General features: G+C 47.8%; 1 protein-coding gene and 1 pseudogene across 4 annotated transcripts; both read left to right on the forward strand.

The window, feature by feature from the left end:
* The first annotated feature begins 32,086 nt into the window (after positions 1 to 32,086).
* WDR88 (WD repeat domain 88) lies at positions 32,087 to 51,139 on the forward strand. Of its 4 annotated transcripts, XM_083163682.1 has the most exons (12): positions 32,087 to 32,225; positions 35,736 to 36,221; positions 38,002 to 38,112; positions 38,906 to 38,994; positions 40,263 to 40,326; positions 41,899 to 42,037; positions 46,039 to 46,168; positions 47,307 to 47,491; positions 47,750 to 47,832; positions 48,372 to 48,440; positions 48,757 to 48,849; positions 50,067 to 51,139. In XM_083163682.1, exons 2-12 carry the CDS (start codon positions 36,147 to 36,149, stop codon positions 50,211 to 50,213), a joined length of 1,185 nt encoding a protein of 394 aa, XP_083019808.1. In that variant the 5' UTR covers positions 32,087 to 32,225; positions 35,736 to 36,146; the 3' UTR covers positions 50,214 to 51,139. The 4 variants fall into 4 exon arrangements, with proteins under 4 accessions (XP_083019808.1, XP_083019807.1, XP_083019810.1 ...); XM_083163681.1 differs by lacking the exon at positions 35,736 to 36,221; XM_083163684.1 differs by lacking the exons at positions 35,736 to 36,221; positions 50,067 to 51,139 and adding an exon at positions 48,880 to 48,971 and having other exon boundaries at positions 48,757 to 48,788.
* A 6,861-nt stretch (positions 51,140 to 58,000) lies between these two features.
* Positions 58,001 to 59,689, forward strand: LOC146045553 (kinesin-like protein KIF19 pseudogene; annotated as a pseudogene).
* The last annotated feature ends 12,400 nt before the right edge of the window (positions 59,690 to 72,089 follow it).

The raw sequence follows: 72,089 nt of genomic DNA on the forward strand, positions 1-72,089 counted from the left end.
TGGGTGGGTTGTGACTGAGAAGAAACAATATGACTGTTATGTCTTCTGCAGAGTAAAGGGTATAGGCCAAAACAAACAGTATGTAGTAAATAAGTTAGCATGTATGTATATATGTATGTGTCATATCTATTTATCTATGTGTGTCTCTATCTCTCTACATCATGGTTCCTCAAACTGCGGCCCTCCAGATGTTGTGAAACTACAAATCCCGGCATGCCTTGCCACAGTTTTAACACTCCCTTATAGCAAAACTGTGGCAAGGCCTGCTGGGATTTGTAGTTTCACAACATCTGGAGGGCCGCAGTTTGAGGAACCATGCTCTACATAGATATATATATATATATATACACACATGTCACCAAGCATTTGTGCAATTTATGTCGCAGTATGTGAAATGTATGCAAGAATAACATGACTAATTGTTGCCCCTTTGACATGCCCACAGATGACACCACACCGGCAGATGAGGGGGTGCGTGGGGCCCTCCTGCGACTGGAGCACCATCTGTGGCTGGCTCAAGCAGACCTGCAGGACCTGAAAGATCTGCTTCTTTAAATTATAATTTTATATTTTTTTTTACTTATGTTAATTGTGTATTTAAAATAAATTCTTTATGCAAGTTCACAGTTGTTGGTTTTATTTGCACTTTAAATAGTATATGTGTAGATTGTTTATAATCTTTTACACAGGGTGTAATACAAACCATTGCACTTACATTGCTGTAAGGGTTAATGTGTGCAATGCATGTGTTAGGCATGCTTGTAAGGATATATTGGAATCTAATTGATTCCAATTCCAAATAAGCAGTTTTTTATGAGGATAGGTAATTGAATAAGTGGGTCATGTGATGTATAGCAGAAGATACTTCATAGTGGGTTTTTTGGCGTAAATACTCCGCTTACGTGCGGTAGCACCGCTTGGCTCCCGTTCGGATGCGGTATTCCCGAGCATACTCTGTAATACTCTGTAATACCGTGCCGAATCGGAGTGTTTCTCCCGCACACGCATGCTTTGTATGTCGTCCGTAAACACGCCCTGTTCTTAAAGAGTGAGTCCGTCCGAATGCGGAGGACACGTGGGCGTTTCTACGGACGATGGCCGCACGCGGCAAAACACTGTGGCGTGCGGACCGCACCGTAAGAATGCGGGAATATCCGCACCAATCAGAATAAGGGCCTGGGTATCAAGTATATAATAACACTGTTGGTATATCAAACAAATAATCCTCTTTGCAGATTCACCAGTGTTATGAGTTTCACACTGTCTGTATGTGGATCAAATTTAAGACAAGATCCGGCAGATAATTGCCTAGTCTGTACCTCCTCTAAGCAGTAAAGGTGCGGAAATTTGGCAGAAAATTGCCTAGTCTGTATCGATATAGATATTTTTCCAAACAATTACCTCATACAACAAAACCTATTATAGGTCAGAGGTGTAGAAGTTCAGATACTGACTGCAACGTATGCAGGTGTACAGATAACAGACTGAGCAGCTGATAGACCGAGAAAAGAGTGTACATTTGTTTGACAGATAATTTCCTGGTCTGTACCAATGCAGTAACATTTAATGAGTTTCACATCATACAACACAAATACCTGTTATGTGTCAGGGGCGCAGCACCCGTGGCTGGATAGAAAGAGCCTTTTAAATACTGTCTGCGGTATATGCAGAGGTGGGGGTGACAGTCTGCTAAACTGCTAGATAGTGAGCATGCTGTGTTTAATCACAGCAGAGCGGCAGTTAGCGTAATGTAGCGGAGGTAGAGGTTCAAAGGATGAAAGTAAAGCTAGAGATAGGGATAAACGGCTGCTGGTTAGATAAATTAACTTAGCTTTGAGAAGCGGCGCCCGGCGCCATATGACGGGAGCCGCTACTCGAGATGATAGTTGTGACTGGCGTCTGTGACGGAGGCACGGGGGTGTGTCAGGGGCGTTCCTCACACGTGTTTCGCCGAGGCTTTCTCAAAGGACGCTGTCAGGAGGACAGCACAGCCAGTATACATGTACTGCTCTGGCCAATCAGAGCCAGGGGGCGGATATGTGCAGATTGGTATCCCGTTATAGTAGAAGGCGGGTCTGTGTCTAGAAAGGGCTAAATTATAGCGTGGATTAGTGAAACTGGCTGGGGATTGACAGTGATAAATTCCAATGACCCTATGTTTGTTACGCTATACGCATGATATTGACTACATAGGCACTGTGATAACGGCATGGAGATAACCATGTGCTGTTTAATTGGGTTAATGTCTGAAAATGACAGTGATAGTCTATGAAATGTATAGCTGTTTAGGGAGATTATTATAGTATTTTAACGTAATTAGCGGAGCTGCACGGGTTGTGTAGTGTCCATATATGGAAGGATCTACACATATTGGGCTACATCTCATTCTTTATGTATGAGAATAGCTGTGATGTTATAGGAAGGGCAGTCACGTAATTAAAGGGGCTGTAAAGGTTTTGTAGCGACAATGTATGAAAGGGTATGCACTATTAGGCTGCATCTCCTTCATTATATGAATATAGAGAGAGTAATTTAGGAATGTTTAGATGAAGTGAGTGAAGATACAGTACAATAAAATAAAATACAACCGAATAGATAGGGAAAAGAGACTATTACAAGGCTGGAGAATATTGGTACTAGCTACTAGGTATATATTGACCTTTATGTCAGCAACTGAAATGGCAATACACAAGAAATAATATATAGTGTATCATATGTATTTTTTGCTAAAAAGAATATATAATAATATATAATATATGTAAGGTCGAAGAACTGGACAATAATTAATTGGTCATAATAAACACTGAGAGAACTGGACACTCAGTGTATGTTGAGGTAAAAAAAGAGGGGGGGGGGGGGCCCAACAGTAAAGAGAAGGGGGAAACAATTTTTAGAAAAAATGTCATAAATAAGAAGATGAAGTCTATATGCAGTCAGAGAACTGGGTAATGGTAATATTGGTCCTTGTAGGCGTTTATTAGAGGTATCAAAAGTTCCCTATGAGAGACAAGGTATGGGACAATAGAGGTGGGAGATAAGCATTAGCTAAAGGAAGGCGCTGTAATTAATGCCTTCATTGAGGCCTCTAGGAGTCAGGGATCCGAGATGGAAAATCCACCAGCTTTCCTTACGGAGGAGTGACTGGGTGATATCACCTCCTCTTCGTCCTAAGTGGATATGTTCGAGCCCACAGAATTTGAGATCCTTGGTGTTTGCAGCATGTTTTTTGAGGAAATGTCGTGCTACCGAGGTAATGGTCTTCATCTTTGTTTGATCACTGGCAGCATTCCTGACATTCCCAAGATGTTCCAGGATTCTCTGTTTAAGAGGCCTGGAAGTCATGCCAATATATCTCAGTTGGCATGGGCACATTATGCAGTAGATGACATTGGGGGTCTTACAGTTGAAATGTTCCCTGATCTCGATGGATGTCCCAAATTTGTCTTCAATGGTCTTGATATTGGTGACGTGGCTGCACGCTTTGCAGTTACCGCAGGGATAGGTCCCCGTGGTTTGCAATTTCTTTGGTTGGGTCACATCAAAGTGGCTGTGCACCAGGTTATCCTTCAGATTTGGTGCCCGGCGCCAGCTCATATCTACCCGTGGGTTTAGATTGGCGGCAAGGTCATGATCTGATAGTAAGATAGACCAGTGTTTTTGAACAATATTTTTGATTTCTTTCCATTCTGGGCAGAAGTTTCCTACCAGTCTGATAGTGTTTGATGCTGTTTTTTCAGACGTTTGGAAGAGGATCTTGTCCCGGGAGGTGGTAAGTAGGGCCTTCTTGGATTTCTTAATAAGCCTCTTGGAATAGCCACGTTCCTGAAGTCTTTGAGATAGATCTTTACATTTTTCTTCAAATACTATGTCGTCCGAGCAGTTTCGTCGGAGTCGTAAAAATTCCCCCTTAGGTAAGTTGTCAATAGTTGGGGGGAAATGCGAACTCGTGCTATGTAGTAGGCTGTTGGTAGAGGTGGATTTGCGATATAATTCGGTAGAGAGCATGTTGTTTGTGTCTCTGTAGATTCTCAAATCTAAGAAGTTGATGCTGTTGTTGTCGCATTCAAAAGTGAATTTTAAGTTGAGATCATTAGTATTCAAACGCTCAATTAATCTGGTGAGGTGAAGTTTAGAGCCTTTCCAAATTACGAGGATATCGTCTATATACCTCATCCAGCTTTGAATGCATTCGGTATCCTGATCGTTCTGAAAAACCACCTCCCTCTCCCACCACCCAAGGAAGAGGTTTGCGTAGGTAGGAGCACATGCTGCTCCCATTGCAGTTCCTCTTCCCTGGATGTAATAGTGGTTTTCGAAGATGAAGTAGTTTTTACGGAGTACAAAGTCCAGAAGGTCCAGTAGGAATTCGTGAAAAGGAGTGATACCCTCCATTTGCATAAAGTATCGAACAGCTCGAATGCCGAGGTCATGCTTAATGCAGTTGTAGAGTGCCTCTACATCTAGTGATACTAGGAGATGATCTTCATCCAACTGCAAGGTTCTTTGGAAGTCTCTCTCCCATTGGGCCTGAGATTTAAGTTTAGGCGTGTTGTTCCGGTTGACGAGAAAGTTATACCACTTGGATATTCCTCCTTTGTGGTTGGGGTTGCAGAGTAGCTTCTGGGTCAGAGGGGCAATATAAGGAGACATATTCGGTGAGGTAAGTGATTTGGATAACCAGCTTCTCAACTGTAAATATTTATAGAAGTCACCTTTAGGAATATCGTAGGTTTCTTGTAAATAAGTAAAGGAGGCTAGGTGACCGTCAATATACAAATCGCCTACCTTACTCAGGCCCCTAGATATCCAATCTAGCAGATTTAAATTAGGTATCAAGGTCATTACCGACCTAAGGGTCAGAAGGGGGGCAGGGAGGGTAATGTCTCCTCCCCCAGACATACTCTCGTGCCAGACCTTCACTGTGGTCCCTATAGCCGAGTTATTTATATTCAGTGAGCTGAAAGAAGAGGATGGCATCCAAAGTAGATCATCTATACTGCAAGGCCCTACGTTTGCCCTCTCCGAACAAACCCATGGTTTTGGGGCTTCCTGAGTAAACCAATCTTTCACTTGACACAGGAGACATGCACGGTGATATTGTTCTAAGTCCGGGTATGCCACTCCCCCAGTTAGTTTAGAACGTATTAAAATGTTTTTGGCTATTTTTGGTTTTAGCCCTTTCCAGACATATTTAATAAGTGCCCTATTAAACTTATTATACATGGATTTTGGGAGTAGTCTAGGGATTGCCCTGAACAGATATAAAAGTTTTGGCAAGAGTACCATCTTTATTGCAGCTACACGGCCCAGCCAAGAAATTTCCTGTAGCATCCAGTCTCTGGTTAGGCCTTCAAAAGCCTTTAGTAGGGGGCCGTAGTTGCAGTCTAACAAGTCTGCCTCACTGGCCAGCTGGATTCCCAGGTATTTCAAAGATCTAGATTGCCAGGCGTACCTATATTCATCTTTAAGTCTAGACAACGTTTCGGGCGGGGTAAAAAATGGGAGGACTTCTGTCTTGCTTGTGTTCAGCTTATAATAGGAGACGGAGGAATATTCTGTCAAGACGGCATGTAGTACTGGAAGGGACGTTATTGGGTTCAAAATACATAATAAAACATCGTCTGCAAATAAGCAAATCTTATGAGAAAGGCCTCCTAGTTCTGGACCGGATATTAATGTTGTACTTCTAATTTTTGCCGCCAAGGGTTCGATTGCCAAGGCAAAGATCAGAGGGGATAAAGGGCACCCCTGTCTTGTGCCATTGGTAATGGAGAAACTTGAGGAGAGACACCCGTTTGCGATTACCTTTGCTGAAGGTGACGAGTATAAGGCCAGGATGGAGTCTAGTATTCTACCTGTGAAACCAAACTGGAGCAGGACGGCTCTGAGGTAGCCCCAATGCAGCCTGTCAAAGGCCTTTTCTACGTCCAACGATAGGAGGAGCATTGCTTCCTTTTTCTTAGCGCAGTGTTCTAATACATTAAACATTCTACGTGTGTTGTCGGGGGCTTGTCTACCAAGCACGAAGCCGACCTGATCAGGGTCAATAAGAGTTGGTAGTAGTGGACAGAGCCTGTTGGCCACCATTTTAGCGAATAACTTTATGTCAATGTTGAGTAAGGCGATAGGTCTGTAGTTCTGCACCAAGGAGGGGGATTTCCCTGGTTTGGGGATGGTTATAATCTGCGCTGCTAACATTTCTTTGGGGAAGTCATTTAGGTCAGAAGCTTCATTAAAGACCGCTGTTAAGACTGGGGCTAATTTCGTTTTAAAGGTTTTATAGAAGTTTGCTGGGAAACCGTCTGGTCCCGGAGCTTTATCTCGAGGCATGGAATCTATTGTCTTTGAGACCTCCTCAGGAGACCAGGGTTCATTAAGGGCCTTACAGGCCTCAGGGGACAGTCTAGGTAACTTCAGATCCCTAAGGAATTTTTCAATTAATTCTGTTTTGGTTGGGGCGTGGAGGGGTCATTTTTGAGATTATATAAACTGGAGTAGTATGTGGCAAATACATTAGCAATCTCGACTGGGTCTGTGACTTTCTTGCCCTTATCCGAGGTTATGTTGTGGATTTTTTCTTTGGCTTTCCTGCCCCTCAGTTTGCGTGCCAGCAACCTGCCTGCTCTGTTCCCCAAAATATAGTAATGCTGGTTAAGTTTTTTAATATTCTGCTGGACCTCTGCTAGGGAGAATTTGTTTAATTCCTCGCGTGCACTCATCAGGGATTTAAGTAGAGCCCTATCTGTGGGATTAGATTTATGGAGTGCCTCAAGTCTCTTTACTTCAGCTTCCGCTTCTACAAATCGTATCCTATACTCTCTTTTTAATTTTGCAGCCGTCTGTATTGCCGTGCCTCTGACTACCGATTTAAGAGCGCACCAGTGGTTAAATACAGAGGTCTCCACTGGGGAGTTTTCACTCAGATAATTCTGAAGTGAGTTGCTAATCTCTTGGTGCGCCTTTGGGTTTGTAAGGGATTGTCTACCTAAACGCCATGGCCCGGGCTGGGCGCTCCTCTTACTGATGTCCCAAGCTATAAAGAGAGGGGAGTGGTCTGACCATGTCATAGGGAGGATCTCAACTTTACTGAACGCTGGCAGTGACCATCTATCTGAAATAGCCATGTCTATGCGTGAGTAAGTATAGTGTACATGTGAATAGTAGGTGTAATCCCTTACTGACGGATGTTTAGTCCGCCAGACATCGTATAAATCAAATTCTGCTAGGAGCATTCTAAGGTTTTTATTGGATTCTGTCTGGGGTGGATTAGGCAATACAACTGGTTTTCTAGTGCTATCTATAGTGGGGTCTAAAACTGTATTGAAGTCGCCTAACAGTAGCAAGGCTCCTCTATTATGTTTTTGGGTAATTTCTAATATCTTACGACAAAATGCTAGTTGTTTAGAGTTTGGAGCATAACAATTGACTATAGTGACTTCCACATTGTCTAGTCGCCCTATTAATATTAGATAACGGCCTTCTGGGTCAGTAACTTGTTTGGATAGGGAGAATGTACAGTCTTGGGATATGAGAATAGTCCTCCGGATTTTTTGGCCGGGCCGCACGCCATGTAACAATGTGGGAATTTTGCGTTGGTAAAGAGTGGTGGTGCCGACTTTTTAAAATCGGTCTCCTGTACTGCCACAACTTGAGCTTTGAGCTTAGAAAAGTATCTCAAAGCCACTTTTCGTTTGTGAGGGGAGTTTAGCCCCTTCACGTTCATAGAGATGATGTTAACCATATTTAAAGTACAATGTGGGCTGGGTTATGTGCTGTGAATTTCCTACAACATGAGCCTTCACATAGATCTGGTTTCTAAAGTGAGAACAGTGGAGGTAGGGGAGGGTAATGAACAGGAGGTATATAAAAATGAAAGAAAGAGAAAAAGGGGAAACTGAAATGCTCCCTCTTGGGAGCACAATGAGGTGCCAAACCATGGCAACCTAGCGGGGAGATGGTCCGGAGGAGAGAACCACCCTCCCGCACCCCAAAAAGTTAACAAACTCAACAAATGTCTGCCGAAATGAGTCTTAACGCCTACTAGAGTTGTGATTTACAACCTTATTTCTGAGGTACATTAAATTGTAATCAGTAACCCACCATAGAAGAAGTGTAAAATTCACATAATAAACATTTGAATAAGGCCTGTAACGTATAAAACAGTCATATTTACGGCAGAGAAGTTGTGGTGCTTGTGAGTCGATAAGCAGGTACTGTACAACGCTGGAGCCAAGTAATTACTTCCTTGAGCTAATCACAGCCCAGTCCTGCTGAAGGCTGCGTTCAGGAGAGGTCGGAGGTGAAGACCCAGCGATGTTCCATTTAGAAATAAGTTGCAGTCCGTCCTCCAAAGAGGATACCGCTATCGTGGAGCCATCTCGCGAAATCAGCAATTTAGTAGGGAATCCCCATCTGTACTGGATATTTTCTTTTCGGATAATAGACGTGATTGGAGAGAAGGAGCGTCTCTTAGCTAGTGTGGCTTGGGACAGGTCTCCAAATACTTGTATGTGGCCCAAGGCGGCGTGGGAGTCTTCCGAGGGTCTAGCGGCTTTCAGGATAGCCTCCTTTATGTGATAGTAGTGCATACGTAGCAGTACGTCTCTAGAAGAGCCTTCCGGGGCATTTCTGGACCTAGGTAGCCTGTGTATTCGATCTATCAATAGGTCCGCTGCATTGGTGGATGGGAGGAGCTTTTTAAATAAATCAACTGCAAAGTCGTTGAGACTGGAGTTTGAAATATTGTCAGGGATTCCTCGGAGTTTTATATTTTGTCGTCTCGACCTATCTTCCAGATCAGCAACTTTGTCTTTCAGGATCTCCATTTCAGCCTGTAGCGAGTCATGGTTGGAGATCAGATCATTGTGGGAGTTAACTACCTCACTCATTTTGTTCTCGAGGTGATCTGTACGACCCCCGATATCGTCTATTGTCTGTTGAAAGGCTTGGATAGTAGATCGAAACTCTGCTGCTACTTCTGATTTAAACTGCTGTAGTAGGAGCTTCATTGATCCCACTGTGAGCGCCTCTGAGTCACTCAGGGTGTCCTGGCCGCGGGCCCCCTGTGCGCCGACTTGTGTATCCAAATTGGACGTGTGTTGTGCAATAGGGGGTCCTACCTCCACGGCACTGTCCGATTTTGGTTTAGAGCCTTTTGGTGAGGGCTTAAAGAAAGCTACAGGAGGGGCAGACTTGTCTGTCTTAGGCCTTTTAGGTGCCATATTGATAATGATAAAGGAAGAGAAATCCTGTAATAAGGGCTGTAGATTTGTATAGAGTGGCTCCACTAATAGCGAAAATGCTGAATCAACACATTAATTGCAATGGGTGCGGGAGGGGGCAGCTGGGTGGTTAAGCGTACATGGTGAGTCCGCTTGGGTTAGATCCGGGGACCTGCAGCAGAGTGAATGTGGGTAGGACTACCAAGTCGCTCACCGTTGTGATGATATAGTGTGGCAGGGAGCTGTAGTCGGGTTATATTTAGATGGTGCCCCTGTGACCCTTTTTTTGTATGTGTACACAGTCTCTTGTGCCCTCTGAGTTCACTGTGCAGTACAGTGCAGAGACGCTTGCTTCCCAATGCTGAGGTGGGGGCAGTGCAGGCAGTGCTGCAATAGGCCAGAGTGGGTGATATATAGAGGTAGGCTGGTATAGCTATATAGAAAGGCACAGTGTGCCACTTACTGCTGCTTGCTGGGGATAGCTGGGAGCCCGTGTGGTGCACTGCTTTCTGTGGCTGAGGAGCAGGGTCTTCAGGCTGCAGCTCTGAGTACAAAATGGCCGTCGTTCCTCAGATGTAAAGGGAGGCGAGAGAAAAATAAAATAAAATAAACTTTTCGGAGGGCTGCGACTGTTCCACAGTCCGAGTCCAGCCACCGCCTGCTTCTGGTTCTTTCCTGTTGCTCCGACTGCGGTAATTCGGGCCTGGAGCGGTGCCGCAAACTGCTGCAAATCTTGAGGCCCTGGATTTCTTGTGGTGAGTGGGCCGTAACCCGCGGGGACTCCCGGAGTGTCCCCCGGCTCTGCGGTTCCTTGTATCTATGGGAGGGGGCCCCGTGCAGATGGTTTGTGGCTGTTGTGAGGCGGAATGCGGCTCCGGGCACAGGTAATAGGCTTTGGGGATGAGAGCACCCGCAGCCCACGGCCTCACAGCTTGGCGTCCTCTTTTTTTTTTTTTTTTTTATTATAATTTTTATTTTATTTTTATTTATTTTTATATTTATTTTGCTGGGCTGATGTTAGTCAAGGTGACTGATTAGCTGTGGGGCACCAGGGCTCGCTGAGGCTCAGTTATTGTACAGGCAGCAGCATCATTGCGGGAGGGAGAGAATTGTGAGGGGAGAGAGGAAGGGATTTCTTCCACCAAAAAGATGGCCGCCGTCAATGCAGGGAAACAGGTGTGCCCTTTGTCCCCCTCACCTGTATCAGTGCTGCATCCAGGGGGGGCGATTGAATGGCGCCCGTGTTAGAAGGGGTCTCCTCTGGCTTGTAGGAAGGTTGAGGTCCAGTCCGGGCACCAGTGCGGGTGGATCCGGACGTGGACCACGCTACGGAGCTAAGATCCCGGCCAGAGTCCCCAGTCGATTCCCCGGCTCCAGTCGCGAGGTAGGCCGCACTCCTTCGGGCTCTAATCAGCGCTGCTGGCGCCGTGGGTGGGAGTGTAAGCGGGCGTCTGGTGTCAGGCTGTGTCCGGTGTCAGCGGTGGCAGGCGTAGCTCCGGCCCGCCGGGTGGACGCGGCGGGCGTGCACAGAAATCGAGGCCCCGGCTTCAGCACAATGGGAAGGCCGCAACCTGCAGGAGCACTGATAAGTGCTCCCCGGCTCCGCAGCGCAGACCCACTGATATCGGGGTGCAGGAGGGAAGGTAATGTGCAGGTGTGGGCAACAGGGATGGGGTATAGGCAGGGGGATGTGGTAAATTATAATGTTTAGTTTGGGAGCTCCTCTGGAATGCGTCTTCTCTCTTGTCCCGTCAGGCCACGCCCCCCGGTGTTTCTTTTTTAATTAGAACCGTGCTGACAGGCAGTGAGTACTAGTATTGTGGGAGTACAACATGCTTTACTATATGTGCCCTGTCAGATTGGAGTTGTGTCCAGAAATCTGGAAATGCCTATCACCTTAAGCCAGGGTTGCCGACCCTCCCGGAATTTCCGGGAGTCTCCCGAAAATCGGGTACCCCCTCCCGGCCCCCGGAAGGGTGGGCAACCCTCCCGGATTCAGGGGGGACCCCCGGATCGCGGCATTAAAATGCCGCAATCCTCGGGTCTCAGAGGAGGGGGCGGAGCTAAAACGACACAATCGCGTCATTTTAGCCCCGCCCCCTCCATGGAGATCCCTGAATTAGCTGCTTTTAACAGTATGGGGCGGGGCTTAGTGATGTCACTCGTAAGCCCCGCCCCCTGAACGGCTGCTGAAACTCTCCTCTCCGGGCTTCTCCCGGAGAGGAGAATGTTAAAGTCGGCAACCCTGCCTTAAGCACTATGGCTTGGAAACTGTGTAACCAATATAACAATTAATCCCAGATAGTGTGGTATTAATTAGGGAGTTACAGAGGCCCCTCCAAAAAGCACACCAGTGTCTGAGCAATCACCATTATGGTGATTGCTCAGACACTGGTGTGCTTTTTGGAGGGGCCTCTGTAACTCCCTAATTAATACCACACTATCTGGGATTAATTGTTATATTGGTTACACAATAAATATAAAGGAATAATTCTACTTGCATGAGGGTCCTGTCTGAAATACATTTGTAAAAAAACCTGTGCGACTGACCGTCCTTTCCCCCTGTCCCCCAAAAAACCAATGTGATAGATGCCCCTTTACAAGGCATTGGTGGGACCACACTTGGAATACTGTGTTCAGTTCTGGGGACTGCACCTTAAAAAGGACATAAATGAATTGGAACAGGTACAGAGAAGGGCGACTAAGCTAGTAAAAGGTCTCCAATCACTAGAATACAAAGATAGGTGAACCAGGCTGAAGATGTTTTCACTGGAGAAACAGAGGATGAGAGGTGATATGATTAGTATGTTCAAATACAGGATTGGGAATCATATGGACCTGGGAGATGATTGGCCACTTACAGACCTATACTCAGGACACACGGGCATGTACTGGGGCTCGAGGAAAATAAATTCTGTACTGAATTAAGAGGAGGATTCTTCACCATTAGAGCAGTAACTCTGGAACCCATTGCCGGTGGGGGTGGTTACAGCAACTACTGTTAATGAATTTAAATAAAAAACTGGATGCATTTCTGGCCACTAAGGGAATCCTATAGATATGACTTACTCAGGTCAGTCATGACTTAGTCAGATAGGTTGAACTCAATGGACTGATGCTGCCCATACACGCTGCTTTGTGAGCGTGCGTTCCGTGTTGTACTAGCACGGATCAAATCGCATTGCATTGCATGTGCACACGTTGTGCATGCAATGCGATGCGATTTGATGAGAACTAGGTACAAAAAGTATGTGCAAGCACATACGTTTTGTACTGTGCGATGAGGTGCGCGGGAGCGCGCACCTCAAAGCACACATCGGGTCAGCCCTTATAGCAGCGTGTATGGGCTGCTTAACATCTTTTTTCAACCTTAATTACTATCTCTTATTTATTTGGCTACATCTGTCACTCAAAGTGTGTGAGTGTGTGTATAACAGGAGGGACACATTGCTCTGTTTCTGGCCTTCTCCCTTAATTAATGGTTGAAGCACCTTTCTAATCAATTAATAACATGTGTGAAAAAGGTGATGGCAATCATACATTATGAGGGAAGTCCAGAAACAGAGCAATGTGTCCCTCCTGGAGAGGGTCATGTTGGGAGGGGATGCAGTTAAAATCCCGGCGGTCGGGATCCCGGCGTTCAGAATCCCGACGCCGGAATCCCGACCGCCGAAATGCCGACACATTCTCCCTCCTGGGGTGTCCACGACACCCCTGGAGGGAGAATAAATTAGTGCGGCGATCCACGTCCCCCCCTTGTCGGCATTTCGGCTGTCGGGATTCCGGCGTCGGGATTCTGAACGCCGGGATCCCGACCGCCGGGATTCAATACTGAATCCGTTGGGAGGTATGTGACTGACTCACATGACAGAGAACCAGCCCAGTGAGCCCACAGTGCCAGACATCCTCTGCCTCCCCATGTTGCAGTGTCTTTGCTGGGCAACATGGGGAGGCAGAGGATGTCTGGCACTGTGGGCTCACTGGGCTGGTTCTCTGTCATGTGAGTCAGTCACATACCTCCCAACATGACCCTCTCCAGAAGGGACACACGATTTGCGCCCCCCCTGTGACCCCCCTCCCGCGATTCGCGGCACCCCCCACGCGCCCCCCCTCCCGCGATTCGCGGCAAAACAACCCCTCCCGCGACCCCCCCCCCTCACGCGATTCGCGCTCCCGCGGTTCGCGGCAAACTCCCCCCCGCAATTCACTGCACCCCCGCGACCCCGCCCTCCCGCGGTTCGCGGCAAACCCCCTCCCCATGGCTATGGTCGACAATGAAAAAGGTTGACATGAGATTTTGAGATTTATTTTTCATTTTTTTGAATGTTCTCATATTCATTCTCATGTGTCGACATGGACACCAATGAAATGCCACACTTATGTCAACATTTACATGTGTTGACCTTTCTGTGTTGATTTTTTTCTTGTGGCGATTCGCGGCACCCCCCCCCACCCCCGCGACCCCTCCCGCGATTCACGGCACCCCCCCTGCGACCACCCCCTCCCGTGATTCGCGGCACCACCCCACCCTGTGACCCCCCCCTCCCGCGATTCGCCGCCACCCCCCCTCCCTCGATTCGCGGCAACCCCCGTGACCCACCCCTCCCGCGATTTACGGCAACCCCCCCGCGCCCTCCCTCCTGCGATTCGCGGCAACCCCCCTGCCCCCGCGACCCCCCCTCCTGCAATTCGCTGCAACCCCCCGCGCCCCCCCCTCCCGCGATTCGCGGCACCCACCCCCCAACCCCCGCGACCCCCACTCCCGCAATTCACGGCACCCCCCGCGACCCCCCTCCTGCAATTCGCAACCCCCCCTTGCGCGATTCACGCCCCACTCCTGCGCATTGCGGACCCCCGCCCCCTCCTGAGATTCACCGACACCTGCGCCCCCCCTCCCGCAATTCTGCCCCCTCCTAAGATTCACGGCACCCCCCGCGCCCCTCCCACAATTCACGGCACCCCTGCTCCCCTCTTTAGTCCCCCGTATGCCCACACACCCCTATCACTACCCAGCTTCCTGCTCTCCTGAACCATAACTTCCACCACTGGGGAGTCGCTGACACTGTGTTGCCCACATACCCCTATCATGCCTCATAGCCCAACCTCCTGCTCTCATGCACCCTAACTCCCACCCAGTAGGAGGAGACACTGACTCAGGGCCACCGTCCTGTACTCCTGTGCTGCCACGCTGGACCCTCACCCACTGACAGAAGCTGCACTGTGTCTCCCACCCTCCTCTTTAGTCCCCCTTATGCCCACACACCCCTATCACTACCCAGCCTCCTGTTTTCCTGCCAGTGGGGAGCCGCTGACTCAAAAACACCTTACTATACTGTTGCACACACACACACACACACACCCACAAATGTCACTGTACCCTCCACACTATCAATGTTCATCTTTAACTCTGTAACTGCTTTTTAATTAAACAAAACAACACACACCCCCTTCCACATCATATGCTCTCTATTTAACACATTTCACCTATAACTCAAGTTGCAATACAGGGCATCTTTCATACAATTCTAACCATATTTCTCACAATACAAAAATTCACAAATTAAGGAGGCGCAGCCCCTTACGACGGTGTGAAGAGCGCCCGCAGTATGCAGTGTAGAAGGCTCACCATTTTAGCAGCTGGGTTACACAGAACCTGGGTCTTAGTGAGATATTCAGTCCACTTGCCTGGTAAGGGGGATCTTTAAGCAGATTCAATGGCTCCAAATAAGTTATGAGCGCCCGTGGATCCCAGCATGTATAGAAGCCGTGCCGCAGAGGTATCCCAGACCAGGGGCCAGACGAACAGGGCTGCACCTGTGTCTCCGGCCGGCCAAGCAGCGCGCCTCCACAGAAGCGGCTCCCGCTCACTGCCGTCAATCCGGAGGGTTGCCGGCCACCCCCACCCGTCAAAACACCGGGCCAGGCACCTGCACAGCTAAGATGTGAGGGCGCGCTCCAGGAACACCAAAGCCGCCAGAGGATCCAAAATGGCCCCCGGCACACGGAGAATAGGACACCCAGTCTTCAGCAGGCCTGTTCAGTCACTCAGCTCTCCACGCACCGCCCAGACAGGACACAAACAATGAATATGTTTGCGGGTTTCTGGGGCCACGGGGAAGGATATTCAGCCAGGATCTTGTCGGAGCTCTAGCTCCCCGCGTCCGCTCATTTAGCCGGCCAAGCCACACCCCCAAGAAATGGGAGATTTAAGTTTTGTTTTAATGTTAACATACCCTCCAACATGACCCATTGCATTTGGTACACAATGCTCTGTTCCTGGACATCCTTGGTAATGTATGTACAGGTGCTGGCAATCATACATTACCAGGGAAGTCCAGGAGCAGAGCATTGTGTACTGAATGCAATGGGTCATGTTGGAGGGTATGTGTTAATGAAAATCATGTGTAATAATGTGATCAGCAGGGAGCAGAGGACATAATCTAGCTGTGGTTGTGATATTCCTCAGTCTCATGTATTTATCCTTCACTGTATATTCAGTTTTTTTTTTATTTTTGTAATCAATTTTAAAATATTTAATACAAATCTGTATTTTTGCACTAACTGATGGAGCGTTATTGCCAGTAGAATATGGTTCTATGAGCAGGAACTATTCTGTAAGGGGTTAGGTTCTTCCCTAGGACATCGTTTCTGTAAGATAAGTATACATGTCTCGTGGCACTGTCACTGAGCCACCACAAGTGGTACAAATTGGGCAGATTCATCCCCTTCTCCGATGTCTGGGATCTGTGCATGCGCGAACCGCTTCAGCAAGGTTTACACTCACTGAGCCGTTCACTTGAGGAGGGGAGGGAAGGGGCTGGAAGTAGGGGTACGGCCGATGCCTGCTTGGGGGAGGGTATGTTGCCGCCTAGGGATAGACATCGGAAGCCAATAGTTAGAAATCAGATGTTCCAGATTCAATAGGAGCCCTTTGATCATTGAATTGCGGGTATTCAATGAATTCTAGCCATTGACAGCAGTTTTCAGATGCTCATCCAATGACTGGCTAGTTCTTTGCAGTTGGGGACACCTGGAAATGATGTCCGCAGCTCAGCATATATGAATGCGCGTAAAGCTCAATGCACCCATTCAATCCCAGGCTTCCGATGTCCATCCCTACAGTAGCACCCCTTTGCTCATGACTTTCACCATCGGTTGACATATCAAACCTGTATAGATTTGGAATAATCAATAAAATGTCAGCAACTCTCCATCCCTACTGTAAAACCATTGATGTAATTTCAGGAGAGTGACACCTTCACAGCCATCACCGCTAGTAGTGAGAAAGTCATAGAGGTGCACAGTGCTCTCTACATGCCTACATTATCAAACTGATCAAATCGCACATATCAACCATTGCAGCACAGTACATCTACTGGCATACAGGGGCCAGAACCCCATTCATTAGGTACAGAAGACTTGAATTGAATCAGTGTCACTGAGACATCGGGCAGGACCAGGTACTGTGGGGGGGTGATCACTACAGTGTGGGTATGGTTACACCGCACCAGCAGCACTGGTTGTCCGCTGCAGTATACCGATCCACCTCTACCAGCCCACCATACCCCACATCATGGAGCTGGAAACCATGGACCTGGTCATTGCCAACATGCCAGAAGCTTAGAGGAAGGATTCACATCCTGGGTGCAAAATGAGTTTCTGCCAAATGCAACTAGATGACAGGTCATCCCAGCTCATAACCCTAATACATGCTGAACTCCAAGACTTCTCTTGTGCTTCTGCCACTTACAGAACTCCTTACCCTGCCTGAGCAGACTCTCACCCTAACTTCAGTCTTTCAAGGACTATGTTGGAAGGACGTGAACATACTCCAATTTGGAGGAGGATTGTTTGCCTCTACTATGGATAGGTGCAATGCTCACATACATGACACAATCCAGCCCTAGCTGCGCTCTCAGGCTAGTAAGTACCCTGACACATGGAGGACTTCTCACCAGTGCAAAGTGTTGACAGCAGCGTGCGCTAGTAGCATGCGGAATGCTGCAGCTGCCAGATGTTTTTATTTATAAAAGGGGTAAGCAACGTGCATTCCTCCAGCTGTTGAATTACACATCCCTGCCACAAAGTTTTCGGTACTTGTGTAGTTTCACGGCGCCAGTATGGCCACGCGCTACTTCCGGGTTCTGTGCTTGCCAAACTTTCTAAAATAAACTCCATGCCAACGTGGATAGTTCTTACCCCCACTATCCACGTTGGCATAGAGTTGATTTTATATAGCGTAGCGAGCCACCGAGCCCGTAGTGTGGGTGAGCGCAGCGAGCCCCAAAAGGGGACTCAGATGCACGGCCATGCTGGCGCTGTGAAACTACACAAGTACCAAGTTTTGTTGTTAGGACATTCCATGACTGGCCGGGCATGCTGGGATACTAAAAGTTGCCTATCACTGGTCTTAAAGGTGCCCATACACTAGGGCAGGCATGTCCAAACTGTGGCCCTTCAGCTGTTGTGAAACTACACATCCCAGCAGGGGCTGGCTGGCAACTTTTAGCCTAGGGGGCAAGTCCAGAGCACTGGCCCATACCCCCCCCCCCCCCCCAACTTTCTGGAAGACGGAACGCTTGTGCGCGCCGGAAGCGCGCCGAAAAATTAGGCGTGTGGCCTATCATAAGGGGGCGTGGCCTATTCCATGATTGTATTGTGTACCTGCTAGATTGCACATTGTGATGCTAATTACACATTATGCCGCACACCTTGATGCCTATTACACTCTATACTGTGATGGCAATTACCCAATGATCCCCACACCATAATGCCCATTACGCCCCATACCATGATGCCCATTGCACCGCACAATGTGATGTCCACAGTGCCAGATTTGCCCCCACAGTGCCAGATATTCCGCCACAGTGCCAAATACACATATGCCCCCACAGTGCCAGAGACACATATGCCCCCACAGTGCCAGATATTCCCCCACAGTGCCAGAGACAATAATGCCTCCACAGTGCCAGATATGCCCCTACAGTGCCAGAGACACATATGCCCCCACAGTGCCAGATATTCCCCCACAGTGCCAGAGACACATATGCCCCCACAGTGCCAGATATGCCCCCACAGTGCCAGATACACATATGCCCCCACAGTGCCAGAAATGCCCCCACAGTGCCAGAGACACATATGCCCCCACAGTGCCAGATATGCCCCCACAGTGCCAGATATTCCCCCACTGTGCCAAATACACACATGCCCCCACAGTGCCAAATATGCCCCCACAGTGCCAGAGACTCATATGCCCCCACAGTGCCAGATATTCCCCCACTGTGCCAAATACACACATGCCCCCACAGTGCCAGATATGCCCCCACAGTGCCAGAGACACATATGCCCCCACAGTGCCAGATATTCCCCCACAGTGCCAGAGACACATATGACCCCACAGTGCCAAATACACATATGCCCCCACAGTGCCAGAAATGCCCCCAAAGTGCCAGAGACACATATGCCCCCACAGTGTCAGATATGCCCCACAGTGCCAGATATTCCCCCACTGTGCCAAATACACACATGCCCCCACAGTGCCAGATATGCCCCCACAGTGCCAGATATTCCCCCATTGTGCCAAATACACACATGCCCCCACAGTGCCAGATATGCCCCCACAGTGCCAGAGACACATATGCCCCCACAGTGCCAGATATTCCCCCACTGTGCCAAATACACACATGCCCCCACAGTGCCAGAGACACATATGCCCCCACAGTGCCAGAGACACATATGCCCCCACAGTGCCAGATATTCCCCCACTGTGCCAAATACACATATGCCCCCACATTGCCAGATATTCCCCCACTGTGCCAAATACACACATGCCCCCACAGTGCCAGATATGCCCCCACAGTGCCAGAGACACATATGCCCCCACAGTGCCAGATACACAAATGCCCCCACAATGCCAGATATTCCCCCACAGTGCCAAATACACACATATGCCCCAGTGCCAGAATTTGCCAGCAGCAACTTACTCACCATTGTTGCGGTCTCATTTCTATCTGCTGCTGCTGGGGGAGGGGGGGCGGGGGAGAGCGCAGTACATGCCCCTCCTGCCCACACCCCAGTCCGGTGCACCCTGCAGCCCCAGTCCAGTGCAGGCCGCGCACCTCCTCCAGCTGTCCTGCGCTGGCCGCGGCTTCTAGAACACGGCCGCGGCTACAGGAAAATGGCCGCCGGCCTCCTGCACTGAGGACATGTCCTCAGTGCAGGAGGCCGGCGGCCATTTTCCTGTGGCCGCGGCCGTGTTCTGGAAGCCGCGGCCAGCGCAGGACAGCTGGAGGAGGTGCGCAGCCCGCATCAAGTGGCTGGGTAAGCGGCCCGGGGGGCACATGGCACCCTGCCCCCCGGCCCAGCCCGCCCCTGCATCCCAGCATGCCTTGCCATAGGTTTAGCATTCTCTAATAGCAAAACTGTGGCAAGGCATGATGGGACTTGTAGTTTCACAACAGCTGGAGGGTTATAGTTTGGACTTGTTTGTACTAGGGTGATTCACATGCGATTTGGGATCTTTACATGCGATTGCGGATCACTCGCATACAAAAAAAAAAAGCACCCAAATCGCATGTGGATTGACAGCAGGTCCGATGCACAACCAGATGCCTTGTGAGTCACACCAACTGCAGAAGCGATCTATTTTCGCATCTAAGCCGGGCAGGCTTGGCTGGGATCACGTATGATACATATCGTGCCAAATGCAAACAGAAAATGCTACTTTTAGAAAATAAAACAATTGAGAATTTGTAATGAAAATACTTTTTATTTACAAGATTCACACAAGACCAAACTATATGCCATTGATATAGGATACAGTCATACATGTTTATACTCCATAGAAAGATAAACGTACGTACTGTATAAACCACTTTGTTTTTAAATAAAATAAACTTTCATAATTTGAGCTTCCACTACAAAGACTAGCTATTTCCTTGCTGCCTGCAAGTGTTTTGACAAAGGGAACTGAGATGCTTAGATGTCTGGCTTCATGCTCAGAGGGCAGGAAAGACAGAAAATGCGTCACGAGACATAATTGTACACACACGGAGCAGCGCCTGCGATCCTAACCTCTCACTAAATGATGAGGAGGATTTAAGCTGACTGTCAAGTTACAGGCTGGGTTTAAAAAGGGACAGTTAGGAGCTGATTGGCCTTATTCTAGTTCACTCTTTCTGACAAAATCCTTCTTAGATGAACAAAACCATATGCACTGCAGGTGGGGCAGATGGTACTTGTGCAGAGAGAATTAGATTTGGGTGGGGTTTTACTTCAAAGTGAGATCTATATTGCAGTGTAAAAATAAAGAAGCCAGTATTTATCCTGCACAGAAACAAAATAACTCACCCAAATCTAATTCTCTCTGCACAATTTACATCTGCCCCCCTGCAGTGCACATGGTTTTGTCCATCTAAGAAGGATTTTGTCAGAAAGAGTGAACTAGAATAAGGCCCAAAGTACCATGCACTTTATCACTTCTCGCTTATCACTGCTTCAAACATCTCTACCCATATTTCATGCAAGTTTTTTTTCTTTTAAATAAAAAACCTACACCAGAGCGTGGCAGAGTATAGCCCCATACACACAGGGGAGATATACTGCTAGCAATATATGGCTGAGCAATATATTGCTCAGTTTCTCCTTTTCATCAGCGACCAGAGATGGTCGCTGATGAAAGGGAACCTCTGCCGGGCGGTGCCGCAGATGTAATCAGCTGGTCGCAGGAGCAAGCTCCTGCGACCAGCAATTAGAATGGGGCAGAAAACGGGAGCGCGCAGGGCACACTCCCATCACTGGCAATATGGTCAGCCCCTATCGCCCCCGTGTGTACACAGCTTATGAGGCTTTTTACAACCCTCCTATATGTAACCCTTTAGGGCCAGATGTATCAAGCTTCAAAAAGAGATAAAATGGAGAGTGATAAACACAAGCCAATGAGCCCCTAACTGCCATGTTACAGGCGAGGTTTGAAAAAGGACAGGTAGGAGCTGATTGGCTGGTTGTTTATCACTCTCCACTTTATCACTTTTTGAAGCTTGATACAGCTGGCCCTTAGTGAGGGTCCTCATTGGGGCATTTGCAGAGGTCATCAAGAACAGGCAGTCGGTCCTTGTCCCACTAAAGCTTACAGTCTAACTTCCCTGACACACAGAATGCTCACGCATACATGAGAAGAACATACAAACTGTGTACAGGTCGTGATTAAGAACAACACTCATGACCCCACCAACTCTGTATCACATAATCTTGCTCCAGCTCAAAGAACACATGTGCGAATGGAGGGGCGGGGGGAATGGGGGTGGTTGAGGTAGAAGTCTCAAAATCCCATTTAGTGGGCTCTGATGCCTTGTGTTACGGTCATTAGGGCTACAGCAACTAGGTCGACAAGCACTGGGTCGACACCACTAGGTCGACATGGGTCAATGTAGACATGTCATTAGGTCGACATGGGCAATTTCACTTTTTTTTGAGCCGACATGTACTGACCGGCAGGATTTCATGCCCTACCATCCATTAGATGCGAGGGGACAAACTGTGTCCATGTCGACTGTGTTGACATTCGGGTAAAAAAAAATCAGTGAAAAACCCCATGTCGACTTAATGCTTGTGTCAACCTAATGTCCTGTCGACCTAGGCCCATGTCGACCTTGCTGCCTGTCAACCTACTGGTGTTGACCCAATGCTTGTCGACCTAGTTGTCGACCTAACAACCCACACCCGTTACATAACCTTGCTGGTGAATTGTACTGTGGTTGACGCACAGAACCACTTATAAATGTTGTGGTTTATCTTTGATAAATATGGAATGAAAAAGAAGCCAACATTAAAACAGGCGGTATTGGAAGCAACAGCTCAAATTCCCCTCGATGCAGCAACTACAGACAACCCTCCTATTACCGTCACCTCAGTATAATTGCTTCCATAGAGTGGTGTACAGCATCCACCCCTGGCTTCGGCTATAGGTGTGTGGTAGAAATGGCACTTATTTGCTAGAAAAGGGGTCAATTCATAAGGATGGTGGACATTTAAATCCGCACATATTCTGTATCTCGTACATCTGGAATTATTCACCTGTTCCGTCTTCTATGACCTTCCTCATTATGGGGGTTATTTTGGTTCGCTCTTTCTGACAAGTTCCTTCTTAGATGGACAAAACCATGTGCACTGCAGAGGGGGCAGATGTAACTTGTGCAGAGAGAATTAGATTTGGGTGAGGTTTTACTTCAAAGGGCCAAATGTATCAAGCTTCAAAAAGTGATAAAATGGAGAGTGATAAACCACCAGCCAATCAGCTCCTAACTTTTATGTCACAGGCTGGGTCTGTGACATGGCAGGTAGGAGCTGATTTGCTGGTGGTTTATCACTTCATTTATTATCACTTTTTAAGCTTAGTACATCTGGCCCAAAGTGAGATGTATATTGCAGTGTAAAAATAAAGCAGTCAGGGTACTTGTCTCCTAGCACGGCGCCCAATCGTTTGATTGTAGTATATCTTATACAATCGCATTGCATGCAATATAGCGGCATGCGATGTGATGCAATGCGATTCGAGTTTTAATTGTACAAGCACCCTGATGGGTGCTTTCAATGTTAAATGCACCCCCATTGGCAACGCCACCCCCACTATCAATGCCAACCCGAAGTGTGGCGAGGTCAGCGAGCCCTCGAGGGGCGGCGGTACGTGTCCTCCGACCTTTTCATACCCCCACTATCCATGTCGGCATGGAGTTGATTTTAGATAGTGTAGCGAGCGCAGCGAGCCACCGAGCCCGAAGCGTGGCGAGCGGACACAGATTACTTCACATGTATTCCACGTCCCCTCGCGGGGCTCACTGCGCTCGACACACTTCAGGCTCATATTCCGCAACCGCTCGCCACGCTTCGGGCTCGGTGGCTCACTGCGCTTGCCACACTATCTAAAATCAATTCCACATCGACGTGGAGAGTGGGGGTATGAAAAGGTCGGGTTGGCGTTGATAGTGGGGGTGGCGTTGACAATGGGGGTGCATTTAACATTGCAAGTAGAGGGGTGTGAATCCGCACAGACTTAAAACATTAGTTAGAACATTTTACCTAAACCATCTTAAGAACCAATATGTTAGACTACTTCCAATCGTTTTTTTGTAGTCATTGATGGTGGTGCGCCCAACACATTCAGTAATTATGACTGAATACAAAAGGGGTTTGTTTGCAAAGGGCAAACAGAAAGACAAATGTGCTTTTTTGTGCGCACTCTTTTGTGTATTCATTTTTTGATATGATTGTTAATTTAAAACATAACTTTTAATGGACTCTTCATATAAAAGATAGGGAGCATTATCGATGCTTTATTGATTGGTAATCAATCACTTATAAATTCTATCTCGATTGCCACAGCATATCACAATAATATTTTAACTTTTTATACTTATTTTTAAAAAAACACAATCAAATGTACATAATATCTCGATTTCCTTAGCATATGATATTTAGATTCCAGCAGCGCTAACAAGGGGCCAGCCCAATAACCAGAGAGGAGACTCCTGGTTAATAACTGGTATGGTAACACAGGCGTGGTGATCAAACAGTAGATACACAGGAGCCACCGGCTGTGGGAGCATTTGTCCATGTGGGTGTTTTTGGATTATTAATACACAACAATCTGCAGATGTTAAAATATTAAAACATTATTTTGAAATTATAAAATAAACCTTAAAAAACAGACCAATAAGTGTGGGATACCCTGGGCAAAAACCTATTAAATATCATATGCTAAGGCAATCGAGATATTATGTACATTTGATTGTGTTTTTGTTTAAAAATAAGTATAAAAAGTAAAAATATTATTGTGATATGCTAAGGCAATCGAGATAGAATTTATAAGTGATTGATTACTAATCAATAAAGCATCGATAATGCTCCCTATCTTTTATATGAAGAGTCCATTAAAAGTTATGTTTTAAATTAACAATCATATCAAATAATTAATACACAAAAGAGTGTGCCCTCAAAAAGGCACATTTGTCTTTCCGTTTGCCCTTTGCAAACAAACCCCTTTTGTATTCGGTGCATTTAACATTGTAAGCACCCATCAGGGTGCTTGTACAATTAAATATTGCATCGCATGCCATTTGCTGGCATGCAATGCTATGCGATATTTCATTGTACAAGCACTTAATTTAACATGAATATCGCATCTCGCGCATCGCACACCACTAAGTATGGTATGCGATGGGCGCCGTGCTAGGAAACAAGTACCGCTGTCAGTATTTTCTCTGCACAGAAACAAAATAACTCACCCAAATTGAATTCTCTCTACACATTGGTTTTGTCCATCTAAGAAGGAATTTATCAGTAAGAGTGATCAAAAATAACCCCCTAAGTTACATAGCAACCGCTCAGCCATTAACAGATCACCATTGCCACAGACAGAGCCGAGGTATCCCGCAGAGCTGCACAATAACGCAGGCAAGGCACAAGTGCGGATCATTCAACCTTGTCAGGGATTACAGCGATTCGGCACTTCCCATGCACCCGCTGCTCTCTGTCCCTCAGTATGTGAACAGTAATAACAAGCAGCAGGCGGCCAGGTTCCAGATGAGCGAATCCGCCGCCCAATTAGCATATGTACGGCACCGTAGGGAAATCGCATTGCATGCGATGCGATTTTTGCATGTGATTTTATAGGGTGCAATGCCATTTAATGTAGTATACACTTGTATGACATACAATGAGATTTAGGCACCCCCACCACTATCCACGCCACTCCGAAGCGTGGCGAGCCCCGCGTAACGCTTCCTCCCGACCTTTTCAAACCCCCACTATCCACGTTGGCGTGGAGTTGATTTTATATAGTGTGGGAAGCGCAGCGAGCCACCGAGCCCGAAGCGTGCCGAGCTGATGCGGAATACATGTAACATAATTTGCGTCAGCTCGCCACCCTTCGGGCTCGCTGCGCTCGTCACACTATATAAAATCAACTCCACGCCGACGTGGATAGTGGGGGTATGAAAAGGTCGGGAGGACGCGTTACGCTGGGCTCGCCGCGCTTCGGTGTCGCGTGGATAGTGGGGGTGTGCCTAAATCCCATTGTATGACATACAAGTGTATACTACATTAAATGGCATCGCACCCTATAAAATCGCATGCAATTTTGCGGGAGGTGCGATACGATGTCATCGCACTGCCCAAGGTCAGAGAGCAGTGAATAAATGACATAGGAAAATCACATCGCATGCGATTTTCTCAGAATCCCCCACTAAGCTATTTGCTTAGTGAGCACCCGGCTATTACATAAGTACCCGTTTTTTTATTTCCTGAAACCTTTCTCACGTGCCAGGGCAGTGATTCATGTGAGGTAGTTCATGCTGCCAGCCCCTGCAAGGATGAAGAGGGCTACATCTGTATGTATCTTTGCCCGAAAATCCTGTAAAAAGGAAAGAGATTGCATTAGTTCTAATCCAAAATGAAAAAAACTTACTCTGAACTATATACTAAACGTGTAATCATTTCGGACACATAAATGGGGAGAGCAATCTCTGTAGTACCAGTACCACCTGTTTCCATTTTCTTCATTAACAGGAATAGCAACGACACTGCCAGTGGCTCTGCCAACTGGATGACGATAATTTCGAGGATATGGGATGAAATGGTTGAAAAGGCCGGGGGACAGGCACCGGAACTGAGAGGGTGATTACTCTGCATGTACTCACAGGAGAGCGATGTTTTGCAACTGCGCATAGTCATTTAGGCGCATATGCTGCCACTGTAATATCGATTATTCACCAGGCGCTCGCACACAACACTGCAGGTGTGGGGCAGTGGGCCTGGGGATGCGCTCATGGGAATGCCCAGCGTTTCATGGGTGTTTCCATGAAAACACTCGGCGTCCCCATGGAAATCAGGCAGAGATGTGGCTGCCAGGGGCGGGCAGCTAACATCCCGTACAGGGAACACGCAAAACTAAGACAGTGATTTAGATTTGAGTGCTCACGTTCTACATCATTCGATGGTCGGCGACCATCGAATGATTTCGTCCATCCTCCAAAGTAAGCAAATGGATTTTTATGCAAAACAGGGAACCCGGCTTGCAAGGGGCGGTGGAACGCGGCACAAGCACCGCACCAGGTCCTGAGGCGGTAGTTCGCAATCTCAGGTGGTGCCCCAGAGGCTTGGAGGTGATTGCCCGGTATTGTGTTATAAAACCTTGTGGTACCCAGCCCACAGCATGCCGAAAATTTTCAGGGACGTGGTCTAATTATGGGGGCGTGGTCTATACTCACGGCTCTCCCACGAGGCCACGCCTCCATTTTTACTCAATGGTGCCATGACCCAGAGGCTCTGTGAGTCTCTGGCCATGCCCTCAGCCCCCTGGCTGCGGGAATAGACGCTGTGCGCATGCGCACAGCGCTTATTCACCGCTGTTGAGCAGCCGACTGGGGGGACTCCCAACAGCCCCCCCCTCGCCGCGGGACACTGCCAGCCGCAGGAGGGACGTGGGAATGTCCCCGAAAACCAGGACATTCCCACGGTTTTCGGGACTGTTGGGAGGTATGACACAGTGATTATCTGCACTTCTAAAGACCATCTGTTCTCACTTGCAATATATATATATATATATATATATATATATATATATATATATATATATTTTACAGTATACCCAGCGCAAAGTCCTTAGTGTGGGATGATAATATTCCTCAATGTGTGCAGTCTCTTACTATGTAATAAAGCGCACATACATTGGGGTAAAATAATATATGCTTGCCAGCCAAATGGATCACAGTCAGGGCTGCCAAGAGAAATCCTGGGCCCCGGTACAACAACTTCCCAGGGCCCCCATTTCACATACCAATACCACTATGATAAACTGCAAAAAAACATAGAGGGAAACATCTGTACACACAAACACACTCACATAGGGCCCAATTCAGACCTAATCGCATCGCTGCAAATTTGCACAGTGGACGATCATCGATGTACTGTGCATGCCTATGGGCTTCAATGCGTGTGTGCAATTCCATCCAGCGATTAAGTCCTGCTACAGTATGTTTTCTATTAGCAATCCGTTGACAAGGTGATTAATAGGAAGCCGGCTTCTGGGGCTGGTAGACCATTAATTGGTAGTTTTAAAGAAAGTGCTAGCCGTGCCCAAAAAAATATTGGGGATGTTAGAGATAGCATAGGAGTGCCCAAGCTGGTTAGAGAAAGGTTTTTGATGTCAGCTCCAGCCACAATCAAGCTGATAATATCGCAGCTGCCAAGTAAATCCCTGGCTACTCAGAGCTTGCGATCAGTGGTGAACGGTGAAAAAAATCATTCCATAGGGAGTGTCTCACAAATGGATTTAGGGGCGCATTTATCATTATATTGCGATGCCGGCGTGATAACATCGGCGGGTATCGCATTGCGGTATCATCTGATACCGCTGAGATGTATCAATATAGGGACGCAGGGACAGGGCTCTGAAAGGAGCCCATCCCTGCGAAGCCCTGACCCGGTTATGCGCTGACCCCCGCCGACCCCTGTGACCGCACTGCCCTGCTCGGCAGTGCGATGTGTAGCCATAGGCTACAATGGGCTGTCGCCATATCAGAATGGCGATAGCCCAGGGGTGCGATGTCGGGCTGCCCGATGTTGATACATCGGGCAGCTTCGCATCCCCCATAGAAACCTATGGGGGATGCGGCCGGCGGGTCTGCAGGGGGGGATCGCGGCAGGGATCGGAGATTCCTGCTGCGGTCCCCTTTAATACATTTCGGTGATACATAATATTTGCGGTTAACCCTCGAAAACGGGTGTTTTCGGGGATTTAGCCGCAAATGTTACTTGATAAATGGGCCCCATACTGTAGACATTTTTGCTCCGCTGCGAAAAGATTAGCATCAGTACACAGCATTCACACTCATTCGCAAGGTGGGATTTCACCATAGTGGAGCAGCTTTTACCCCTATACTGTGTGTGTGTATGTATATATATATATATATACACACATATATAAAGACATACAAATATAGACATACAAATACAAATATAGTGTTCACTCCCAAGGCTTAAATGGGGGGGCACTTAGAATAGCTGACCTGCTGCTCTCAGCAGAGCACCAGTCACAGCCTCAATGCAGAAAAATACAAGACAACCAGTTTGTTTACATTTAAAACCACCTATAATATGCAGGGGCGGATTTAGGGATGAGGGCGCCCCTAGGCACAACAATAATGTTTACTAAGTAGGACAGTTTATAGGGGCAGTATCTGCATGTCCTATCCATTTACACTCTATTTAAGATGGAATATAGTACAGTACAGTGGATATTTTGCAGTTATTGGTACATTTTGGGCTGACAGTACTATCATATCACAGGCATCCAAGTGCCGCCTCCAAACATGTGCCGCCCCTGGGCCGGTGCCTTACGTGCCTAATGGGAAATTCGGCTAATTTCAGGCTGCTATCATGCCACTGTAGTGCCACTGAATAATGCCCCCTGTAGTGCCTCTTGTATGCCCCCTTTTATGCCTCTGCTTAATGCCCCCTGTAGTGCCTCCTGTAGTGCAGACTCACCCCGGTAGTCTGGGTCTGGCCTCCCCCTCCACCACTGTATGAGAGCAGATAGCAGCGCCACATGCTTCCATCACCCGTCCGGCGGCTCTCAGCCATTTCAAATATGGTGCCTGACTAGTGAGCGAATCGGAGCTCGCGACCCGGCAGCCAATCACTGCAGCTGCCGCTACGCAAGCTATGATTGTCTCAGAGTTGCACAGCATTTGAAATGGCCAAGAGCCACCGGAGGGGGGGGGGGGGGTTCGGCACTGCGCTACGCTCTCATACACTTGCTGCTGCAGCGGCGGAGGTGCTGGGGGACACCAGAGGGCTGTGAGGGGCAGGCCTTTCAGCACAGTGGCAGCAGGAAGAGCTGCACATAACAAAGTCCTGTTGCGGTGGGGGATTGTGGAAGGGCGCACATTACCGTAATAAAATAAGGGCAGGGCGCATTCACAAGTTAGAAAAATGGGCAGGGCGCAGCCTACAAATCTAGTGTGAACACTACAAATATATGCACCCACAAGGCCACAATGAGATATTGAATTGGAGTGTGTTTTTATATAAAAAAAAAATAAATTCAATTTGGACACAACCATTGACAAAAGTGTCCTAGAAGCACTGAAACATCAGCTTATTGTACGGTGGTTTGCTTTCAATGACTTAAACAACTTGCAAAAAAGGAACCCTGGATTGACGCCATTCTTCTGCAAGATATATATATATATATATATATATATATATATATATATATATATATAGAGATATATATATATATATATATATATATAGATATATATATATCTATATATATATATATATATATATATATATATATATATATATATAGCTATCTATATATATATATATATATATATATATATATATATATATATATATATATATAGATAGATAGATAGATATCTACATACAGATCAATCATAGATAGACAGAACCTATTTAAGTTATATATTAAGCCAGGCAGGTCAGACAAATGTACTTACAGGAAGCACTGCAGCGTTTTTAGAATTTACTGGGTCTGTCTGTCTGTCTGAATTTTCTGGGTCAGTGCACAGTGACCTCCGGCTCCACCGCACCTTTTCCTCCCTGGTCACCCACGTGCAGGCTGTAGTAGTAGTAGTGTACTAGCACCAGTCCCACTCCCAGCTGCTGCCGTCTGCACTCTGCAGATACACAGACAGACCTGCGAGTGCGAGATGATGTTAATCATCTCGCGAGAGTCTCTCTCTGCAGTCTGCACGGAGCGGAAGCTCCGCAGCGGTGGACCGGACGCATCTGTCCCTGTCAGTGTCTGGACTCTGCACACCCTCACTGACAGGGACAGATATTAAACACCCGCTCGCCTCTCCTCTATTAATTAACCACCGCCCGCGCTCCCGAGTCCCGCTACACAGAACTGCGCGGCACACACGCACCAATTGCCTTTAAAAAATGAGTGTGTGTGTGTCCTCGGACCCGGGCCCCCTGATAGTCCCGGGCCCCGGTAAAATGTACCCGCCCCCCCTGCCTCTCGGCGGCCCTGATCACAGTAACAACCCGGACAACACGTGCAGGGAAACAGCCGCCACTACGCTGTAGTCAGAGGACCTCAGGATAGGACGCCGCACCATTACTCACGAACATCAGATGGATCGCCGGATGGAACACAGGAGGACTGGGACGTCACTATGGGCCTTATTTTGGTTCATTCTTTCTGACAAAATCCTTCTTAGATGGGCAAAACCATGTGCACTGTTAGAAGGGCAGATGTTACTTGTGCAGAGAGAATTAGATTTGGGTGGGGTTTTACTTCTAAGTGAGATCTATATTGCAGTGTAAAAATAAAGCAGTCAGTATTTTGCCTGCACAGAAACAAAATTACTTACCCAAATCTAATTCTCTCTGCACATGTCACATCTGCCCCCCTGCAGTGCACATGGTTTTGTCCATCTAAGAAGGATTTTGTCAGAAAGAGTGAACTAGAATAAGGCCCTATGTCCGACCAAACTTAAGCCACGCCCATATATATATATATATATATATATATATATATATATATATATATATATATATATATATACATACATACACACACACACACACACAATAGTATACCAAATAGTTTTTGGAATCTATAGATATCTACAAATGTAAAATCCTATATCTACCTAATTCTACCCACCTACCACTTGATGACTATATATTGCTATATATTGCTACATGCTGTATATGTAAATATGTATGTTTCTCTCTCTGGATCCCTGTAGATAGATCTAGTTATAACCAGTTATTTATATAGCGCACACACACATATATATCTCTAGTCCAGGGGTAGCCAACTCCAGTCCTTGAAAGCTACCAACGGTTAATGTTTTCCAGATCTCTTCACAGAGGGCCTTATTCTAGTTCACTCTTTCTGACAAAATCATTCTTAAGGTGTGTACACACGGCAGATCCTGGGGGACTCGCATCTCACGGCATGCTAGAGGGGCACAATTTACACTATATAGTGCAGATCTGCACTATATAGTCTTGCCTGCCCTCTCTATCTGGCTGCCGATTTGCGCTCACAAGGGAGCACGCATCGGGCTCGCAAGCCCTAAAAAAGCATGCGATTTGCTTGCTTCACTATATCAAGAACATCGGAAGCCAAATCTTACCGTCTGTACACTCTGTTAGATAGACAAAATCATGTGCACTGCAGGGAGGCAGCTGTAAAATGTGCAGAGAGAATTCGATTTGGGTGAGTTATTTTGTTTCTGTGCAGGGTAAATACTGGCTGCTTTATTTTTACACTGCAATATAGATCTCACTTTGAAGTACAACCCCACCCAAATCTAATTCTCTCTGCACAAGTTACATCTGCAACAACTGCAGTGCACATGGTTTTGTCCATCTAAGAAGGATTTTGTCAGAAAGAGTGAACTAGAATAAGGCCCAGAATCACAAGTGAAGTATTTAGCTCCACCTATGGATCTTTTAAATGTGTTAGGGCCGCATTTATCAAGCAATATTTGCGGTTAAATCCCCGAAAACATCAGTTTTCGGGGGTTCACCGCAAATATTTAGTATCCCCCAAATGTATTAAAGGGGGACCCGGACCGCAGCAGGGATCTCCGATCCCTGGAAAATGTGAGCTGTTGGTAGCTCGCGAGGACTGGAGTTGGCTACCACTGCTCTAGTCTATAGCACTGACTGAGACTGAGAGCTTCTGTGTGTGTAACATTGCAACATACATAGTAGTGAGTCCTGGCTGATGCATTGTTAACAGGGAGCCGGGTGTGTGTCAGGGGTGTGTCTGCTATGTCACTGGTGGGCGGGGTTATGTAGAGTCTGTATCCATAGCTGCATAGAATGTACACAGCACAGCCCCCATACACAGCAACAGGGACCCCTGCACCCCCTGCCCCAGACATGACTGACACTGTGCAACCAGGGAGCCTGGAGGGGAATGTGCTGCCATATCAGAGCTACTTCCGAAAGGTAAGAGACACCCTCACTGCTAGGGACAAAAACTATTGTGAAACCACAAGTCCCAGCTTGCTCTCATTGTTAGGGAATGCTGGGACCTGCTGTTTCATGGCAGGGAGCCTAGCTCTGATAGGCAAACACGATCAATCCAGAAGTTAATCAAGTTAGCCCCTAACTGTCATTTTTCAAACCCAGCCTGTAACATGGCAGTGGGGAGCTGATTGGTTGGTACCTTATGTGCATACTTGCCTACCTGACCCTCTCCATAAGCGGGATGTGTTAAAATACATCGCCGCACCACCGCAGCAATGCTATCACATATGTACTAACATATGCCACAAGCATCACAATGCGGTGACGGAGGTCCCCTGCGATACCTGTGATGTGGTGTGCGGGGGTCTCCGTCACATCCTTGGGCTTCATCGGCTGTCTCCGGCGCCTCCCCCCCCCCGGAGTTTGACAGAGGACTGTCAGAGTGGGGTTACTGCATCTGCGGTGGGCGGCCCATAGGCTTCAATATGGGTGGCGATACCCTGCCCTGTGAAGACATGGCGGACGGGTCTTAGTACATTTGAAAACAGGGGTTTTGCAGCATTTTTCTCTTAGTACATCCCGCCCACATGAGGGAGAAAATGCTCTGTTCCTGGACTTCCCTGGTAATGTATGATTGCCAGCACCTGTGAGGAACTAGGTGATTGATAAGTAGAGACAGGATTATATGCAATATAAAAAGCTTGAAATATGCATGCAAATATGCATGAAAAATACTTAAAATATGCATGAAAGGTGTTAAAATATGCTACAATAAATAATAAAAAAGTAATTTTTAACTTTTTTATTTAAAAATCAGCATACAATTAGTTGCAAATAAACCTAAAAAACAGGCCCACAGCATCTGCAGATGTCTAGTGCTGTACACAGGATTTATTTTCTTCCTGGCTGCTACAGCAGACTGCAGCGTCCAAAGCTCTTCTGGCATCAACTACATGGACCCTCATCTCCAGCGCCGATGGATCAAATGGCAGCATAGCGTGTGAGGGCGGCGCAGTGGAAGGCTTCTTCCCTGTGCCGTATACTCACTGTGACACGGCATTTCCTCCGCGCCGCATGATGTCACAACACTTCCACAAACCTCCTCTGCTGCAGAAGTCTGTCTCTTGGTGTAAGACCCAGGCCAGGGGCAGGCAAAGGTTCAGGAGCTTCGTAATGGCATCCGCCCGACTGACTTTTATCAACATGGATTGGCAGCCTAGAGCAGTGTCAGACATAGCGTATATCCAAGTTTCCCACACTGCACACATATTGCCCCAGCCTGCACACTCTACCACTACCTGGCCAGCAGCAACAAGGCAAAGCAGTGCTGTGACTCACGTATGGGAAGGGGGCAGGGCCTAAAATATGCACCATCATTAGATTTAAGTTAAAATATGCAATAACCAATGAGTATGGGCAAAATATGCAAATGCATATGCAAATATGCAAATGCATATAATCCTGTCTCTATTGATAAGAAAGGTGTCACCACAGGTGATGGCAATCATACATTACCAGGGAAAACCAGGAACAGAGCATTTTTCCATCATGGAGAGGGTCAGGTAGGCAAACATGCTTATGCGGCTTATAATATATTGCCTTTCCCTATAGAATGTAAGCTTATGAGCAGGGCCTTCCTTCCTTTTTAAATATCTGTAAATACCCAGTTTGCTGTATCCCTGTTTCTAATTGTAAAGCGTAATGGAATTTACATCGCTATATAAGAAACTGTTCATAAATAAAAATAAATATATTGATGGTACTGCTTTCCTAGCACGGCGCCCATGATCTAGATTGTATGTGTGGGGCTGATATCTCAAGCATCTCATGCATCTTATGTGTTTGTGCGGCATAAGATGCATGAGATGATGCAATCGACGCGATCGACGAGATTTTTACATTGGAATCAATGTAAAAAGCCCCCAAAACCCCAATTTTAATTGCTAACCCCCCTCATGGGTGAAATGCCCCCCCCCCATTGCTAACGCCACCCCACTATTGACGCCAACCCGAAGCGTGGTGAGCGCAGCGAGCCCGCGAGGGGCGGCGGTACGCGTCCTCCTACCTTTTCATACCCCCACTATCCACGTCGGCGTGGAGTTGATTTTATATAGTGTGGCGAGCGCAGCTTCGGGCTCAGGGGCAGATTTATTAAGCTTGGAGAAGAGATAAACTGGAGATAAAGCGGAGAAAAGGTAAAAGGAGATAAAGCACCAGCCAATCAGCTCCCAACTGTCTTTTTCAAACACAGCTGATTGGCTGGTGCTTTATCTCCTTTTACCTTTTCTCCGCTTTATCTCCAGTTTATCTCTTCTCCGAGCTTAATAAATCTGCCCCTCAGTGGCTCGCCACACTATATAAAATCAACTCCACGCCGTTGTGGATAGTGGGGGTTATGAAAAGGTCGGAGGATGCGTACCGCCGCCCCTCGCGGGCTCGCCATGCTTCGGGTTGGCGTTGATAGTGCTGGTGGCGTTAACAATGGTTATTGGGGGCTCACGATTTTTTATCTCATGGATCTCATGGATCACATGCATCTTATGGATGCATAAGATCCATGAGATTAAAAAATCGGGTCCATTGCGTTGATTGTATGCCTTAAGTACCTTAAACTTAAGGCATACAATCAATGAGACGGGCGCCGTGCTAGGAAAGCAGTGCCATATTGATTTAGATTTATAGCTGTTTCTCACAATATCTTGGCCATAGTGGGCACTCACGTATGCACTGTGCTAAGAAATATGCATCTCTGCTGGTACAATAAGCTGCCAGTCTCCAGACTACACCCATGGTGAGCAGAGGCGTAGCTAGGGTGGAGCCGGCAGAGCACCAGCTCCGGGCGCAGACATGTCACCTGGCGCCGGAGCTCTGCAGCCGGCTCCCCTGCCCTGCTCGCCCATTCCCCATTGTGCCTGTGTAATACCCCTGTGACGGGGCATCACGGCAGGGGACTTTGGTGGGGGGCGGAACAAGGAGCCCACATTGGCCGTGTAGAGAAGTACATAGTACCTGGAGAGGAAGAGGGAGCCCGGGGTCAGGGGTCAGCGCGACGAGGAGGAGAGTCAACAGTGAAGCTGCGTGGCGAGGGGCAGGAGGAGGAAGAGCAGCAGCGTGGCCAGCAGCGCGTGGGAGCAGAGAGAGGGACGGAGCAGAGATTGACAGCTCCAGTCCCCGGCACCCGACAGCAGCGCCCGATACCTGGAAGCTGCATCACCGCACCAGTCCACGGCACCTGGCTGCCGGGTATTGGGCGCTGCTGTCGGGTGCCAGGGACTGGAGCTGTCAATCTCCGCTCCGTCCCTCTCTCTGCTCCCACGCGCTGCTGGCCATGCTGCTGCTCTTCCTCCTCCTGCCCCTCGCCACGGAGCTTCACTCTCCTCCTCGTCGCGCTGACCCCCTACCCCAGGCTTCCTCTTCCTCTCCAGGGACCAGGAAAAAGTAAATTGTACAGTATGTAACTTTATTTGTTATTATCTGTCTTTTTTCCAGGCGTTCTCACCTCCTTGGAGGAAATGCATTATTCCACACGCGGAGATCTGTAGGGAGATGACAAATTGTTGTCAGTTGCCAGACGGTGACATATTAAGATGTTAGTAAACAGATACTATAATATGACTTTGATGGATAAAGTCATTAGTGTCAGCAATAATGACAGCTGTTCTCCTCTCCACGGCCAATGTGGGCTCCTTGTTCCGCAAGTCCTGGTGGCCGCAAGTCCTGGTGGCCACAGGAGAGACGGAGAGCCCAGGCCTTGCACCCAGCCTATGTACCCAGCACCTGGCCGCAGTATCCAGTGTCGCCTTGGCACAGCACTCAGCGCGCCTAGCAACAGCCAGAGCGGCAGGGAGCCAGCACCTACCTGGCCACAGCAACTGACCCCACATCAGGCAGCGACCAGTGATGGCCCCCAGCATCCGGTGGCACAGAATAGGAAGGTCCAGGAACCAGACCACCCCAGACATCAGCCCAGGGCACGTGAGTTGGCCAGTGTGGCCTTATCTCCAAGGGTACCCAGACGAACAGGCAGGACTAATCCCTGACACCCATCTGTGCCATTGCTAGCAGAGGGGGGATTTTCACCCTCATTTTTTATCGCATTATTTATTGAGCAGCTTTATTCATTTTTTTAGCGCAGTGTTTACCCCGTGCAAGTCTGTGGGGACAGTTAAAACCCAGCGAGCGCTCTCACTGCGCATGCGCCGGTTTGGGATGCCGGAGGCAGGGGTGTGGCGCCATGACGATGGGGGGGAGGGGGGGGCGCGAAACATGCCCTTGCTCCGGGCACTGTGGAGCCAAGCTACACCACTGATGGTGAGGACAGAGGGAAAACCTCAGGTCACAGCTGCCTATCAGATCGTTTATTCTATTCTAGAGCAGGTGCCACCAGATGACAGGCTGGGACTTGTAGTTCCACAATGCTGGAGGCTGTTCACATATTTTCCAGGCTATTATGGCTGTTATTATTTTCTTACATCCAGCAGTGAAAAAAGTGAATAACAACAAACCTCAGGCTGCGGATCGCCACCTCTTGTAAGGAATACAAGTCCCAGCATTACAATTATTATTGCAACTGTGAGCTGTAAACTTTAATGGAACAGTGCCCATACCTCCCAACATGACCCTCTCCAGGAGGGACACATTGCTCTGTTTCTAGACTTTCCTCTTAATTAATGATTGCCATCACCTGTTATAAACAGGTTAATTGAGAAGAAAGGCGCTTCAACACAGGTGATAGTAATAATAATTTAAGATAGAAGTCCAGAAACAGAGCAATGTGTCCCTCCTGGAGAGGGTCATGTTGGGAGGTATGTACTTGTCTGGTGCCTTCCCCTGGGGGTCAGTGCGGGCGCTATCCATGGCTCCAGGGGCGGCGGTACGGCTCACTCACCTGCTCCCAGCTGCTTTCTTCCTGCTCTCCTCTGGGCCGGCCGGAGCTTTGCTGCTGCTGCTTCTGCTGCTCAGTACCGCCCTCCAGTGGCCTGCTGGTACCTCAGAATCTGCGGCTGGTCACTCAGAGGAGGTTATTCTGGTTTGCAGAGCTGCGTGTGATTTTAACACCGCCTGCCGCTCGTCCAGTCACACCCCCCCCCCCCCCTTCCCCCCCGAATCACCTGCACGGCTGCAAATGGATGTTTTGCATAAACATCCATTCGGTCCCCGACCATCGATTGATGTGGAACGAGCATGCAAAACTAAGACACCCTAAGGTGTCTTAGCTTTGCGTGCTCCCCGTACGAGGACAGGGCGGGCGGACATCCAGTGATGTCAGGTGCCTGCCCCCGGCAGCCGCGTCACTGCCTCATTTAAATGGGAACGCCTAGTGTTTTCATGGGCTCGTCCATCTAACGCCGCCCCACCCTGCCCACACTGGTGGGTGCGAATGGGATGGCCAACTTGCAGTTCGCCATGCCCGTTTTCACCCAGCGTCTGCACATGCGCAGACGCCAAACATCGCTTCCCTGTGCAAACAGACCTGAATAAGGTCCAATCCACGGCTGGTCAATCGGTCACCCCAGCTGGTCACCCATCCATCCCAGTATCAATTGTACTCCCAGCGTCATTCCCTGCATAGTATGCACTCCCAGTGCCTTACACATGTGTACTCCCAGTGTCATTCCCGGCATCAGGTGTACTTCCAGTATATTATATGTACAGAATATATTACATGTGGCTTCAGTATACTGTGATCACTGTTACAGAATGTATGATCTTCATAGTGATAATTGCTGTAAGCTGTCGCTCTTTCATTCTACAGGTCCCATTTAGAGAATTAAAGGGCCACACAAGTCATGTGACCTCCTGCCATTTTTGCTTTGATGACACAAAACTTCTAACATGTTCACAAGACCGGACGGCCAAGCTCTGGGTAGGTGATTGAGAGTTCCTTTATTTCAATGATGTCTCCGGTAAATGATGGCACAAGTGGCATTATTAGATAACCAATATAAATAAACGGTACTTGTGAGTTATCCGGGCGTCCGATTTTTAAATCGGGTCGGATCGGGACATCGCATCGCATCGCATGCGACCATCGGATGCGATGCGATGCGATGACCCGATTTTTCCATAGGAATCAATGTTAAAATGGACTGAGTCCATTTTAACATGGAATTCAATGGGAAAAAGGGGTCCTTTTCATACCCCTACTATCCAAGTGGGCATGGAGTTGGATATAAACCTGTGGCGAGCGTAGCGAGCCACCGAGCCCGAAGCGTGGCGAGCGTGGCGAGCGTAGCGAGCCCCGCGAGGGGACACGGAATACCGTCGCCTCGCGGGGCTCGCTTCGCTCGCCACGCTTCGGGCTCGGTGGCTCGCTACAGGTTTATATCCAACTCCATGCCCACTTGGATAGTAGGGGTATGAAAAGGACCCCTTTTTCCCATTGAATTCCATGTTAAAATGGACTCAGTCCATTTTAACATTGATTCCTATGGAAAAATCGGGTCATCGCATCCGATGGTCGCATGCGATGCGATGCGATATCGTATCGCATCGCATCTGATTGTATGCCTTAACTTAAGGCATACAATCAAAAAATCGGACGCCCAGATAACTCACAAGTACCAAACAAACAAATAAAAAATAACATTAATCTTTAATAATATTACCACAGTGTTCTGTGGGTTTTTCTCCTGTTAAGAGCACAATGTCTTTTACAGGATTGTTCGACGTTTACTTTGATCCGCGAGTTCGGAGATGAGCACACGGCTCCCGTTTCTGAGTGCAACCCAACACAGGATAACACAAGGTGATGTCATAATTTGTCAACAGCCATGACTAGACGAGCAGGAGCAGCATGTAAGGAGTATGTCTTATGGAGTATAGCAACAGCTATAGGCTAAGTATGAAGCTATACTGCAGGGACAGTAGGTGACGCTGTGTCTTAAACTATCATGGTGGGGCCCTTTTTTCAGGGTAGGCAACAGAAGGATCCGTATCGATGTAGGATTGATACCTGCCTATTGCAGACAGGCGATCATCGGCAGAAATGCATTAATCATTTGGAATATGACTGCTCACTGCTACATAGGAACACACAACATGCCTATTATGTATAGGGGTTATTCTGGTTCATTCGATCGGATGTGAATTCCCATCCTTGCGAGTGAACCAGATCCCGCCTTGCGAATGGTAATACGCCGGCCCACCATTCGCAAGGCGCGTACGTTCACACTGGCTGCGAATGGATGTTTTACATAAATAACCATTTGCATGCCACTGGGACCCTCCCACATCTTTCGATGGTCGGCGACCATTGAAAGATCATGGAAGGTGCATACATAAGTAAGGTTGTTCTGAGCAACCTTACATATGCATGTACGCTAGGGGGGAAGTGGCCAGGCAGCTGAGTTCCGGTGATGTCAGCTGCCCACCCCCTGCATATCCATCACAGCCGCAACGCTGGGCGTTCCCATATGCTAATGGCCCAGCCCACCACCAACTGCCGCCCACCTCCACCCAAACCCTCCACCCACAAAGATGGGTGTGTACATCCAGCGAACAGTTTATTGTCCATGGGTGCACGCACCCTCAACATGCGCAAAGATCAGCCCCATACAAACGCACGCGGGGCAACGAACAGTCCTGAATAATGTCCATAGTACTGTAGTAACACATACTAGTTAGTTAGTGACCCAAAAGACTGGTTCTAGATTCTGAACTTCTGTGTCTTAAAGGTGGGGCGGCCTCTCCTCAGGTGCTCGGTAAGCTGCAATGTTCACAGCTTACTGAGCAAACTTGAATCAGGCCCCATGTCCGGTTTGATGTTGAAATCTGCTTCCTCTTCGAGATGACGCATTATAAGCACTCCTCTGTCCTTGCAGTATAGCATACACAGACTACCCAAAAACATCAATGTTGTGCCAACAGTGCCATTTATATGGAATATGGATACTATACAAACTACAAAGAGCAATGAATTTGTTTGTTTTGTATATTGATTGTATAGGGTAACATAGGGATCACTGATCCCTATACTTTGCTTACCTTCTCCTGTATATCTATGCTTGATTTCAGAATGGTCACCTCATCGTATGACAAAACCGCCAAGCTTTGGGACTTGGAGACAGGAAAAGTACTTGTATGTATTATTGTTTAGGAAATGTGATCACATTTTATTTATTAATCCTTGCCAAATATAGATTCACTAGTATATTACACCCTTGTCACCTCAGTCCCCACCCTTGCTCCACCCCGTCCCCTCCACTCTGTCCCTTGTGCCATGCAGTGGGAACCATTGGGATGTGAGCCCAGGCTTCCACTGTGTGCACATTGAGGCGCAAATAATATATAGGCCCTTATTCTGGTCGGTGCGGATATATCCGCGTGCGTTCGGCCCGCAGATGTATTTTGTCTGCGCATGTGCAGAGGCGTCTCTGCGCATGTGTGAGCGGGGCGTACGGCAAAATCCCGCATGATATGTGAACACTCCGAACAGGGGGTGGAGAGGGGCGTGAAGGGCTATTTGGGCTCATTACCATATGCATACGCCCCGCGTTTCATGGGCGTTCCCATGCAAACGCTGGGCGTACGTATGGTAATGCAGCCGTGACCCACGTGTAGGGGGCGGACATATGACATCGCCGGATGTCAGCTGCCCGCCCAGATTCCTGCTTTTGCACGGAAAAATGTCCGCGTGGTCTGAGGTTGCGGGAGCTGGTGGAGCACTCGGTCCTGCATCGAATGATGGGGGAGGTTCCCTGAGATGGAGGAGGCGTATTCCGTGAAAAATACATGTGCGGTCCGTTCGGCCAGCTTCTTACCGCGTACGGACGGAGTTGCCGATCCGTATGGAAGGCGGGGTTTCGCACGCACGGTCCTGGCCGCATAATCGGATCCGGCCGCACCGATCAGAATAAGGGCCATAGTTCTATAGAATTATATTATGTGCTCTGTCATCGGAGGTAACAGATACCTATGTTCTCCAATGCGACTGCTGGGACAATCAGGATGTATAATAGTCACAGAGCACCAATTATTTATATATTGATTACAGGAAGATCACTGGGAAGTCCCCATTGACTTATATTATTACAGAAATTGTTTTACCACCTCTGGTACTCTGCCCATAGTATTGTATGGGTTTGATGTTGGTGGTCTACACAATGCAAATAAAGACATTGTGGTCACCAATTATCATTGAGAGATTAGAAATGTGACATTTAGCAATTATTATACATTACTGGCTACAGAGTTACATTTGTTTCCAATTACAGACACAGGGGGGAATTTACTAAGGTGTGTATTCTACTTCGAATGTGATGTTGCTATGGGCAACCAATCAGATCCTGTCTACTATCTTCTAGACCAGGGCTGGGCAATTGCGGCCCTCCAGATGTTGATGAACTACACATCCCAGGATGCTTTGCATTAGTTTTGCTATGTGGCCATGCTGAAACTGATGCAAGGCATGCTGGTATGTGTAGTTCATCAACATCTGGAGGGCCGCAATTGCCCAGCCCTGTTCTAGACTCTAGAGGGTGCTAAATAAATAAGAAGCAGATTCTGATTGGTTGCCCATAGCAGTATCACATGCGAAGTAGAATACACATCTTAGTAAATTTCCCTCTTAACCTCATAAATATATTTTATTTCTAAAATCTGTAATCTGGAACTCTAGGAAATCTATTTATTTGCTAATGTTCTCTCCTAGTGGTCAGCAAGCATGGATGGGCCTGTGACCTCGTGTAATGTGTCTGCTGATGGGAAGCACGTTGTGTGTGGTGTAGATGTGGCTAATGCAGTCTGTGTCATTGATAGCGCAACTGCCTCTAAAGTGGTAAATATTAAAGGTTAGTGTTCCTATTTATATATCAGAATTGTACATTCCTCTCACTAGACCTCTTTATTACACCTTATAGGACTGTACTACATGTACTACCCATTCTAATCATCCCCTTTTACCCCTCCCACCTATACTACCGGCTGTAATCCTCCCTTCACACCCTCTCCCACCTATACAACCCATTCTAATCGTCCCCTCACACTTATACTACCCACACTAATACACCCTCACACCTCCCCTACTCCCACCTGTACTACCCACACTAATACACCCTCACACCTCCCCTACTACCACCTGTACTACCCACACTAATACACCTTCACACCTCCCCTACTCCCACCTGTACTACCCACACTAATACACCCTCACATCTACCCTACCACCACCTGTACTACCCGCACTAATACACCCTCACACCTCCCCTACTCCCACCTGTACTACCCGCAGCACTAATACACCCTCACACCTACCCTTCTCCCACCTGTACTACCCACACTAATACACCTTCACATCTACCCTACTCCCACCTATACTACCCACACTAATACACCCTCACACCTCCCCTACCCCCACCTGTACTACCCACACTAATACACCCTCACACCTCCCCTACTGCCATCTCTACTACCCCCACTAACACACCCTCACACCTCCTCTACTCCCACCTGTACTACCCACAATAATAAACCCTCACACCTACCTACTCCCACCTGTACTACCCACACTAATACACACTTACACCTACCCTACTCCCACCTGTACTACCCACACTAATGCACCCTCACATCTACCCTACTCCCACCTGTACTACCCACACTAATACACCTTTACACCTACCCTACTCCCACCTGTACTACCCACACTAATACACCCTCACACCTCCCCCCGTTCCCACCTATACTACCCACACTAATACACCCTCACATCTACCCTACTCCCACCTATACTACCCACACTAATACACCCTAACACCTCCCCTACTCCCATCTGTACTACCCACAATAATACACCCTCACATCTACCCTACTCCCACCTGTACTACCCACACTAATACACCCTCACATCTACCCTACTCCCACCTGTACTACCCAAACTAATATGCCCTCACATCTCCCCTACTCCCACCTATACTACCCACACTAATACACCCTCACACCTCCCCTGCTCACACCTGTACTACCCACACTAATACACCCTCACACCTACCCTACTCCCACCTGTACTACCCACACTAATACACCCTCACACCTCCTCTACTCCCACCTGTACTACCCACACTAATACACAGAACCCTACCCTACTCCCACCTGTACTACCCACACTAATACACCCTCACACCTCCCCTACTCCCACCTGTACTACCCACACTAATACACCCTCACACCTCCCCTACTCCCACCTGTACTACCCACACTAATACACCCTCACACCTCCCCTACTCCCACCTATACTACCCACACTAATACACCCTCACACCTCCCCTACTCCCACCTATACTACCCACACTAATACACCCTCACACCTCCCCTACTCCCACCTGTACTACCCACACTAATACACCCTCACACCTCCCCTACTCCCACCTGTACTACCCACACTAATACACCCTCGCACCTGTACTACCCACTACCCATTCTAATCATCCCCTTTTACCCCTCCCACCTATACTACCGGCTGTAATCCTCCCTTCACACCCTCTCCCACCTATACAACCCATTCTAATCGTCCCCTCACACTTATACTACCCACACTAATACACCCTCACACCTCCCCTACTCCCACCTGTACTACCCACACTAATACACCCTCACACCTCCCCTACTACCACCTGTACTACCCACACTAATACACCTTCACACCTCCCCTACTCCCACCTGTACTACCCACACTAATACACCCTCACATCTACCCTACCACCACCTGTACTACCCGCACTAATACACCCTCACACCTCCCCTACTCCCACCTGTACTACCCGCAGCACTAATACACCCTCACACCTACCCTTCTCCCACCTGTACTACCCACACTAATACACCTTCACATCTACCCTACTCCCACCTATACTACCCACACTAATACACCCTCACACCTCCCCTACTCCCACCTGTACTACCCACACTAATACACCCTCACACCTCCCCTACCCCCATCTCTACTACCCACACTAACACACCCTCACACCTCCTCTACTCCCACCTGTACTACCCACAATAATAAACCCTCACACCTACCTACTCCCACCTGTACTACCCACACTAATACACACTCACACCTACCCTACTCCCACCTGTACTACCCACACTAATGCACCCTCACATCTACCCTACTCCCACCTGTACTACCCACACTAATACACCTTTACACCTACCCTACTCCCACCTGTACTACCCACACTAATACACCCTCACACCTCCCCCCGTTCCCACCTATACTACCCACACTAATACACCCTCACATCTACCCTACTCCCACCTATACTACCCACACTAATACACCCTAACACCTCCCCTACTCCCATCTGTACTACCCACAATAATACACCCTCACATCTACCCTACTCCCACCTGTACTACCCACACTAATACACCCTCACATCTACCCTACTCCCACCTGTACTACCCAAACTAATATGCCCTCACATCTCCCCTACTCCCACCTATACTACCCACACTAATACACCCTCACACCTCCCCTGCTCACACCTGTACTACCCACACTAATACACCCTCACACCTACCCTACTCCCACCTGTACTACCCACACTAATACACCCTCACACCTCCTCTACTCCCACCTGTACTACCCACACTAATACACAGAACCCTACCCTACTCCCACCTGTACTACCCACACTAATACACCCTCACACCTCCCCTACTCCCACCTGTACTACCCACACTAATACACCCTCACACCTCCCCTACTCCCACCTGTACTACCCACACTAATACACCCTCACACCTCCCCTACTCCCACCTATACTACCCACACTAATACACCCTCACACCTCCCCTACTCCCACCTGTACTACCCACACTAATACACCCTCACACCTCCCCTACTCCCACCTGTACTACCCACACTAATACACCCTCACACCTCCCCTACTCCCACCTGTACTACCCACACTAATACACCCTCGCACCTGTACTACCCACACTAATACACCCTCACACCTCCCCTACTCCCACCTGTACTACCCACACTAATACACCCTCACACCTCCCCTACTCCCACCTGTACTACCCACACTAATACACCCTCACACCTCCCCTACTCCCACCTATACTACCCACACTAATACACCCTCACACCTCCCCTACTCCCACCTGTACTACCCACACTAATACACCCTCACACCTCCCCTACTCCCACCTGTACTACCCACACTAAAACACCCTCACACCTCCCCTACTCCCACCTGTACTACCCACACTAATACACCCTCACACCTCCCCTACTCCCACCTGTACTACCCACACTAATACACAGAACCCTACCCTACTCCCACCTGTACTACCAACACTAATACACCCTCACACCTCCCCTACTCCCACCTGTACTACCCACACTAATACACCCTCACATCTACCCTACTCCCACCTGTACTACCCACACTAATACACCCTCACACCTCCCCTACTCCCACCTGTACTACCCACACTAAAACACCCTCACACCTCCCCTACTCCCACCTGTACTACCCACACTAATACACCCTCACACCTCCCCTACTCCCACCTGTACTACCCACACTAATACACCCTCACACCTCCCCTACTCCCACCTGTACTACCTACACTAATAGAAATAGACACATCTGTGCATAATGCAGTGCAGGGGAGTGTGGTAACACCAGCTATTAATGACAATTATCATTATAATCTATTCTATAATAGAGGACAGAATAATAACACAATTAGACAGTGGTCTTGTTTCTAAGGAAGGTGTTTTTCATTATGACTTTACCCTTATTATGACATACACTAAATTCCACCTTTTCAGATCATCACACATCCACCATAATGCGATGCTGCTTTGACCCCGAGAGCCAGAGAATTTGTTCCGTATCATCTGACAGATCTGTGAAATTGTGGGACGTAATTGCTCAACGTACAACTATCAAAATACATCAGTAAGGAAGCGCACAAAGGGCTTAATTCAGCATGGTTAGAGAATCCACAGTGTACTGGGATCAATAAGAAGCTGCCCAGACAGAAACAAAAAAACACCCCTTGCAAAATGCAAATGCATACAGATATTATTTGCTTATTACTGCACATGCACAGTCTGCGAATTCTCTGATTAGCGACCCATGCTGCATTAGGCTCAGAGTCCTATCCCAGAGTACTGTCATAGCTGTGGAGCTTTGTCCTATTGGAAAAGGAATTGAATTAATGACCATTTGCTAAATATATTTTTTTTGAAAATAATGACATCTCTCATTATTAGACCTAAAAATTACTTTTTCTGCAGTATGTATGGAAAAAGTGCAGAAACCGACCGAAAATGGTGTTCTCCAGAAAATGTATTCATGGAGGTCCTGTGCCTCCCCAAATATTTCCCATGTGATTCTCAGTGATGTCACTGGTTACTAGTCAATAGATAGATTGCATTCTTAGTGATGTCACTGGACCCTAGTATTTCTTTAGGCAGCTTTCTCAGTGATGTCACTGGTTCATGGTGACTGGATAAGCAGCATTCTCATTGATGTCATTGGTCCCTAGTAACTGTATAGGCAGCTTTCTCAATGATGTCACTGGTTTCTAGTGACTGGATAAGCTGAATTCTCAATGATGTCACTGGTCCCTAGTAACTGCATAGGTTGCTTTCTCAGTGATGTCATTGGTTAATAGTGGCAGGATAGGCTGCACTCTCAGTGATGTCACTGGTTTCTAGTGACTGGATAGGCTGCACTCTTAGTGATGTCACTGGTTCCTAGTGACTGGATAAGCTGCATTCTCAGTGATGTCACTGGTCCCTAGTAACTGCATAGGCTGCTTTCTCAACTATGTAACTGGTTCCTAGTGACTACATAGGTTGCTTTCTCAGTGATGTTATTGGTTCCTAGTGACTGGATAGGCTGCACTCTCAGTGATGTCACTGGTTCCTAGTAACTGCATAGGTTGCTTTCTCAGTGATGTCACTTGTTTCTAATGAATAGATCGCTACCTTCCATTAATACTTATGTAGACCACAATATGGTTCCACCCCTGTGTTTCAGTGTCATATACATCTTAATAAATTCATATAAACCTGACATTTCATTGCAGAGCACACAACAATGTCATTTCAGACTGTGGCTTCAGTTCTAATGGGCGCTTATTGTGTACGGCATCGTGGGACAAGAATATAAAACTTTGGGATGTTAACACTGGCGCATTCAACCACCGGGGGCCAGATAGTCTCCTCCATGCGCACAGTGGATCGGTCAGCTCCTGTGTATTTTCCAAGGACGGTGAGCTAAGCACTAACCTTGTGTGTGTGTGTGTGTGTGTGTGTGTGTAACTTAAATACATCATTTCAGCCGCTATTTTAGGGGACCTGGAGTAATACAGAACCTGTTATATAATTATCCATTAGTGTATTTCCCCCCTAGCCGCTGAGTACAAGTTTCCAGCTTTGACAGCGTTAGCGTGCACCTCTGAATCAGGCCCTCTGGCATCAAGTTTGATATAAATCTGAATAATTTTGGGGTGTCTTCTGTTCCCTGCAGCATCTGTCCTGGTATCTGGAGGTTATGACCGAACAATCGTCCTCTGGGATGTGAGCTCTGCGTGTAAGAAACTCGTGCTGAAGGTATTATCTCAGCTGGGGCCCTATTACACCTCTCCGATAAGTAAAACTGATATCCCCATATAAGGATCTGTCTGATAGACCCTGGTTACATACGGAAGGGAGATCTTGTACTCTACACCCTAATTACTCATATAGTAAGTGGTGCTATCATGCTGGGATTTGTAGTTCTGCAAAGAATTAATAATATCACGCTAATACAAATTCTACAATTAGGTATATTCATTGGCCAACAAATACTAGCCCACCAACCAACGTCTAGGTGACCTCGTTTCTGGTGGGTCCCTAATACTAACCAAAATTCAGTTCCCATAAGGGGGGGGGGGGGGGGTTAGAGGAATTACTAAGATGGGACCAATCAGAATCTACTTCTTATTTATTTAGCACCTTCTGGAAGATATTAGAAAGTACCTGATTGGTTGGTCATAGCAACATCTCATGTGAAATAGAACTCTCTTAGTCATTTTCCCCTAAAGAGTCCAACATCTGCTTGAAACCCTGACATATGTACTTTACCTCATCTGTTTCTGGTCACTCCTCAGGGTCATGCGGATTGGGTGACGGATGTTGCACTGAGTGACAGTAAGAAGTGGCTTCTCTCCTCTTCAAAGGTGAATAAAGCCGCCATATCATATGTCATAACAATTACCCTAACGGTCATATACAGTGGGTGAAATTTAATAGGATGAGAGATTTGGAATGATATCTCCAGGGTTTTTTTTAAAACGGCAATCATTTTTACTGCCAAATCAAACTGGTTTTGCTGTGTAAATGATTGCCGCTTAACAAAAAACTTATTAAAATCTTATTAAGTTTCCCCCAGTATGTTTCCCCCAGTATGTCTTTTCCTATCTTTTCAGTAGTATATTACATTAGTGTAATTAATGTCTGGTTAATGTGACATAATGTCCCTTTGTGTTTATATAGGACTCTACGCTAAGATTGTGGGATATAGAGAAGTATGAAGACATTCCCGCCGTTATTGAAAATAAGAAAGTGATTGGCTCCCAGTTATCCCAGGTCAATATTTTTTTTTACATTTTATTGCAGGAGTCACCAAAGGCCGGGGTCCTGCTGAAGGGAAACTGGACAGTCACTGCAGGGGAGCAATTGGGGGGAGGGGGGCGATACCTATACTTGTGCATACCTCCCAACTGTCACGATTCCGTCGGGACAGTCCCGATTTTCGGGTCCTGTCCCGACGTCCCACCCGCGGCAGGCATTGTCCCGCTGCGGGGGGTGGCAGTTGGGAGACCCCCCAATCTAGTAGAATAGACGCTGTGCGCATGCGCACAGCGTCTATTCTCGTATGAAAATGAGGTCGCGGCTAATTAGCATAAGCCGCGCCCTCATTTGCATACACCCCGCCCCTATTTCCTCCAGCCAGAAGTTGGGAGGTATGCTTGTGTGTGTGTGTGTGGGATGTTCTAACATCCACAGCCCCCCTCTGCCGGGCTTCGCATAGTTAATGATCGCATATGTTCTAACATATGCGATCATTAAAGCAAGGGACAGCTCTTGCGATAAGAGCTGTCCCTTGCGATGCGGCCACGGCGCTGGACTTCCGGGTCTGAGACCCAGGAGTCCGTCTGCGCATGTGCAGAGCGCTGGAGCCGGCCGCAGGGCATGCTGGGAGGGATCCGCAGATTCTCTCTGCAGCGCTGACACTGCGGGGGGGGGGGGGGGGGGGTAGAGAATATAGAAATGCGGTAAAAACCCGATAACATGGTTTTTACCGCATTTCTGGGTTAGAGCTTCCCGCCCTGTGTGCGTGTGTGTGTGGGGGGACGGAACGGGGTGATGAAAATCACTTCTACTATATGGGCCCTTTTCACTCTAATTTGACCTATCAGGCCAACAAATCGTGTGAACAGTCAGTGCCATATCGCATGTGTTTTACCTCAGGATCTGATCCGATACTTTGGTTCCGCATGCAATGGATCAGATCCGAGGATCGCCCTGGCTGCCACAAGGATTTGTCGGATCCTGTGGCAGTCGAGTACATTACATATGATACATTGTAAGCAGAAGGAGTACATACAGTGTATTGTATGCGATCCTGCCGTCCGGTGGCTCATTGGTGGAACATCCCATGCGATGTGCGCAGGGGATACCTAGCAATAGTCTATGGGGGCCTTAAGTTGTAAATGTTTTTTTCTAAGATAAATGTCTATACTGTAACACCCACAACTGATTTCCCGAAGTGTTTTAATGCCCAGTTTTGTGTCTACTTCCAGTGTGAAAAATGTGAGAGGCCTTTTCCCATCATGCATTGGGAGAATGCAAGTGTGACCACCCGCTGTGTCTTTTGCCGCCTGTCCTCCCCACCCAGAAACCCTCTGACGTTACCCATCGCTCCACCCACTGACTTTACTGCCTTATAGTGTATTTGTATGCTGTAAAGCTGTGCCATCATGGCAGAAGCTACAACCTAGCGAGTGGCTGCTGCAATGTGGGCACTCTCACACATTTGTTCTCCAGCCAGGATACATAAGGGTGATTGGCTTTTGGGATGCTGGCGTTCAGAATACTGACCCCAGCATCCTGGCATTAGAGATTACGGCCCGGCAACTTTATTGATGTTGTGATTCTGGCACCTTGGCGTTAGTATTGTGAACACAGGGATCCTGCCCGCTGGCAGTAGCGCACACCTTCTAGGAAAGAGTATACACCCAATTCCTTCAGCCATTACACTCGCCGGCGATTTGGAACCGATCGTGACCCCTTCATGCGAGAACTGGCGTTACATGGAGACGCGTCCTTGCTGTCTATGGCGGGAGGAGACTGAATAGTACATCTTAACCGTTTTATGTTATTATATCATACTTGCCTACTTCTGAAAACTAGTTTCAGGGAGATTATAATTGGTAATAGAATGTAGCACAGCGCCCCATTGAGAGGGCGCGTCATGCTCCACCCAAAGGGTGTGTCTAGTTCCATATGTGGAGAGATTGTGAACGTGGCACCTAGAAGCGTGGGAGTGTATTTTAAAATGACTTCTATCCAAATGTAGATGAGCCCCAAAGCAGTTAGTAAGAGCTACTATACTTGGTAAAGTGCTGGGAAATGGCGCTGATGATTCAATGTAAATGTATCTGTCTCTCATTCCTTTTCTTCCCAAAAAATTTAATCGTGTAATGTAGGCTAGGTGAAATGAGGCAGATTGCTAAAATAATGAGGGAGAGAGGGAGATTGCTGCTATTTCAGGGAGTCTCCTATAGAATGCAGGAGGGTAGACAACTACATATTATATAGATAATTTGTTTAATGTGATTTTTTTTTTTTTTGTATGTAAAACACACAACTTACATATAATCCACTTTCTGCCGTGTCATTATTTTCTACCTCTGCCCTGTATGAGGCAGCTCAGTGTGTACTTACTATGGGGATACAGAGGGAAATATAATGGTCTCCATCTCTCTCTCCCCCCCCCCCCCCTCTCTCTCTCTCTCTCTCTCTCTTCCTGTCTGTCGTCTCTGTCTCTGTGTCTCTCTCTCTCTCACCGTCACCTTATCTCTCTCTCCATGGCAGACAACAATAAATGTGGGGCCCCAGACTGACAAAATAGCACGTCTCCCCCCTCCCACCTTGACACCCTGAGGCCTCTTTCTCCCCACGGCCTTTGTAGCACCGAGTGAGTCCTGTGGCACACGTGATTAAACAGATGTTATAACGAAAAAGAAGAAGGATTTGAGCGCTGATTGATAATTAATTCTGCACTGCAGCTGTTTCCCAAAGGGGAGTTACCAAAACCCCTTATTACTAGAAACAATCAACAACAAACAAATTGTGCAAAATATTCTATTTATTAAAACTTAATCACATATAAATGGCCAACAACACAGACAAGACAAACATACATAAAAACTGAGTAAATACTCAGATAGATTAACAGCTGCAATTAGAATAATTAGTATGCATGTTTTCTTTGGTACAGATAGGTGTAGTACCATCCGCTGGTTAGAGTCTCAATTGTAAGTCCCCCACCTATGTGCACATATTAGTGGTTTATTATTTTGATTGGTTAGAGGCAGGTGCAAGGCACCGGAGCACCCCAGGCGGGGGGTGGGGACGCCCCGGCGCTCACCCGGTCCACGGAGGAGCGGGCTGCTAGAGGGAGGGGGGGGGGGGAACGGGTGCCGGGCGTGCGTCAAGGCGGCCGCTACACGGAGGGGGGTGCCGGGCATGCGTCGGACCCGGCTAGTAGCCGGGGGACCCCCTCCCTCCTGTGTCGGGCAGCTGGTACACGAGGGGGGGGGTGTTGGGAATGCTCTTGCGGACTCACCCCATCCTGGCGTGTCACTCCACGGGGGGCGGCGATGGGCGATGCAGCGGCGACAGGGGTGGAGGGGGGGACAGCTGCTCCAACTTCCGCCCTCCAGTGGCCGGCGCCCTAGGCAAATGCCTAAGGCTGCCTAGTGGTGGCGCCGGCCCTGGTTAGAGATCACAACAAGCACTAAGGGGTCCGGCTTTCAATACCTGGTGGGTGCCCCGACCGCTGCTGCAGTCCGTATTTATGCTGACTTTTCAGAGTATCCTCACCAGTATTGGTCCTGTCTGGGTTAGCCAGCAACAATCCCCGATGTCCTCTACGCGTTTCTCCACCTAATCTCTCCTCGGCGCCTTCTTCAGGAGGTGTATATATATACACCTCCTGGGCATAGGCGAATCTAGAATTATGGTAATGGATGTCCCAGATCCAGACATAATAGTAGGGGGACCTTTTTGCCACGCGGCAAAAAGGGGGCATGGCCTCATGGGAAGGAGGCGTGGCATCACAAAAAGGTGTGTGGTATTACATTTTAGACCAGGGCTGGGCAACACCGTACCTCCAGATGTTGATGAACTACACATCCCAGCATGCCTTGCATCCGTTTCAGCATGGCCACATAGCAAAACTAATGCAAAGCATCCTGGGATGTGCAGTTCATTAACATCTGGAGGGCCGGTGTTGCCCAGCCCTGCTTTAGACCAAACACAGTAATGCCCATTACACATTTTAGCAAACTCCGTAATACACATTACACATAAAGCCACACGCCGTAATGCCAATTACACATAAGGCCACACACCATAATGCCCATTACACATTGTGCCACACATCATGATGCCCATTACATACTATATAACAAACCGGAATGCCCATTACATATTTGCCACATAAGTGATGCTTACCTATGTGCTCATTGCTAGGGGGTTCTTGCTTGATGGCACCATAGTACCCATTACACATGATGCCACACCCTAATAATACCCATTACACATGATGCCTCACACCATAGTACCCATTACACATGATGCCGCACACCATAGTTCCCATTACACATGATGCCGCGCACCATAGTACCCATTACACATGATGCCGTGCACCATAGTACCCATTACACATGATGCTGCACACATAATGCCCCTTACACATGATGCTGCACACCTTAATGCCCCTTACACATGATACTGCACACCGTAATGCCCCTTACACATGATGCTGCACACCGTAATGCCCCTTACACATTAAGCCACACATTATGCGTAATGCCCGCACATACTGCCACTTGTAGCATCCCTTTAGCAATGCCCCCAAAAGTGCCACTTACTGTAAATTTTTATATGAGCCTTCGCTGCTGCTGCAGGGAGAGATGGAGAGAGGTGCAGCTGCTTCTATGGGGAGAGGAGCAGAGCACAGCGCAGAGCACGCTCCCACTCCCCTCCTGGTGTCCCCTCTAGCCGAGTGAACATTTTAAATATTGTGCGCGCTGTTGTTGTGCGTGACGTGGGGGGAGCACGCCGGGCGCCGACACCACATGATTAAAGGGGGGGCGGGCTGAGGTGAAAGCGGGGAGAAGAATTGGAGCGGAAGCTGCAGGGGTGACAGTCATTGACAGCTGGGCAGAGAGCAGGGGGCTGCCCGGCTGTATTCAGAGCACTGCAGGTCACGGCTGTTTGAAATAATACCCCTTTCACAACAGAAAATGCTAGGATTTACCCGGGAATATGGTCTCAGGATCATGCAGGGACATTCCCAGGCTGACCCCTTATACACCAGCCTAGTCCCTAAATTTTCTGGTGTGAGGGGGAGAGACAACCATTCCCCTCTCCCTACCCCCCTTTAACCAACCAGCTATATCTTCGGAACCAACTGACCCATTTACATGAGACCAGTATCATATTGAAGAACTTTTGAGTTGGCTTCGAATGATTTTGGTCCCGTGAAACTGGGCTGTTTGGTTCCAGAGAAATCTGCCCTCAAAGAACATATACAGTCATGAAATTACATTTAAGAAATAAAAAAAAAAAAAAACGGTTTAACCTCAATATCCCTGGAACCAATTAACCCATATGGATCCAGCCTGGTATCAGATTGAAGGCCCAGCGATTTGTGTTCGACTAAGATCAACCTCGAGCTTCAGTGATGCTGAAGGGGGAACTGGCAGCCATTGAACTGGGTGGGGGTCGGAATTAGCGGGTCCCATGTTATCCTATAGGGAAAATGTTCCAGATTTGCCTGGCAGTATCTCCGGTTCCCAGGGGGCTAGAGACATGGGCCTGGGCTCGTTGGAAAGCCCCACCCCTCAGCTACAAAATGGACCACCCCCTAGATTCGCCTTTGCTCCTGGGGAAGCCGCAGAGGAGAGACTGCACCAGCGGTCGGGGCACCCACCAGGTATTGAAAGCCGGACACCTTAGTGCTTGTTGTGAGCTCTAACCAAGCTCAATAACAAACCACTAATATGTGCACATAGGTGGGGGACTTACAATTGAGACACTAACAAGAGGATGGTACTACATCTATCTGTACCATACCTCCCAACAATCCCGATTTCAGCGGGACAGTCCCGATTACCGGGTCCTGTCCCGCTGTCCCACTCGTGGCCGGAGGTGTCCCGCTGCAGAGGGGGGGCAGTTCGGAGCCCCCCCAATTTGACAACGTCTATTCGCGGCCGAAAACGGGGACGCGGCTCATTTTCAGAAGCGCACCCCTCATTTGCATAAGCCACACCCCCTTTCTGGGCGCTCGCAGCCGGAAAGTTGTGAGGTATGCTGTACCAAAGAAAGCATGCATACTAATTATTCTAATTGGAGCTGTTAATCTATTTGAGTATTTACTCAGTTTTAAGTATGTTTGTCTTGTCTGTGTTTTTGGCCATTTATATGTGATCCCATGCTGGGATGTGTAGTTCAACAACAGTTGGTGTTATAAGGTTAGCCATCACTGGTATACAGTATATAGGTGGTGGTAACCCTGTCCATCCCAGCTTGCAATATGGCCAGGAGAGGTCCTACTAAACCTAATGCTAAATCTGGAATCATCTTTCCCCACTATGAAAACCTCTAGATGAATAATAGTAATTATAATGAATGTATGTTCATGCCAAACATCCATTCGCAGTCGCGCGGTGGGATTCGGGCTGCGAAGGGGGCCAGTGGCAATTGTGGACGAGGGCGAAATATTAAATGCAGCACTGCGATCTTCGCAGCACTGCATGTCAACGAGAATAACCCACTATGGGCATGATTCTTGTTAACTTGCAAAAGCAAATTCTCTCTCTAATGGATAATACCATGCTGTCCAGGTGGGGCTTATGTAACATGTGCAGAGAGAGTTAGATTTGGGTGAGTTATTTTGTTTCAGTGCAGAGTAAATACTGGCTGCTTTATTTTTACACTGCAATATAGATATCAGTTTGAAGTACAAACCCCACCCAAATCTAATTCTCTCTGCACGTTACATCTGCCCCCCTGCAGTGCACATGGTTTTGTCCATTAGAGAGAGAATTTGCTTTTGCGAGTGAACTAGAATTAGGCCCTTTGTGAATATGCCAGCTAAGTAGTGTATGAGTTGTTAGGTTGGAGAGAGAGGGGCAGAAAGATTAATCTTATTGCATTGAGGAGAAGGTAGCTATGCACTTACCCTCATATCATAGCCTAGTAAGTGTACAGTATATGTGAGTGATTGTCTAAGATTGTAAATAAAATGTATGTTATGTAGATAAGGACGGGGTGCAGGCGGGCACGAGTGGGGGGGCGGGGGGAGTGCCAATGAAGGTCAGTTCCAGGCCCCAAAATTTCTAGTGGCGGCCCTGCTTATGATTTACCACTATCTGCTTTGCAACTAAAGCCCCATAAACACTAGAAGATGAGGGGGGTAACTATAATATCTCTTTTACACCAAAGCCTCGATCCGGGTTATTGCTGCTCCACTCCGGGTCGGGGCTTGGTGTAAATGGGGTAAAAAAAATGCTCATGGTCGGACACGGCACTTCCCCGGAGTCAGGGGCCGTGTAAATGGGTAACCCAGGTGATCTGAACCAGGGACCCATTTTGACCAATAGGGAAGCCCATACCTCCAGACCGCAGCGTCCTGCGGTCAGCCCAGAGGTTGGGCAGGGGCCAGGGGCGGATTGGGTCTCGAAACCGGGCCTTGGGGGTGGCGGTATGCGCTAATGCGAGCCGGGGGAGGTGGGGGCGGCGGTGGTATGCCGCGGGGGGGGGGGGGGGGTGTAGTGGCGGTATGCCCAGGGGGGGGGGAGGGGGTGCTGGTGGCGGCGGTATGCCCGGGGGGGGCGGGTGGATCACCTGCTGCTGCTGTTCTTCTTTCTTCTGCTGGCCGGGTGGAGGGGGAACAGGAGCTGGGAGCCTGGGAGGTGCTGCGCGCGCATGCGCAGCACTCCTCCCACGGCCATTTTTGATTTGGGCAAAGTGCTGCGGCCCAGCCAGCCCAGGGGGGAGCGTGGCCGGCCCCTTTTAATGAGTTTTGGGCTGGCCCACCGGGAAATGGCCCGGTTTCCCGGTGGGCCAATCCGCCCCTGGCAGGGGCCGTGTACAGCCTCCGCTGCTGGGAGGAGGTGAATGGATGCCTGTGTGCGGCATCCATTCACCTCACAGAACGGGGCTGGGGGCAGCCCAGCAGCTTTCCCTGGTGCTGGGCTTGGCCCCCAGCATGTCGGACAGTGTTGCTGGGGTCCCGGATGGGGAATACGGTCATTGGGTCACCAGCAAGTTGTTAAACAGTCATTAGGTCGACATGCATTTAGGTTGACATGTGTCTAGGTCGACATGGGTTAATACGACAGGGTCATTAGGTCGACGTTGGTTAGGTCGACAGTCAAAAGGTCGACATGGGTTTATTCACTGTTTTTTGAGCCAACATGTGCCGACAGGAGGTATTTCACGCTCTACCATCCACTAGGGCGTGATGGGAAAATTAAATAGTGTGCCAAGCATAGCGAGGCACCAACCCCGAAGCATTGCGAGCGCAGCATGGGGACGCGGTGCACTTTAACCTGTGTCCATGTTGACTGTGTGACAACATTCGGGTAAAAAAATGGTGAAAAACCCCATGTCGACCTTTTGGCTGTCGACCGAATGACACTGTCGACATAATGACCCTGTTGACCTAACCCATGTCGACCTGGACTCATGTCAACCTAAATGCATGTCGACCTAATGGTGTCGCCTTAATGACTGTCTAACTACATGCTGATCCACACCCCCGGCTGGCAGGTTTCCCGGGGATTGGAGATGATGTCATCTCCAAGTGACGGCTCAGAGCCCGCCTTCGCAGTTGTCGCCCGCACAGCATAATGCCGGAGGATGCCATTGTAAAAGGAACAACTGCCGGGTCACATCCGGGTTGGAGCCAAGTTCAAAAACCTGGGTGCGACTCGGCAGCTCTGGTGTAAAAGTGGTATAAGATATATAGGCGATGCCGCTGGTCAGCTAGATAGCACTTACACACTGAATGATATTGGTTACAGATATCATTTAGTGAGGTCACCTGTGACTGCTGAACATGAGGTCATTGGATACATAGCCAAAGTTGACCCGCATGTGCCGACGGATGGGAGGTCGATAACAATGTGCGCACTACAAGATATCGCTCAGATAGTCCATTCTAAGCCGCATATTTTAATAAGTCATTTAGTGCGTATTGGTCAACAGTCAATAAGTTGACAAATTAAAAAGGTCAACAGGCTTTAGCTTGGCAGTGACAAAAAGTTGACACAAGCATAAGGTCGACATGAATTAAAGGGATGAGGTGTTAATCCTAGGTTCCTGGGAGCACCTCCAGATAGGTAATAAGTAGGGTTAACACCTCATCCTTTTAATCCTGGAGACATATTAATTACACAGGTTCTGTGGCTGATTAAAAAAATACAGTTGGAATGAAGTCTGATGGCTGTTTAAAAAAAAAAAAACAGTAGAAATTGAGTCTTGAAGTGAGCCAGCCACAGAACCTGTGTAATTGATATGTCTCCAGGATTAAAGGGATGAGGTACGGGAATACAACTTTGTTAGAATCCAATGTACCAGCATGCCCTGGATAAGATACACAGCAGGGCCCCTCTGCCATAGGGCAGATTGTGATGTCACTATGGGCTGTGAGGGCAGATTGTGATGTCACAATGGGCTGTGAGGGGGTATAAAACCATCCGCTTGCTGCTTCCTGGCTCATATCTGATATTGCTGGACTAGAGCCAACACAGATCATTTCTCATTCTTTTCTGAAGACTGACGATTGAATAAGATGGAGACTAAAAGTGACAAAGCTAAAGATCATCAAGTGGCTGTCGCTTTGCGCATCCGTCCATTTAATAGAACGGAGACTAAGAACCGCGCACAATGCATCGCCCACCAGCTCGGACCGCAGACAGTGCTACTGCAGGACCCTGGTGAGGATCCTAACAACGTCCTGCGCTCGACCAGGACAAGAGAGACGACATTCAAATTCAACCAAGTGTTTGACCAGGCAGCGACCCAGGAGACTGTGTATAATTCCACAGTGAGGCCCTTAGTGGGTGACCTCCTATCTGGGTACAATGCTGCCATATTTGCCTACGGCCCAACAGGCACCGGGAAGACCTTTACTATGATGGGCAAGGCCCGTGAGCCCGGAGTAATGTATCGCACCCTGAAGGACCTGTTTAATGCCATTGAGGAGACTGGAAATAGAAAAAACTTCTCTGTATCATTGTCATATGCTGAGATCTACAATGAAAAAGTCCGGGACCTTCTAAGACCTTCCTCTGGGTCTTTGGTCCTCAGAGAGGATCCCAATGGCAACACCAAAATAGAAGGGATTGCCCAGTTCACCCTTAGCAATCCTGAGGAAGCCATGGCCCTGCTGGAGAAGGGGAATAAGCGGCGCTCTGAAGCTCCCACCGCCGCTAATAAGACCTCATCCCGCTCCCATGCAGTAATGCAGGTCACCATACAGCAGGAGGACAGCGATGGTGTGAGCACAGCCAGGCTGTACATGGTAGACCTGGCAGGATCAGAGCGGGCAAGCCAGACTGCAAACAGTGGCCAGAGCATGAAAGAGGGAGGCTACATCAACCGCTCCCTTCTCGCTCTGAGAACCTGCATCATGGCGCTGCGTGACAAACCAGGCAGCCATAGAAACTATCGGGACAGCAAGCTGACCTGGCTGCTAAAGGGAGCACTGAGCGGGAAAGGCCGAATGGTCATGATCACACACATCAGCCCCGCGGACAGTGCCTATGAAGACGCCCGCAGCACAATGACCTATGGGAGCAAGGCCAAGTTCATCAAGACACGCGTGGAGAGGAACCGTGTCTGTGTCCCCCATAAGATCCCTGAGGGGACTAAAGTGCTACCGAAAGTCTCTCATCCTCCAGAACTTAAACGCAAGACCAGAGCGCCGAGGCATGAGGATGATTATTTTGTTATGAGACGCATCGCTCCTGTACTCCCTGTAATCTCCAGGCTTTATGCTAAAGCTTGTTGCAAAAATCGTTCCTCCAATTATCAAGATTGAAGCCCTCCATGGCGATAGGAACATCACTGGTGCCGGTAGGAACAGCACTCGGCCGACATGAACAGCACTCGGCCCGGCAGAAAGATGGGGATTAGGGCTAATGGCGATACCCCAAAAACAAAAACGACACTGGGCAGCCACCCCATGGGTGTGTTGGAAGAGCTGCTAATTATGTGTAAAATGCTGATAATTACATCCAACTCATTGAGAACATAATAAGTACGTAGCTAGTTATACATAATTTGTGCTGTTAGCGGGTTTATGGCATCCGTTATATAGGGCATTATTCTGATCGGAGCGGCCAAACGTGCGTACGTTCGCCATTACCGCACGCTAGCCGTACGCGGCCGTTAGGGTTAAGTCCACCCACAAATCAGCCGCTTACGTACGGCCAGAAATACCGTAGATGGGGAGTGCCGTACAAATGAGCGTACGGCAACGTACGCGGACGGGCCAGCCCTTGCACTCCGACAACAGGCGTACGACTGAGCGTACGGCGCCGTCTACGGCCGTCTTTCCTCCGTCTCACTACCGCCTTCTTGCGGAGATCTGAGCGTACGCCAGTTTGCACGGACGGGTCCCTATTGTTTTCAATGGAAAACTCAGCTTATGTCACCGCTCGTGAGAGTGAGCGTACGTCCGTGCACGCTGGCATACCCTTCACATATATGGACCTGCAAATCTTGCCTCTCAACTACTAATCTGACAATTGATTAATTAATCTATTTGTTATTCACTTATTGTTTTCTATTAACTCAATTGTCTACCTTAATAAAGACCTAATAAAACTACATTTTAACCCTCATTACATGTATATTTGTTATGTTCTAATGTGGCATTTTAATCACTATCTATGTGTCCCCATATTGCTGTTACTTTTAAATCAAGTTATGTTGGTGTTTCTGTATATGTACAAAATTATGTACGTAATTACTTTGTCCAAAATGTGTAACATGTATACCTACCCTGATGTTATGTGTGATGTTTTAATCGAACAACATTAAACATTCATGCATTTTCACTATGTGTTATTTTACTCAAAAACACACACATTCACACATCAATCATTACCCCTCACCTCAAATTACAAGTATAACGTACAGTACACATCTGTATGTACCTACCCTTACAAGCCCTCTAACATATTTATTAGTAAAAACACAGGCAATTTATAACAGAATTGAAACTTTTATTTGTAACAAACATAATAAGGGGGGGGGGGGGATGAAAATAAATTAAATGAGGGCCTCCAGTTGCCCAAAAAGAATCAATAAATAGAGGAGGGTCAGGAACATTTCCCTCATTATTCTGGCGACCTCCTCCTGTTGCTGTTCAGTGTCTGTAGTGAAGGGATAAAAAAAAAAATTAATATATAACATACACAAATGTTTGTTGTATTTGTACATAATAAAAAGTTCAGAGTTATGTGTGAAGGCCACATACATTTGTAAACTACATTGAAGATGGGTCTGCTGTAAACACAGTACTAAAAAATAATATGTTAACACACACATACTGTACATAGTAAATAACATTAATTCAATTACTCCTTCATCAATGAATGTATGCTGTATCCCAATTGGTACTTTGGTTTTGGGGGGACTCTCCTCTAACCTCACAATTAGCCTGTGCTATTTAAGGGTTATGACATTGTTGTGGCTTAAGCACTCCTTACTATTTTAAATTTAGGACATTGCTGTCCAAATTATAGGCCTACAGCTATGTTTGTAAAGCATGCATCCGCATGGCCTCACACACTATTACCAAAACAATCTCTACATTTAAGTTGCACCAGTGGCAGATTAAGCCTTTGGGGGGCCCGGGGTACTTTAGAGCGGGGGGCCCCCTTGCACTTGTCATTACTGGCCGCATACTGCATGGGCGAATATTATACTGTCAAAACATAGAGTAAAGGCAGAATAAACTTGGTCAATGGTTACCTGCAGGGGATATATATATATATATATATATATATATATATATATATATATATATATAGACAGGGGGTTGGCGGCACTCGGAATAATAATAGACACCATATATATATATATACACACACCACATGAAAAGCCTGTGTTTGTCCCTCTTGCCCTCACTCTGGAGGAGACCTCACAGTCCTAGTGCTGCCTCTGATTAAAAACCCTCCTATGACTAAGCTGCTGCTGCTGTTCTCCATGGACCTGAGAAGCATGTAATGAGCTCCACCAATCAGAGCTCAGCACAAACTTCTCAGCCTCTGTCCTCTGGTGCAAAGTGTCATGGGACTTAGTCAACTCCCAGAAATGCACTGCACACTTGTGCAATCAGTGTGCCTTGCCTCCCGATGCTCAGCACCATAAATCATTGTCACATTGGCAGATAGGTGAAGCTGCAGCACTACCCCACCCATGCACAAAACATTTAGCTAAAAAAAAAAACATAACTTAAACATTTTATTTTTACAAAAAAAAATGACAACCACAGGGGGCCCCTAGCTAGAGGGGGTCCCAGGGGCACTGACCCCTTGCGCCTCCATTATAATCTGGCCCTGTGTTGCACATCATGCTGGGAACTGGAGTTACCCAACACCTGGAGCCACATAACTACCACACCACTAATGTCAGATATCTCATTGGATGTACTGTTATGTCAATTATTCAAGGGGTGAGGCATGGCGACACTCCAAAAAACCACCAAGGGGAGCCTTGTTCCTGGAGAAGGACAGGACACACCTCATGGTCGGCCTGCAGTGATATGTTGCAACTAATGTTGATGTTGGATACACATATGTGGTTGTTGTGATTGTTTATGTGTAGAAATGTGTAGGTCAACATTAGACACATTATTTACTTACGGCTACTTGAGCCATCCTGGGCGCCGCTGGTTGGCTGTGGAGTGGTTGGGGGGGGCAGGAGCAAGGAGGATGGTCCTGGTGTTTGGACCGAGGTAGTGGGTGTGACTGGGGAGTGGAGAGGTTTGGGGGTGGGTGGTGGAGAGGTGTAGGGGGGTTGGAAATGGGGTGGGGAGGGGGTGGTGGGGGTTGGGGAGGGGGTGGGGGTTGTGGAGGGGGGGGGGGGTTGTGGAGGGGGGGGGTTGTGGAGGGGGTGGGGGTTGTGGAGGGGGAAGGGGATGGGGAAATGGTGTGGGTCCAAACTGCACCCTGGGTCTCCTCTTGTTCCTCCTCCTCTTCTTCCTCCTCCTCTTCTTCCTCCTCCTCCTCTTCCTCCTCCTCCTCTTCCTCCTCCTCCTCCTCCTCTTCCTCCTCCTCCTCTTCCTCTTCCTCTTCTTCCTCCTCCTCCTCGGCTGCCTGGTCCCGGGCTGCCTGCTCCCGGGCTTGAATGCGTGCCCTTGCCCGTGCTGAAATGTTCATGTTGATGGCATAGAAATCGAAGATTGGGTTTCATAAAAAAGGGGGAAAGCAAAATTCACATTAGTCATGCTCATAACCTTCACAATTATCATTGCTGTGAAATTTCAGACATTTATCATGCAAACTATTTGATATCCTACACCCAAAAACTGATCAACTACTTAAACCCCCCCCCCTATACACCCCCTATACACCCATATACCCCCCATATACCCCCCATATACACCCCATATACACCCCCTATACACCCATATACACCCCCTATACACCCATATACACCCCCTATACACCCCATATACCCCCCATATACACCCCATATACACCCCCTATACACCCCATATACCCCCCATATACACCCCATATACCCCCCATATACACCCCATATACACCCCCTATACACCCCATATACACCCCCTATACACCCATATACACCCCATATACACCCATATACACCCCATATACACCCCCTATACACCCGTATACACCCCCTATACACCCCATATACCCCCATATACACCCCCTATACACCCCATATACACCCCCTATACACCCATATACACCCCCATACTCAGGAACATATTTATAAAAAGTACACCAAACATTGCTAAAAAACGCTGACATACTAGTAATCAAAACTTACATCGGGCAATATGGCGGCGAAGGCTGCTGAGTAGAACCGGCTGCCGCCGGCGCAGGTCGGACCAGCGCCGCTCAACCTGGCCCAGGCTTCTGCGGACGCCGGTTGTGGAAAATATCAGGCGGCGGGCAGCATTATACGCCCGCCGCTTGTCCGCATTAGATACATATGGGCCCCTGGGCCCCAGGTGACGATCCATCACTTCCACCAGGGCCAAAAGCTCAGATGTAGAAAAGGGCCTGGCTCTTGTAGAAGTCATATTGGCAATGGCGCAGTTATTAATTGCAGGTACATATATCACTTTTGGTGCTTGCTGATTGGTCGAAAAAATTGTTTGTTTGGTATTAACTTTATTAATCCCTCTTATATTAACAAACTGGATGCGAATAGAAACTTACGCGGACCGTTCCGATATACACACACCACAACCAACAGCATGCATTCAATGAAGAGAGAAGTACTGTATTTACAGTGTGCGGAAAATAATAAACGCAACCCTCTACTTATAACTACGCTGCCTAAAGGGCCACAATGCAACATGTTGCTGTATGACAATTTCATACACATTACATATGCAAGGCAAGCATGATAACGTGATGTTTTGAAATGTGACTCACAAAGCATACACGAACTCCAACAGATACCAGGTGACAACACTCATCATTGGAATGACAGGTGCACACATTTCACGATGTAGCCCACAATGCTCCACAACCTGTGTATATACATATACAGGTGATTAATCAGGTGCATTGAGACCTGCGTAATTTAAGCGGCAATTATCGGCGGGAAATATCGGCGTAAATTTGCATCTACCTTGCGGGGAAAAATATACGCCCCCTTGTTCGTGGCGGGAGATTAACATATAAATATTCACTCAGATGCAGCCCACAATTGCTGCAAACATGTCTGACTCTGACGATTCAGCAGCAGAGGACGCTCTGCAGAGAGCACAAGCAGAATCCATGCTTGAAGCATTACAGAAGAGGGAAGAGGAGCGGAGAAGGAGGGCCCAAGAGAGGAGTCGCCTGCAAGATCAAGCGGGCCCCTCAGTAACAGGCCCTGGTGAACCTCCACCAGCTCCACAAGGGCCAAGCAACCAGCCAGAACAAGAGGTTGCATCTCTCCAAACAGGTGTGACCCAGCAGGTGCATGGTGAGAGAACTGGGGCCACCAGAAAACGTGCTGCAACATCTAGGGTGATGACTGAGCAGGATACCACCACCAGAAGGAGAAACCCTGCATTTGTAGAGGCCGAAATGCGAATTCTCGTGCCCAGGGCACGCGAATGGATTGAATTGGCAACCAGGAGGCCGGGTGCCAGTGCAAGGCGAAACCTTTGGGACAAGATCACAGAGGAAGTGAACCAGGTGGCACCAGTGGTCAGAACTTGGGACGCGGTGAAGAAAAGGTTAGTGTGTTTGTCAGGGCAATTTTTCAGCAGTCTCCAGCAGGAACTGAGGCCCTTATTCTAGTTCACTCTTTCGGGCCAAATATTTCTTAGATGGACAAAACCATGTGCACTGCAGGTGAGGCAGGTGTTACTTGTGCAGAGATAATCCGATTTGGGTGGGGTTTTACACCTGCCTCACCTGCAGTGCACATGGTTTTGTCCATCAAAGAATTATTTGGCCACACATGGCAAAAAAACAGAAGATCACCCACACTAGGAAATGTCACGTAGCTACGGGTACCACCTAGTCCCTTTAATTCCGGACACATATTAATTACACAGGTTCTGTGGCTGGCTGACTTCAAGACTCCACTTCACCTAATTTTAAACTGCCACAGAACCTGTGTAAGTAACATGTGTCCGGAATTAAAGGGACTAGGTGGTAAGCCTACACGTAGCACAGTGGTGCACATATCTCATGGTGATATTTGTATTTTTAAACTTGTAGGTGGACTGACTTCAAAAGTGCCCTGAAGAGGAAGATGACTGACCGGTACAACCACAGCATGTCCACCGGGAGCGGTCCTATGCCTGACCATTTGGAGTTTACCCCCCTGGAGCTGGACTCCTGTGATGTCATCGATGTGGGGGAGATCAGGGGGATCTCCAATATGGACAGTGAGCTCCCGGCGGAGGTCTTTGCTGCTGCTTTTGATGGTAAGTCACAGTAATGCATTGTATTTAGAAAGATATTTTTTATTGCGTATGTGATGGTGACATTGTTTTCAATTCTTATCCTAGCAGAAGCAGAAAGTCAGGATGTACCGGCAGCATCTTCCTCTGCAGAGCCACAGGTGGAGCAGGTGGTCCAGCCTACAGCAAGACGTCGCCCCCAGCCCCAGCCACAGGAGACATTGAGTGAGAGCCTGTTGGTGACGCTGGACAGGATCGAGCAGCAAGGGGTGGATGCTGCGATCCGTCAGCAGCAGGTGGCGGATTTTCTGGCGGAGTGGAAGGCCACAAACCAGCTGCAGGTTGAGGCGTTGAACCGCATTAATGAAACTCTGGCGGCTGGCATGCTAAGCATTGGCCAACACCTCAGCCGCCAGAATGAACTTATTGCGGAGCAGCTGTCCACCGCCAGGTCCCTAAGGGACAATCCCCCATCTGCTGCCCCACCCCAAGCTGCTCCCCAACCTTCCACCTCGGCTGACCCTCCTGTGGCGACTAGGGGAAGACGCCGAAAGCCAGCTGACCCAAAGGCCCCTGTCCCCAAGGCCCCATCTAATAGGGGCAAAAAAGGGCCCAAATGAGACCTGGTTCACTTCCTCTGTGGTTGGAGGCCAAAGGTTTAAATTGCACTGGACATCCGCTTCCTGAGTTGCCCATCGATCCATTTGCGTGCCATGGGCATGAAAGTTCGTATTTTGACCTCTACAAATGCAGGATTTTTTTTTTTGGTGGTGTGTATCTTGCTTAGTATTCACCCTGGTTGTTGCAGTACGTATTCTGGTGTCCCCATTTCTTTCACCATTGCATTTGCAGGGTAACACATGTTTGGAGATATGCAACCTCTTGTTCTGGCTGTTTTATTATTTGTGTGTCTATTTTATTTGTTTTTTTTATTTCTCACATTAAAGTGTCAAGCTGTGATGCTGAACAGCAAATAAATTTATTTTACAAATTACATCTAAATTGTGGTATGTGTCATTTCTTGTGTGAAACAAATACTAGATTTATGTGTACTTACTGACCAGGGTATTTTTGAACATTTGTTGAAGTGTGGTGGAAGTTTCCCATGTGTAACCCTCTCCATGGCCATTCCCATGTTCCTATCCAACTTTTCCCTGCTAATTAGTTTGTGTCAGCACATGTGCAGAGCAACTTAATAGGTGAGAAAGCAGTTTGTGTGCAGGTGAGGTAGCTCCTACAGTAGTAGGTAAAAGCAGGTCCAGAACAATGCTTTCCTCATGGAGTGGGTGAGGCAGACAAACAAGGGTGAAAAGGTACATTTGTGTAGGAATTCATATGTGTCCTCCCTAAAAAAAGATGTGTGAATGGGCCAAACATGATAAATTAGCTTGTGAACAAACATGCATAACTTTTAAAATATATATGATTTGACAGTGTCATAAGCAGATGTAGGAATCCTTTGTTAGAGAGATGAGAGTGCAATAATGTGATTGGTGGCATCTTACATCCAGAGTGTAGTGAAATCCAAATCATAGCAGATGAGATAGTGGTACAGGTCATAATTTTGGGTACTATACAAAGATTGTGTGAAAAATAGTGGTCATGGGCTTCAAACATTGCTGAAACATCCTTTGTAGGTGTTAGATGTGGTTTATGTTATTGTATCCTAAATACAAAACCTATGTTAGTATTAGAGTGAACACGTTGACACATGTCGACTTGTGTAGATTGAGTGTGCTACTGCGTAAAGTCTATGAAAGCAGGTAGTGAATGTGTCTGTTTATCAAATATCTACCTTAGCGTATAAAAAGATTCTTACCTTAAATTAAACAAACCTTTAAATGTGGAGAAGTATAGAAACATAAGCTTCCAATGTGTTTGCGTGCTGCATGTGTGGCTTGCAGGCAGTGAAATCATGGTTTGGAGTTAATAGACTGCAGCATTGCTTATTACATTCAGGTGTATGTGTTTGAGTACTAATCAGCGTTAATTAGCCAACTCAGGCGCACGCTGGCAAGCGGTATCTGTAGGAGTGGTTTTAGCTGGCGGTTGGCGGCCGCCTGTTTGGTGTCCGAAACGAACGGTGCCTTAGTCGATCGTGCGGTAGTAGCACCGCTCATTTCTGATGCACACCCCCGTGTACGCCCATATCTACGCCCATTTTCCCTCATTATTTCGGCCGCTCCCATCAGCACGCCCCTATGCCGCCCCATTACCCGTACGCTCGCGTACAGGTTTTTTCGCACGTTGAGACACCGGCCGTAAGCGTTGTGGAGTGCTCGCGCCGGCGCATTAGCGTATTTGCACATGCGCAGATCGTGAAAAACCCCGGGACGTACGCGTACGGCCCGGACGCTCCAAGCAGAATAAGGCCCATAATGTGATGCTTAGATCTTATAAGGATTATGTTAGGGCAGAACCAGTAGAGGGGGGATGAGATATTTGCAGCACCTTCCTGACATCCTCAATTATTTATTTATTATTATTATTTACTGACACTTCGCCAGCAAATCCCATTGTGCTCTAAAATTACCATGCAATCAGGTCCTCTTATTTTACAAGCACAGCCTGTAGCACGGCAACAGGAACAGGTTAACATTGGGGCGGATAAAGCTGCAGCTCCAGGCCTCCACATAAAAACAGGCCTGTCACCATGACAGAATGATGATCACCAGACAGGGACCAGCTGCTCACATGGTCGGCCATAATCAAGTAATACAATTGCATTTCTATTTTCCCCATTTATGCAATTTTTGTACTTTTATATAATTAGGGAGATACTGGGGCTTATAGTCTATGGGTTCTACAGGCAATCCCCTGCACCCCTTTTTTCTATTTAAGTAGTGCCGAATGGGCAGGGTTGTGAATAGTTCCCCTTTGCCCGACAAGGCACTGTCTGCCACGCTGTCCCGTGCCCCTCCCCTGTCTGCGGCAATGATTTGCTTAATGACGGGGGAGGTGGTCTGGCTGATCCAGCTGCTTCTAAACATTACAGCTGATTGATAGGGGTCAGTTCTCCAACTGTCCAGCCACAGGATAAGCAGCAGGCATTCAGGCACTTAAGACATGGCTTATACCAGGGGTGGCCAAACCTGTCCTCCAGATCTACCAACAGTTTATATATATCAGGTAACCTGTAATCTATAGTAGGAATGAATACAGCATGTTTGGAAATGTGACAGCTAGTAATGACTACAGCTGCGCACCAGCAAGTTGGTCTGGGGAATGTGACAGATAGTAAAGACTACACCTGTGCACAAGCTAGGTGACCTGGGGAATGTGACAGTTAGTAATGACTACAGCTGTGCACCAGCTAGGGTGACCTGGGAAATGTGGCAGTTAGTAATGACTACACCTGTGCACCAGCTAGGTGGTCTGGGAAATGTGACAGTTAGTAATGACTACACCTGTGCACCAGCTAGGTGACCTGGGAAATGTGACAGTTAGTAATGACTACACCTATGCACCAGCTAGGTGGTCTGGGTAATGTGACATTTAGTAATGACTACAGCTGTGCACCAGCGAGGTTGTCTGGGAAACATGGACCGTTAGTAGATCTTGAGGACTGGTTTGGCCACCCCGGCTTTTACCATAACCTAGGCCTCCAGCCTCTTGGTTTAAGGGCCCCATACATCAGCAATTAATTGTGACAATTTTCAGATATGTAGATGATTGCCACAATTAATTTTAGATGTGTGGGCTCCCCCTTTTGGCAATCCCAATAAAAATCGCCAATCGATTGCTTAATCAGGTTTTTAAACATGTTTAATAATCTGGTATTATCTGCAGATCTTTTTTATATGTGTGGGCATTCCCAATTCGTCTTCTTCATCTATTTACATTATGAACAGCTGAAATGACAATCAATTGGGCAATTTCCAGATATGAAGATGCAATCTTTAGATGGAAAAATCTGCCGATCACTGAAATAAATCTGTAATGTGTGGGCAAAGTCAGATAGATTGAAAATTTATCTGGCCAAAAAATCCCTGTATCTGGAAATCCATAAATTGTGATTGCTGATGTATGGGGCCCATTACACCCCATCAATCTTTCATCCTCTCTGATTGTTTGAGAGTTCTTATTCACCTTGCACAGGCAGTGGGTGGAATGAGTTGTCCAGAGAGGGAGGGGGGGAGTGGCTACTGATTACCTGGGCCTGAGCACGCAAAGGGTCCGCATTAGATATTAGAATATGCACTTTGGTTGGGATGCAGTTGGAATACCGGAATCCCGACAGTGCTTTGCAGACCGGTGCCGGGATCCCAACATCACTCACAATGCTTCCACCGGAATGCTGTCTGTTGGCTTCCCAATCGAAAGTATGGCAGGGAGGGTTAGAGTTCAGGGGGCCCTGGGAAGTTGTTGTACTGGGGCCCAAGATTTCTCTTGACAGCCCTGGGAAAAGCCCACAAAATACCTTCAAAGAGACGGTAAATATGGTAGGGCAGTCTACAGAAATGTGTTATATGCCACTTCCACATCATTATCCTATTCTAAGTTATCACAGAAATAAGGTACTAGAATCATTGCAATCCTACTAGATAGCTGATAACAGACGATGGTCCCCACGCGACCTCCTGAGGGTACTTTCTATCTGTAATAAATTCTTGATTTAGTGTTGACTTTAAAAAAGAACAATATCTATTTTCATTGATTTCCATTTCTATCAACGATTTTAAATAAGCAAGAATAAACATGGAGATTGGGAAGAGTGAGAGATCTGGAAATTCTCAAGATTGAGGACCCAATAGCTGGGTAGTCGTGGTTCCCAAACCCTGCTAGTGTGACCAAAGGACTGAAAGGAAGGCCTTTGTGGTGTCCTATGAGTAGCTGGTGGAGCAGCTGAGGGAAGAAAGTGAGACTTACCACGTGTTGCCTGGGATATCCATTTATCGAGCTCAGGCCAGAACAGGACGTCCCCATTATAGGCAAGAGCCTCCACTGCTCGTTTGGATTCTGCGTCCGCTTGCCATTAGCGTAGCCAAATTGCTCTACAAGCTGATATGGAATGTGCAGAAACTGTGACCATACAAATATCTGAGGAAGCTTCCATTAAAAATGTGGAAGCCTCCTGGATCTGTGCAGCAAGTTGAACAATGGAGGCGGGGTCAGAACCCTCACAAACTTCTGAAGAAATTTGGGAGGCCCATACCCCTATGGCCTTATTCACCCAGCAACCAACCTGAGCCGGACGCTGTAAAACACCAGCCGCAGAAAAAATATATTTTAAGGTTACCTCTAACTTACGGTCTGAGGTGTCCTTAAGGGTGGTGGCCCCTGGGACCAGAAGGACTGTCTTTTTAGACAGTTGAGATACAGAAGAGTCAACCATTGGTGGTATCTCAACCTTCTTTCTGACCTCAGGTTGAAGGGGGTAATTTGATAAAAACCTGCAGGGTACAGTACCTGAAATTTTTTGTCTGGGTGACGCCAGGCTTGCCGCACATGATCATCCAGTTCCTCTGCCAGAGGAAAAGTGGAAGATTGCTTTTGTTTCTTACCAAAAAGAGAAGGACGGACAGGAGTGTCTGCTCCCTCAGTCACATTACAAGCAATTTTTACCATCTCAATTAAATCCTCAAAGCTCTGAGAGGCTTGTTCAGGCTCTTGCATATCAAACGCTAAAACATCCTCCTCCTCCTCCTCTGAAGGAGCAAATTCACCCTCCTCAAGATCAGGCATATCATCATAATCACCTAAATCCACAGACTATGGCAGCAACCTCTTCCTTTGTAAAAGAGGGTGGTTTAATGCCCTTGAAGAGGATGGACCAGCGCCCTCTGCTGGCCCTGGGGCCAGGGCTTTTGTTAAGCCTTCTACTGCAGAGGCTAAAGAGGCCTGCTGGTTTCTGGATGTCTCCCTATCTTTTTGAGCTGCTGAGAGCTCAGAAGAAAATTGGGACATTACATCTGCAAGCTGTGATGCCCAGACAGGGGTATGCACAGGAGCCTGTGCTAGTGGGGGGTTAACAGTGTATTTATCACAAAGTAAAACTCCCTCTGTAGAAGGTGAAAATTTTGCATTACATTTCTTGCAAGCAACTCTCTTGGAGTTACCCCCTGCCATTGTAACAATAAGTACACAGTAAATTACCAAACACTACCACACTTAGGGCCTTATTCTGGTTGGAGCGGCCGGGCCGTTCGCGTACGTTCCGGGGGTTTTCATGATCTGCGCATGTGCAGATACGCTAATGTGCCGGCGCGAACACTCCACAACGCTTACGGCCGGGTCTCACCGCGCGAAAAAACCTGTACGCGAGTGTACGGGTAATGGGGGCGGCATAGGGGCGTGTTGATGGGAGAGGCCGAAATAATGAGGCAAAATGGGCGTAAATATGGGCGTACACGGGGGTGTGCACCAAAACTGAGCGGTGCTACTACCGCACGATTGACTAAAGCACCGTTCA

The sequence above is a fragment of the Crinia signifera genome, chromosome 11, assembly GCF_055691185.1.
Source record: "Crinia signifera chromosome 11, ASM5569118v1, whole genome shotgun sequence".
NCBI lineage: Eukaryota > Metazoa > Chordata > Amphibia > Anura > Myobatrachidae > Crinia > Crinia signifera.

What these genes read in the sequence shown, in the direction of transcription:
- WDR88 (XM_083163681.1), top strand. Translation starts at nt 32,097, where the DNA reads ATGTACACAGCACAGCCCCCATACACAGCAACAGGGACCCCTGCACCC. An exon ending in ACCGGACGGCCAAGCTCTGG is followed by an intron (nt 38,113 to 38,905) that starts GTAGGTGATTGA and finishes TGTCTTTTACAG; the next exon opens with GATTGTTCGACGTTTACTTT. An exon ending in GGCTTCTCTCCTCTTCAAAG is followed by an intron (nt 48,441 to 48,756) that starts GTGAATAAAGCC and finishes GTGTTTATATAG; the next exon opens with GACTCTACGCTAAGATTGTG.